This window comes from Glycine soja, chromosome 7 (genome assembly GCF_004193775.1).
Source record: "Glycine soja cultivar W05 chromosome 7, ASM419377v2, whole genome shotgun sequence".
NCBI lineage: Eukaryota > Viridiplantae > Streptophyta > Magnoliopsida > Fabales > Fabaceae > Glycine > Glycine soja.
The window spans coordinates 46,026,659-46,096,963 of NC_041008.1; the positions used below are offsets into that span (position 1 = coordinate 46,026,659).

Here is a 70,305-nt window from a genome sequence, read left to right on the forward strand (position 1 = left end):
AACCATTACCCCGCGCACATACACTAAAGCAATTGATGCAACCGAAATTTCAATTAACAAAAAACGAGAAAGAAATGCTAGGGAGTAGGAACTTGTTTGATTCGTCTACTAGTCATTCAACATTGAGAAAGAAGGGCATCATTGAAGCATAATACAACGAATTTAGACATCTTTATCACAACTACTTTAGTATTTGGCCATCCATTGCTTTTATAATTTTTCTCAATTTCAAAGAGAAACTGGGTCAAGGGGCATATGGCGTGTTAAATTACTAAGCAAAGTATGCTAGAGTTCTACAACTACTAGCCATGTTATCAACTGGCTCTTATTAAAGAGGCTTCATGAATCATGCCCCTTCCTTATTGGTTAGATTTTAAAAGCTAGGCCACCTAATATTATCCTAAAAGGGTTGAGATCATGATAAGTCTAGTTAAACATAATGAACTTTGGTTCAATTAACTATAGGCATGTCCCCCATCTGCCCTTCAAGCTAACACCTAATCTAGTTTTGAATATTCTTAAAACCAAACATAATGATTAATTCACTGCTGTGCCCCCACTTGTGAATTGTGCATAAGTGATTATTCTTGCGCAAATTCCCCCTTCAAAGCATACAGTGTCTGTGTCCAAGAATGAACAACTCAAAGCAACAGAAGCAGCAGCATCAGCTTCAACAAAGAGGATGCAAGGCTTTGTGTTGCAGTTGCAGGTTCAGTGTTTCTTCCTCTGAGGAAGCAGAAAGCTCATCAGCCTCTGACAGGTTCCCTTCTGTTTCAAGCCTTGCACATGCCATGGTGCAAGAGAGACTTGACCAAATGATTAGAGCTAGGCATGTAGAGAGAAGAAGGCAGCAGAGCAGAGAAGGGACCAAGTTTGTTGTAATGGTAGCAATGGAGAAGAGCTCTTATGATCCAAGAGAGGATTTTAGGGAGTCCATGATGGAGATGATTACTGCAAACCGCCTTCAAGACGCCAAAGATCTTCGTAGTCTATTGAACTATTATATCTCAATGAACTCTGATGAGTACCATAGTCTTATCCTTGAGGTTTTTCATGAGGTTTGTACTAGTTTGTTCTTATCATGTAAATGTCATAATTGGTAAAAAAAAAACATGTCACATTGCCAATTGATTCATGAACGAAGCAAGCTGAGCTGGGGAATAGTTTAGTTTTGCTTTTACGTTCTGATTCCATATGCATTATGTGGGGGCTTGCTATTTCACAAACAAAACAAGAGAATGTGGTCGTTAATTTAATGTACAAAAAACTTCGATTAAGTTGGATATTCAACTGCCTCAGCTCTTTACAAATCCATTTTTATAAACGGAAAAATTAAGAAAAACATTTTACCAACATGGAGAAAGACGCTTCAAGCGCAAGTCATTGAACTGTATTAATTAGTTATGATAAAATAATAAAGAGCATTTGGTAATTAGCGAAGAATGCAAAACCTAAACCAAAATAATAAAATAGGATACAATGTGAATGGCATTCTTTTTTGGATACAATATGAATGATTTATTGCTTGGTAAATGGTAAGGACGTGTATTGTAAATAAAGTAGTACGTCTTAACTCTTAATAAGTTAATACCACCTTTTTTTACTATCCAACATTTTGATATATTTCAAAATCAAGTAGAGCGGATGCTATTGGAAAACAATTGACCCATCTAGATTTGAGAATTCTTACCGAAATGAATAAGGGAAGAGGAGATCCTCATACAGCGGCTGGCGGACCTATGAGGGTGTGCATTTACACCTTCTCATTCTTTAAAATTTATCAAATTTATAAATAAAATTTTATATTTTATTTTATATTTATATAATTGAAGCCACTCATTTTATTTTTTTTATAATTTGCTCCCATTACGTTAAGATCTTGGATCCGTCACTCTCCTCAGATAATGAATATGAATGAAAAGATCAAAAAGTTGGAAGAACAGAATTTTTTGCTTTCACCCATAGAATTGCTTTGTCCGTAGCAATCTGAAAATTACTTTTGTTAACACATATGAAGCAAGAATGGGCCCAAGTTTTTCAGCATGCCTATATAAAAGAGAAACAAAATTTAAAATAACGTACATGACAGCGTTACTGTGATTCATTTTTATTTGGCAGAAGAGACGTGGCTTGTCGGGTTGTTACTCACTTGCCCAAAACAAGCAGAAAATTATCCAGAAATTGGTTGATCACATCAATCCGGGAAAAGTGATGCCATTACAACATTTAAGTGTCAAATGGGAGGGACCATTCTTAATCTTAACAAGGTCGATAGGGTATTAAATTAGTACACCCAACATTATCAATACGCAAGACAAACACAAGGGAGAGTAATTAGAGAGAGACATCTTGCACGTGTCATGAGCAGGAGGAAAGGGACTTAGGAAGGCCTAGTACGTTGGTACTTTTATGGATGGCATGTGTTGCTGCAAATTAAGTTATTAAGGAAGAAAGGTAGTGTCTTCCGTGCCCTTAATTAATGTGATAAGTAATATGATGGAAAAAAAAAAAGATTGATAGAAAGAAAAAGATGCAAATGAGATGGAAGAGAAAGTAAATTTATATTTATAAAGTACTCATTTTGTCATTCTTTGTAAGAAAAACTCTCTGCATAAACTCTATTCCCTGAATATTTGATAAATGAATTTAGAATACCAATCAATAAGTATAGTGTTTATGCCAAGCGGATAGTACTTGATCTTATGCAAGATCTTTCTCCCATATCCAGTTCTTTAAACACTTATTAAATGGAGCATAAGAGAGAGTGGAAGGACCAATTTAAGGGAACTATCTGTAATTTATAAGATTTTTGTTATGTGTTGGAGAAGGGACCTTGCACGTTGCACCTTTATTTTACGCAGCATCAACAGTTTGGAAACCCGCTTTAAAATTTGCGGTGGAGTACAGGAGAATGTTCTCTTCATTATTTATTAATTTTTTCAGCTAGAGTATTCGTTATTTCTTTCTTTTCTTTTTATCATTTGATAGATTCATCTCTGACAGTGCTCAACAGCCATGAAAAATATGCCTTTTTTTTCTCATCTTGGTTAACATGCTGATAGCCTGCTTGGGTATACATGAGAATTGTACTTTCCACAATTTCAATATACCTTGCTCTTATCCCCTTTTTTTTTAATATTGACATCTACTTGCTCTTATCCTATCCTTGTTACGGTGCTCTTGAGACTTGAGAGCAATATTTTGCTCTCTATTTTGACATTCTGTCTTGTTCTGTTCTTCACCGTAATGAACAGTTTGATCTTTACTGTTTCTGTTGCCGAAAAAGAAACTGGCCCATGATAGTTTTTCTCTACTGATAACTCAAGAAGACCCAAGTCGTTGTTACTTCCAAAAGATCCCCTTCCAATCTGAACATAGCCAAAGAAAATTGAAAATAGCTAAAACAGTATTGATTTCAAAGAAAATAAAGTCGAAAGATAAAGCAAATAATTTATCGGTTAAATTGTACTAGTATCTTACAAGAGACTTATGGGTTGTTTGATTGTATAGTAGTGTGTTTGGATAGTTATTAGAATCAATTTTGTCCCTAAAAACTCATATATTTTTTATGATTGATATATATCTGATTTTTGAGTTTGATTTTTCGTTAATTTTTTCTTCAAATGGAACCCCTACTATTTTAAATGTGTGTTTAACATTCTGTCGTTAATTGAGATTCATTGCTTACATGATTGTTGAACACGTTGACATGTCACAGGTAGGAAAATATTTTTTTTTAAATAAAAAAAATGATTTTTTTCGCTTTTATCTTTTTTTCTTTCTTTTTCCGAACTGCCCCTTTGTACAACCCCTTTCTCTGTTGAGTGTTATTTCTCTTCTTTCTTAGAAAACCTAACTCTTTCTCCCGACCTCCTTCCAGACAAATCAAATCACTGCAACGGCGCCAACATCCGCAAATCTAAAGATGCAATGATTGCAACCACCAATGTCTGGAACATTTGCAATCGCGAACACATCTGCAACCAACATGCTCCGCCACCGCTCCTACTCATCGCTACCACCACCGAGGTGTGCATCTCGCACGAATATTTGTGAGGAGCAGCAGCAAAAGAATAATAATGAAGAGGAGGAAGAAGAAGCGTCGAAGCTGTTGGAGATCGAGAACGGTCTTCGCCTAGTCCCGCGTGTGAAGCTCAACCTCACGGTGTACCCTTCCACGCCCCTCACACTTTCCCACCCAATCGACGAATGGAAGATGAAACACGCACTCATCGACTTCCTCCATTCCTCTCACTCCCTCACGCTCCCCGAGGACGAAGACCTCCAGAAACGCAAGCGCGGCAACCCCGAGGGAGCACTTGGCAGAGGAAGAGTTGAAGCGGCGTGGTGCCACTCTTCGAGAAAAGGGAAAGAGCTTTGTTCCATGGAGGGAGGGCGCAGAGAGTGATAAGAGAAAAAAGGACATGGGTGCACGCAATTGAAAACCAAGTTGCAAATTTTGGTGGGAATGGATGAAGGGCACGATACAAGGAATGTGGTTTTGGTTCCTACGGCGAGGGAATATAGGTGTGCGAGAAGCTACTATCCAGTTCTTGTGGTAATCGGGTTCGGGTATGTTTGGAGCTTTTAAATTTTGGGCTTAAATATGTCGCATAAGGAAACAACTCTTCCTCTGCCAAGTGCTCCCTTTTCCAATTAACAGAGAAGCTTAACGAGATCGAACTCAACCTCGAGGGCGTTAAGTTCAAACTCGCACGTTACTATTCATGTTTCGGATATTTTCAAGGATTGAAGAAGGATTGGGAGGAGCATTCCACATTTCGAAGTCGGCGCGAACCTGATACCGTTGTTCTGAGAGGCATGTCGTCGCGGTGATTCGCTGAGCCTAGGGTTTCGTCTAAGTCCTCCATGCTAGTTACTCACACCATCTTCTTCACTTTTGGCAAAATAAGGCCTGTTTCGGGAAAAAGAAATAAAAAAAGAGAAAGAGAACAAAAATACTTTTTTTTTTAAATGAAAAAGAAAAATATTTTCTTACGTTACAGGTGATATACCAATGCTAACGTAACAGACAATGGAATTCGATTAACGACAATGACTTAGACAAAATTTTTAAAATAAATCTAATTGAAAGAAAAATTTAGCCAAATCAACTTAAAAATCGAATATATATAAAAAAACAAAAATATATTTAAGAAAATAAAAAAAGTATATACCGTGTAAGTTTGCTGAGGTCTGACGAAGGAATACCATTCCCGCTAAGTCACGAACACCCAGTATCTTTTTTATTATTTCAAAACAATTAGTATCTTGTCCTTGTATTGGAGAACTTATTGCTATTTCTCGTCATTTTAATCATGTGAAATTTGGTGAGGCGGTTTATCTGACTCTATAGTAGTTTTTGGTATTGACATAGATAGGTTGGGTGGTAAAAGTGGAAATGAGTCAAATCAAAATTAAATTTTATTAGAAAAATGTTCAAAAAAAATTCATGTTAATAAGAAATTTTTTTATAAATATATTACAAGAATAAGAGATTAGAAAAAAAAGAAAAAGATAATTATGATTTACTTGTTTTTAAAAATATTTTATCCGCTAGACATAGTAGAGAATTGAGAATTCTAATTTGTTTAAATTCAAATAATATAAATAGTATGCATAGAAACACAATATTTTATAATCCAAATAAAGTCTAAAATGGTTTTCCACTTTTGATTAAAAAAAAAATATTTTGAGAAAGAAAAAAAAACTAATGAATTTCAAAAATTTTCTTTGGCCAAAATATCGATTAGAAGATTTAGCTTGTATGAATTGATATTGGTTTAATACCCATAATGGAAGCCGTTTCAGGATAGTAAGGATACATATGTATCCGCGAATGAAAATTCGTTAATCTTTGATCTAGGCTTGAGTTGAATAGGTAAGACTTAAGCTTGACTCATTACCTCAGTTTTCTTAAAGGCTCGTTTGACTTACATAAAAGTCTAACTTGGCCTATCAGCCTCTTTGAAAGTCTGCGACGTCTTTGACCAATTAATTATTTTAAAACCTAGTGAAATATTAACTAAAAAGAGAAACTTATAAAATTTATATGTACAAATCCAAAAATAATTGATAAACAAAATCATATTGAATTTAAGTTGTTAAAACACAAATTATATCAAAAGAAAATGAAAAAAAAGAACATAATATTAAAAAATATATGGATTAGAGATTATTTATACTAATATAGCCAAATAAAAATATTTAAATTGTCTGAAAATGTCTTTACAAAACATTTTTTTCTTTCGAAGTATTAATTTGGTTGCATTATCTTTTTAACTTGAGTCTTTTTCTTTTTGAAAATTTTTCATATACAAGTGAACTCTCTAAGTACTTTATGTCACTTTATCCTGTCATTCATAATGTCATAAAAATGGTATAGATAATAGTTATTATTATTATTATTATTATTATTATTATTATTATTATTATTACTTAAACAAGCCGACTTGTGAAGTTTAACAATTTTTTTTTTATAGTTTGACTTTGGTCTTTTTATCTAAAAAAGATTTTTAAAAAATTTAAGTTTGACCTTTATAGTAAACAAGTCAAGCTGAGTCGAATCTTAAATAAGTCGAGCCAAAAGCCCTTGACAAGCGGCTCGGTTCATTTTCATCCCTATTAACTGGAAAGTGGTGGCTACTTTGTAATACTTCCAACATTTTTGAGTGGTTGATGTTTTTCTTTTTGAAAGTTCGCCATTTTTTATTTTTATTTTTTCTATTCAAAGGGGCTTAAAGCCCAAAAGAGGAGATTATACTGTTATAAAGCGTGGGGTAAAAATTTCCTTTACATCAAAACTAATCAGGTGCAAAGGAGCTGGTGGTTCCTCATATGTCATATTATCAACCTCCATATCACACGCAAGACTAGCCATATATATGAAATTATGAATAACATAAACTGGTCTCAATTGTTTCATCAAATCTATTATTGCTCGAACCAAGGGTACTCGAGACATGCATCCAACTTTGCCTTCTTTAATGCTTTTAACAACAGGTTCTGAATCTACTTGCAGCAAGATATTTTGCATACCTTGATCTCTAGCAATACGCAAGTCCTGTAAAACTCCCCATAACTCAGCAACAAAGGCTGAAGTGCACCCCACTTTATTCGCAAATCATATTTTCCATCTGCCTTGATGACCTCACAGGATACCTCCACAAGTAGCCATACCTCGTGATGATTTCAAAGATCCATCTGTATTCAAGCAAAACCAACCTTCAGGAGGAGAGTTTCATTTCACATGAACTTCCTCTTTGACATGATTTCTAGATGGATTAAATTAAAAGTGGACAGATTTGTATTTCTTCCAATGATGAGAGATTTATTCGCCCTTTTAAATGTGATTGTGTACAAGAGTCCACTCAAAACATAAAATTTCAAGAAACAAAAGCTATGTTAGTTTTAAAATGACAAATGACTAGATGTATCGGAGTAATAGATTTATTTACGTAGAAATAAGCATAAAATTATCAATCTCGATTTTTGTTTTTTAATGCCAGATGATGTGGACTGAATGTGATATAAATATTGGTGCTAGCTATAGCTAGTTGTTGCTTGTTGATAAAGACCTGCGTTTTTCAAAGCATAATTTTAGTTTCTCTCTCACCACCAGGTGACGTTGCATTGCTCAAGATTGGATATGAATAAAAGAGTTCTACTAATTATTTTCCTGTGTGAGCTAATGTTTGATGATGGTTTTGGATATACTACTTATGTTGGAGTCAAGATGAAAATAATTATATAGTGAACACGTTAATTTGGAATTAATAAAACATAGTATAAAATGATTAGATGTTTTGCACTATTTCATTTTAATAATAATAAATAAATAAACTACATGCCTGCTTCACAAGTTTTGTACTACTGTGTTTTTGAAGGAGAAATTTTCAAGTACTACTGTATTTTTGAAGGAGAAATTTTCAAGTACTACTGTATTTTTGAAGGAGAAATTTTCAATTTCTTGACACATTGATGTTTTCTATTTAAAAAAATGACATTATTATCAGGAAAGTCAGATAACTATTATCATAAGCACCATGATTAGTGCCTCGTAGCAGATAGGATGTTTTGAATTTGGCCTTTTTCAGTTTATGATTACAAATGTTTATCTATTCATGCATGCATTTAATAAAATATAAACAGTTGATTAAACTGTTATTGAAAACAAGATAATTGCACACGGCAAAGAGCCACTTGGCAAATCCTTGGTTCGCGCGTCAGCTTCAATGGCCACTGGCTTTTGACTTTATTGCTAAGGCCAGCAGCCAGCTGATATGTGTATACTTTTTTTTTTAAGTATAATATGTGTATATTTTTTATCAATTGAAATTTATAATATATATATATATATATATATATATATATATATATATATATATATATATATATATATGATTGGATGTTTTACTAGTACTTACTAAATCCTTCTAATAATTTTTGAATAAAATTTAATTCGTAAAAGATACATGAAAAAATGTAATAAAAAGTGACAAATGCCTTTAAAAAAAATCTGAATTTTGCAAGTGTAATTTAAAAAAGGTAAATAACAATTTTGGTCTACAAAAGTGTAGTGTGCTCATATATTTTTGAAAGATAAAAATTAAAATTTTAGTCTCTAAAAGTAAAAAAAATACAAAAAATTTATTTATCCAATGTGACACAAGTAAATGAAAGTGTCATAAAAATAATTGTTAATATGACTTAGACCAAAATATCATTGAACTAATTTATCAAATTCAAATTTTTGTTTCATTTAAAAATACAATATAATTATGTAAACATAACATAATAATAAATATTTACAAAAATAAAAAAACAAACATAAATTAAAACAAAGATAATAATAAACATAAATAAATATGAAATATTATGTTTATTATTATATTTATTTTAATTTATGTTTATTTTCCTATCTTTTAAATATTTATGGAAAAGCAATACTTATAATAATAAAAAAAATAAAAATTAAATTATATTTTACTCTCGAATAAAATAAAATTTGGAGTATGACAACATAGTCTAACCAAAATTTATTAATATTTTGATTAATTTATTCTACAATTGATAATCATTTTTATAATATTTTTATCCATATAAATCATGTCAACAGCAACGAACTAAAGTTAGCATGTGAATAATCGTATCTACTTATTTTACTTTTAAAAACTAAAATTTAAATTTTAAAAATTTCTATATATCCTTTAAAAAAATATTACTAAAGGACCCGAAACAGTGAGGAAAAAATTGCTTATTATGTAACGCATTGGGCTTGGTGAGGCGAAGGAGAAAGTCTCCGTTTTGTTTGTATTGTTCCTTCCTTCTATTTTGTCCAGCTCCGCTTTGTTCGGTTTCTGTGTTTCTTTTCCCAAATAAACACACCTAGTTTTCAACAACGGAGCGTCCAACCCATCCGTTTTCCGTTGGCGTCATTGAAGCACATCACGGGATCTCTCTCTGGTGTAATCTTTGATCCCTTGAGTTGAGTGGATATGAGTCAACTGGGTCTGATATTGCAGGAATCGCTCCGCACCGAGAGAGAAACAAGAACCATTCTGGGTTTGCTAACGGAGCAAATGGACGGCGTCGATAGAGCCCAACGGAGGAGACGGACCCTCAAAGAACGCCTCAGATTCACCGGAATCGGCTGTTGTGGAGCCACGTGGGTTTTCCGTCCAATTGTCAGGGAGGAAGGAGGAGGGGCACAAGCACATCAACAGCAAACAAATGCGGCTCAAGATCCGAATCCTAATGGATCCGAATACGTGAGCCCGAGCCCGTCGGGTACGAGTATGAATCTTGCGGCGGCGCTGGCAGCGGAGCGGCAGCTCCGGGATGGGGAGGGGGAGGGGAGGAGGGTGGTGGCGCCGGGGACGCCGTTGAGGGTGTCGTTGATGCGGCTGTTGGAGGAAACAGAGGGCGGGGATGCGGAGAAAGGAGGGGGTGGTGTGGGGAATGATTGGGTGTGCTGCGTGTGCATGGGAAGGAAGAAAGGCGCGGCATTCATCCCGTGTGGGCACACCTTCTGTAGGGTGTGTTCGAGGGAGCTGTGGTTGAACAGAGGTACTTGTCCCCTTTGCAACCGTTCAATACTCGAGATTCTCGACATCTTCTGAAATCACCCTTTTTCCTTTCCTCGCCCCCACGGAACGCACATTCTTTCATCACGTGTAACAGCATAGTCTGAATTTCGTGAATTTTATTTCTGTATTTTAATACTCGTTTTGTTGGGGTACATTTTGTCATTATCTTGGGTTCACTCATTATACCCCACTTACAAAAACAGTGGAAAAGGCTGCGACAAACAACAAAGCCAAGTCTCGGATCTTTTAAATTTGTTTGAAATTCATATGTGCTCATTTTGGGATAATTTTGGCGCTTCAATCATCAAATTTCTAGAAAGGGGACCAATTTCATTGCCATTTTTTTTTTTTATGCTCAAGCTCAATTAATTACAATTGATTTGTGAAGTTTGTCACGCACATGAGGTGATGTTTTTCTTATGCATGCCACACATTTGTGGCACAGTAACATTGACACGTGCATTCTGCAGTCGGTTAGTAGCCAACCCTCTTTGTTGGCACAAATGTATCCAATATTCTACAATACATACACGACAATATTTACCTTGTGTTGCACTTACGGACAGATATATACACGAGTGGATCGAAAATTTTCAAAGAAAAATAAAGAAGAAATTCCAAGTACAGCATTCAAAAATTAAAAATCAATTGAATGTATCAGTGAAAAGTTCCACAATATCCTCTAGCCATTTAGACCGCACAAATATTCAATTTTATATTGCACCTAGATTCAGGTTTTAACTTGGTGCCCGGGGAAGAGGTGTGTGTGGTGGGCTGGGCCGGGGTGGGCTGGGTTCTTAAAAATGGGAGTTACTTTGACCCATTCCCATTGCTAATGGCCCCTACCAAGGGGATGATACCTTTTTTTTCTTTCAAAAATACTCCTTTTACGGAAACACAATTCTTATGTACAGGAAACATGATTCCATTGTATAACTATATTTGTATAATGAAATTGTGTTTCTGTTATATTAAAGGGATAAAAAAATTAACAACGGAAATACGATTTTGTTGTATTGTTTCAATGGAATTGTATTTTTATTATATTAAAGGGGTCAAATAAAATTAACAACAAAAATATGATTCCATTGAAACAGTACAGTTGAATCATATTTTTGTTGTTCATTAGAGGGGGTGTTAAAAAAAATAACAATGAAAATACGATTTCGTTGTACTATTTCAAAGGAATCGTATTTTTGTTGTTATTTCAACAACGATGGTGTGTGGTGCCGATATAGTTGCAAAGCTGGTTTTGTGGCGGCACAGTGGTAGCTGGACCGTGGTAGACGGGAGGGGAAGGGGGAGGAGGGTTGGGGGCACAAGGAAAAAGGAAAAAGAGGAAGGTTTGCACTGAAGGGTAAGGGGGTCTTTTCTCAGGGGAAGGAGGGGTCAACAACAAAGAAGGTATCAACCAATAGTAGTTCCCTTAAAAATGTCTTTTCAAGTGGCATTATTTTGTACAAAAGAGAGATAAAAAGAATGCCTAGAAGTTAAAAAGATAAGATGAGAATATGAAAAACCTAAAAAAGAAAGTGTCAAAATTAAAGTTCGAATATTTAAAATTATCTCAAGAAATTACTTGATAAAGTTCTTTTCCATTTTTCCTCTCAAACTAATAAAATCTAGCTACATTCTTTATAAAAGCATGTAAAAATTGGGTGTCCGCGTCAATTAAAGCTTAATATAAATACAATCCGATGATTCTTGTTGTATACATACATAGATGGATCGATATTTGAATTTATTCAATATTCAAGCTTAGTTTAAATCCAAAATATGTGAAAGGTCATGAATGGGGTCTTGAAGTTTTTCTTTTAATATCTGTTTTGAGAAATAATCTCACGAGTTTGTTCATAAAGAATTTTTGAGTTGTTCTAATCGAACTTTATGGAATAATCTTGCGCTTCAAAATTGAAAGCTATAACACTCTTATACTCTAATAGTATCGTGATATCAGGAGGGTTTTGGACCTTTTGGTTACTCGAACGTAGTACTCCTAACTTTTGAAACCCATCATTTGATCCATTCAAGCAATCCTGTGTTGATCCATTAACAAGCCACGCGCTTGTTAATTCCCAAGTCAACAACACCAGTATAGTTATGTTATGTTGTACTCCCACTGGGCCTGGAGCTTGCTCAATATCTACGTCGTCCCTGCAGCATAAACCAGCACCAGTATATTCACGTGGCAGATATTGTGAAAATGAGCACACAAAACCCGACCCAAAGCTTTTTAGCCAAGTCCACCCAGTAAACAAAATACGCTGCATTGTCATCTCCTTTTCAAATTGAATATTTCTAAATATGCATGAATTTCTCTGATTCCAGAAGCACCAAACTTTTGAACACCAAATTACACTCCAATTTTCAATCTTTCTCCCAGAAGTCATGCCATAAGAACGATTTTGGACTCTCACGTGTATAAGCTTTCTGAGTAGAGCAATCAATCACATAACTTGGCATCAAGTTTTTTTTATCCATAAGAATAAAAAATAATATCAGAAAATTTACATAAGTCGCGCACCTTATTGAGCTAGACTTCCTCTACCATCACTTGCATCAACTGATAACAAATAATTAGGATGACATTTTTTTTTTCCATTTTCTGCTTTTATTATTTTCTGCTTATATTATTGGGAGATTGGGAAAAGGAAAATTCATAACTTGGATTGCTGGTTTTATAATTTTCTATTGATTAGTTGCTCTCACTTGGAAGAACTGCAATTTGTGAATTTGAGAACGAAATAAATAAAATTTAATAGTAGATAAATGTTCATTCATTGTTTAGTGTCACTAGAACTTTATGAGAACTCATCAGTATTCCAACTAAAGATTCTTGATACAGAGTTTCTCCCGAGTCCTTATCCTTATTGTACGTATAGTCATGAGAAATAGAAAGTGTAAAAGGCATCACATATAACTAGATAAAGATGAGTTCTTCCAATTAATGATAATAGATTGAAAAAGTCTACAACCACAACGTTCCTGTTTTATAAAAGTGCATTACGTACATACGTTTGAGTTTAACTGTATATTAATCCCTTGGAAGTAGATGCTTTCCCGTTTAGTACAAGGAACGCATATGTTTTTGGACGTGAAAAGCTTTCATTGTTTTGATTACTAATTTGAGTTAATGGGTCGGGGTCAGTAGTCATCATGATGAGTAGTAGTCTTAGTCTCCATGTTGTAAGTTTAGCTTCAGGAAGATTGAAAGCCTTTTTAGCTTAATTCCTTCTATGTGGTCATCGAAACGTTAACGTGTCTCTGTCTCAATTTTTGCTAATGCTGACTGATCCAATATAGAAACCACGTATTTGGTGTAATTGTGCAATTTGAATCTTTTTTCATTTGATATGTTGTCACGTTGATGTGTGTCTAAGATGTTATTTATTCGGTTATTCCCCCCTCCCTCACATTAAGGTATTGTATAGAGCATTGAGCAATGGTTCTTAATAGTAGATAACAAGATTCTTTATCGATAGCTAGTGACTTGGAGAGATGGAACAATTTTAGTCCTGTCTTTCCTATCTTAACATATGCTCAAGCTTCTTCAATAAAAACTTTTCATTTTTTTATTTCTCTAATTGACATTGCTCCAATATTGTTCCTGAAGACTCTTGTCGGCACCAATGATTACGCAGATCTTACTTTGAAATTAGTCAAATTACATATATATTAAAATATAATAAAAATAAACAAATTTATAAGAAATAAAAGTGGAAAAAAAGAATAAAAAATATTTGATTTTTTGATACTACGTTTTTTTAATGTTTAAAAAAGTTTAATATGAGGATTATTTATAATAGGGGTTAATTTTATCAAAAAGTGAAAACAAATAAACGGTTGAGATTTCTTCTTTCTTAGTAACTTAACTCTAATTTAATATAATGATTATTTATAATAGGGGTTAATTTTAAAAATTAATTCAGATAAAATTTAAATTTAAGTTTATAATTATATGTGCAAGAAGAGATAAAGTTTCATAATTAATTGAAAAAAATAAAGTTTAACGTATTTATATACAAAAGAATAAAATTTAAGAACCGATTTAAGGATCAATTAAGATGTTTATTAATTACTTTATTTATAAAAGAGATAAAATATAAAGAAATTAAATAACCAGTACACTAATTTGTAATTCATAATCACGTATTACTTCCACTTTCGGTATGTATTTATTCCAAAGGAATAATTTTTGCCTTTTCGGTTTGCGATTGGAGATTATATTCTCCATGATGGGGCTACTTCTAATGAATATTAATTGTATGCGTTACTGTTTCATGGGTCTGAAGCGATTCTATGAAGTTGTAATAGAGCACTTCGAAACTACTTTCTAATAGAACACTTCCAAACTTGATAAACGGAGATTATATTCTTCAATTGATATGACAAGCGATTATCATTAATTATTTGAAGGTTCCTGATCACGAATGAGTTTGATTACTTATCACCCTCTTGAAAATGTGAATATATTCGTGTCAATTGATTTAGTACTTCTAAGAGAAACATTAAAAAGAGGGAATTAGATTAATTTTGTTTTCTATTCTTGAATTTTTTGTAAAGTTTATTTTTAGTCTTTAAATAAAATATTTAGTACTTTTGTTTAGTTTCTACCGTTAAGTAGCATAGTTAACTAAAAATGAACGCATTTCCTCTCAATCCTTTTCAAAATATCTTCAAGAAACTCTCAACTCATAACTTCAGTAAACCGAAACTTCTCGAACTGCACTTCTTGAAATCTTCTTTCAAAAAATACGTCTCTTGAACTCTAAAGATTACAAATCCATCTTACTGGTAGCTTTCATAAATCCATATCTTCACTCCATAGTGCAACTACTTTTTACTTCAGCAAAGACTTCTTCTCGAACATTTTGTCATAGAAATAACTCCTCAATAATCTTAAACCTAAAATGTTTTCACAAATTATACACTTGAAAAAAAATTCTGTGTACTCCAAAAGTGCCGATGGATATACTTATATTTATCTTATTTCAAGGAGAAAAATGAATGTTTGAACCTATAATTTATTAGATGTAAGACCTGACTTTTGTAATTCCATAATATACTCATGGATTGAAAAGTTCTTATTCATCTTATTTCATTCGATCAACCCTTTTAAATTTTAACTTTAAAATGATATGTTACTCGTTAATAAAATATTCTTTTGAGTATATTGAGAAGATATGAACATGAGATCTGATACTTCGTTTCTATCAAATCTTGGATGTAAAAAAATTCCATTATTGAACATATTCCCTAATTCATATATAAAAGTATTAATTCTTTTTTTGGACAGGAAAGTATAAATTATTTCTCGTCTATTTTTTCATATAATTCTTTTGTTAGATATTACTTTTTATTTTTTAGGGGTGTTTCCATAATAAAAATTCATGAGAATAATCTTGTGAAAAAAGTAATGTAGGACAATTTGTTTATTCACACGCATTACTTTATTCACATACGTTGAAATCCACTTTTGTCATATATGCTTAAGGGACCAAATGACTTTTTACGAGGAAGTGTCAACATGTCTCCTAAAAATAGAAATAAAATAAAATTGGTGATTTCTATAAGAGTGAAATAGAAAATCTGCAATATTTAAAAGAATTAAATGAATAAACTAAAAAAATTAATAAATGAAATAATCACCAAAATTATTAAAAAAAATTACAATCTTTGAAAATGAAGAATCAAATGAGACCAAGATATTTGAATAGATAAAAATATATTTTAAAAAAGAAGCAAATATTAACTAGTGTTATGAGTGTATTGAAATTTTTTTAATTTTTTTTATAAAATACGTAAAATTGTGTTATTAATGATATTTTTTGTCTTTCTGTAATTTTTTACCATGAATATTTTTTTACTTTAATTATAAAATATTTTTTAAAAGTTTATTAGTTTCTTTTTATAAGATTCTTTTTTAATTTCTACATAGATAAATTACGTTTTTTCTTATTAATTTATTTTAAATATTAATAAGAAATAATTAAGTGGATTGAAAGAGAAAAAAATAATTTTAAAATAATCATATAATTAATTTACTAATTTAATATAATTAATTAAATTAACTAATTTAGTCAACAGAATAAGAAAATAAATAGATTAAGAACACTGGTTAATAATATCCCTAAAAAAAGTGGTGTAGGCTGCAGAATCCTCACAAGTTACAAGGTCGACAATCAGGAAAGGAATTTCAGAACTCAATATCTGCATTAAATGAAAATTCCTTTTGGACATGAAAAGATATTTGCTCTTCCTGATTATTCCCTTTCATGACTACAGCTCTATAAGACATTGGAGGTCACAGATTGGTAAGCACAAATAAGAAAAGCAAGAACAAATTCATAGAGTTCAGAATATGAGACAGTACCATAGATCCTGCTTGCACGTGTGGTGTATGTTCTGTTCCTCCCCTGCAAATAAATTCATAAAACATACTTATGGGCATTAGAGCCACGCAGAATCCATGTATTTTTTTAGTTATACAACATTACTACTTATACATATGGACTCTATGTCATTCATGGAAGTTTTAAGTTATCTAATCTCTTTGGAATCCGTAGAAGGAATTATGTTTGCAAGTTCAGTTTGGATAAATTTAAAAATCATTCAAGCAATGCTGTAGACCCGTCGATATGAAATACACACGTGTGTGTGTATATAAATATATATATATATATATATATATATATATATATATATATATATATATATATATATATATATATATATATTGTGCTACCCTTTACGTATTCTCAGTTACTGTGGAATGTTCGTAATCTAATTGCTATTTACTAACTATAGCATATAAGCTGACCAACTTTTTACGTTGCATATACGGAATAATCATTTTTTTAAAGTTATCTTTGGATTCACAAGCTGTTCACGTTTGAAAAGGCATTCACCTGTTTGTTCAACAATTTGACTGAAGAACAGAATAAAATCCTCTTGATGATAATGTTATCACGAACTTTCTTAGATACCAATATACCATAATAGTCCATTAAATGATCTAAGCTTGGATTGGAAATGGATCTAGACCTTTTAATCGAAGTTACATATATGTTGACCCACATATATATTCTTTTTAAGTTTCAACAACTTAGTTCAGGTCATTAACTTTTTTAATGATTATAAGTTAACCAAATCAGTCAATAGTTCACTAATCAAAGGTTCGATTTGTTGAAATGACATCAGATAAAGAAAAAGAGACAGAGAATTCAGTGGCATGCAGCTTCGTGTTAGTTTCCTACATAACTGTTATGGTTTTAACATCCATCCGATCCAATGGCTTGCTCGTGATTAAGAAATGCTAATTATAATTAACTAACGAGAACATGAGACACAATCTGCCACTGCCATTATAGAAAGTAACATTGCATGTGAGTCAAGACCGAAAGTTGGTGAGTCCAATTCCCGTCAACACTGCAGCCCATGCTTTTGTACGAATTAAAATAAACAACTAAAGAAAGAAACAACACTGTATATTATAAAATTTCTGTTTGTTTTTGCTGGTAGAAAAGATACAGCCCACTGTTTAGTAGCATACAGAAAAGTGAGAAAACCAAAATTGATTAACCACCATGCCATTTCCGCCTCAAAAAAGAAAGAAAACACAGACAGAATGGTCTAGACATTCGTGCCATCTGCTCAGGTAAAAATTTATGGCTAACAATAACAATGGCAGTGAACTCTAGACTAGAGCCTTTCTTTATTAACGTTTGTTCTAGCTAACAATAAAAATTTGTGTTTTTTTAATAAAATAAAATTAACTTACGTACTTTAATTTTTATGCCAAAGTTAGACGACATATAAAAATTAATAACATTAGTTGATTTTAGTTTAGTAATTCGTTTTACTTTCTTATATTAGTATTTTCTTATAAATATTCATAAAAAAGTTTATCCGTGCCAAACCTAAATATTCGATTAGGAAAAGGAAGAGGAACAAAAGGGAAAAGGACAAACGGCTAGCTAATTCTGGGTTAGTTAATGCTGATCAAAATTATACTCCTGTAAAGAGGATTACTTTTGGAGTTTTGTCACTTTGTCATAAGGAATACAATGCTATCGTAGGGAAGCCAACAAAACTCGTACCTGATCAGTGATCAACTTATATTTATGACCGATCAATGGTACTTGTAAACTTTATTTGTGATTATTCTTTTTTTGGGGTTTATGTTGCATTGTTGTATTCTCTTTGTATATTAATTCCCTCTGTTTTTCAAACTATGGCACAACTTGTGCTTTTGTTTGATCTATTCTATTTAATAATACGTCGTTTGGCTTATAAAAAAAACTTTAGAGTTATGATTAATGTGATTTCAAGACTTTTTTTTTTCTTGAATTTCCTCTCAATTTATTATTATTATTGTAATCAAGTCATTTTATCAATTTTCATTTACTTCAATTTCTTAATCCCCCCCCCTAAAAAAAAAAATCTCCATAACTGTCTGAACTTGTTAATACAAATATTTTACACTTTTTTTATCAACCTAAATATCATACATTACTCAAAATTAAAAAAAAAACCTCAAAATTTCTCCTCTTCAAAGCTTTTTTCTTTTTATCAGTTTTTCAACTTTTGAATCTTCTAAATCATTTTCCATCTCAAACCTATATACATGATAAATTAAGAGAGTATTTGGTTTAAGATTTATTTATTTTTATTTTGTTTTAAGTTTGTGTACCAAATAGTAAAACTACAAAAATAAAATAATAAAAAGTTGTTTTTCTAACTGACTCCTGTACATTTTTCTTAAATGAGAAATATAATATATAAAAACAAAACGTCATTTTGTAATTAAATGTGAAAATAAAATTAAAATAAATATTTTTTCAAACCAAACAACTCAAATTTAAATAAAAAATCATTGAGAGATTGGAATCGTATACTAACTACAAGATAAACATTAACAATTAAACCTATATTTATACATGTGTTCTATCTAGTGCGAGTTTTGGTTTTTTTATGTATGTGTGTGTCTAGTGTTTTGGTTTTTTTATGTGTGTGTGTGTGTGTGATAGCTTAGACAAATAATGTTATATTTACATGTTGAGTTAGAAGATCATCATTTAGGATTTAATTATGCGGCAAACATTTTCCGAAATCTCTCAATGCATGTCTTCTCAATTGATTCCTTTATTAGTTCAATTGGCGGTGATCCAAAGGGTTACCTTTTTATGGCATGCCTGGCTTTTATCGTTTTCCCTGATGAAATGATAATGCTGTTGCCTTTGTCACAACTGATAATTAAATATTGTAAAAAGACTGCCAAAAATAATGAATAGATCCTTACATAGATTACATTTTACGTATAATCCGATTATTTGTAAATGATCGATCTATACTACTTGAGAAGAAAACACATTCTTTTTTTTTTTTTTCTAGTTAGTACGTTACAGGAATCATTTTTAGGAGATAAAGCTTATTCAAGCCAAATATATCCAGAACATCGTGAAGTTAACTTTTTAGGCAATTTTTGTTTTCAAACACAAGGCATAAATCTAAAATTTTATTTAAAACAGTCAAGTATATATTATTTGAACCAACCACTCACTAGCTATAAGAAAATATATATGAATGAGTTCAGATTCATTCTACTAATTTACGTGGTTGTTTCTATCATTGCCTAAGTGCATTTATTACCAAGTATCATTATAAATAAATAATGTTTTTAAGATTATAGAAAAAGTTAAATTTGGAATGTGGAGTATTAGATTTAGATTGTCACCCTTCCTTCCTTTTTTTTAAAAAAAATTTTATAACTCACCCTTCCTTACTTTTTCTTCTTTGGATGGAAAGTGCTAGCTATAATCAACAAATTCAATTAAAATTGTCAAAATTTAAGGAAAACTGTTGCATAAGTTAAATTAGTAGGGATAACTTCTACCAAAATATATATAAAAAAATACAATACTTTTTCGATCCATCCTCATCTAAAATGTTCAATTGTTCAATCAATACAACATTGTGCAGTATTAATAATAAAATATTATTAAATAATGGATCATATTATAATATTGAAATATATCTCCTAATAATTCAAATTAATACTAAAAATATTTTTTTTATAGAAGTATGAAATGCTTTTTAAGCATTAAATTATTCAGAGCCCAAGAGGCAACTATCTCGAGAGCCTTGCAGTTACCACGGCTTTGCTTGTAGTTTATCAATAATAATAATAATAATAATAATAATAATAATACCGAAAAAAATCCAGATGAAGACATATTATTTTTCTTTTGATTGAATGATTATATCAAACCGTTACTTACGGCATTATCCGATATTTGAGGAATTGTTACATGGTTCAGGATTAATTATGTAGTTCGACTAATTTCTACGTTATATGTTATTAATTCTTTTTGTAAATTAAGAATATATTTACAGTGTTATATGTAAAAATTAATCGGACTACATTATTCAGGGTCAAATAATTAATATTTTCTCTTTATCAGTCTTTTCATATACTGTTAATCTATATGAGAGCTTGAATCAATTGGTATAGGTTCTTTTGAAATGTACTTGCATTAAATACTTATAGTCTATACTAGCAAAAGTATAACGTGTATATACATTATTTTTGGCATATAATATTAATCTGATATGATATATCCATTTTTCTGTTAACAACAGAGAGCTTCATGCACGGACAATATTTTCAGATAGAACTTGAGGACAATGCCACTAATTGATAATTATCTTTTATATGTTACTTCAATTTCTGGGATGCTATTGTTACGTTATATGATTCATGAGTGTATGTATAATATATGAAACCAAGAGAGGATGAACAGCTACCAAAGAAGAAGTAGGGTCCCATCATTTCCTACCAAGAATGAGGATGCATATATGACTGAAATTAACTCCCTAGGGAGGGAGGATCATGATTCATGGCCACATTCTGTGTGAACATGCACATACTCCACGACTGTCTTTTAGAACTTTGAGATAGATTTTGTTTCCCATTATTTATCCGTTTTCTCTTTCCAATTTCTTTATTCTTTGTAAGTGGGGCACTACAGAATAAATACATGGTGAAAACATCAATGATCCCTTCATAATTTGCCGTAAATATTTCAGCTTCATACCTACCGTTAATAAACTCGATCTTGTAAACAATATTTAATTTATGAACTTAGTCTTTACCACTCGATTGAAATTTGACAAGATTGAAATTAGAGAATATCTGGGTTCACTGATTTTTTCCCCATAAAAATTGAAGATAAGTATAAGGGGTAACTCACATCCTACTAACTATGAAGTTCACCGATTTTCATATTATTATACATATTTATTCCTTGCACACTTCGTTAACAAAGGAAAACGTTACTATTTAATCGTACCTACATTATCACACAATTGAAAATATTCTCATAATAATTATTTCAAGAATCAAAAGATGTCACGGTATGTAATTAAATAGTTGTCTGCGCGCGTACATGCATGTTATATGAGATTTTATAAAGTATGTTCAATTATATATAAAAAAGTATTTTAACAAATTATACTTTTAAGTGTATTTTAAGAAAATCAAATTATGACATTAAAATATTTTATCTAAAAACCAAATGAATTTATATTATCAAATTATCACTCTATTATTTTTTAGAAGAAATATTTTCACAAACTATAAATATATTTAATAGAAAAAACTATTTATCAATTGTTTCATGTTTTAATTATAAATAACTACGAGAATACAACAATACCTAAAAGGAAGAGGAGAAAGAGTTGTCTCCTAAACAGAGAATAGAATTACAACACCTATAATGTTTTAAGGAAGATGAAAACAAATTTTATGTATTTAACTGATTTTCTTAAGAATTTTAATATCATGGTACCCATGAAGAGCACTAACCTTGGCATAACCTTTTCTGTTTTATAATTTTAAATTAAATAATTTGTTCCTTAGGCACTCTCACTGAAGTCGGGGGCCTATAAATTGCACCCCAGACAATGACTCCCCTCACAGCATATAGTCACATAGGCTATTAAGGGTGAGATATATAGAAAAACAAAGGAGAAAAGATAGAAATGGAGAAGTTTCCAGTTGTTGACATGGGGAACCTTAATAATGAAGAGAGATCAGCAACCATGGAGATAATCAAAGATGCCTGTGAGAACTGGGGTTTCTTTGAGGTACTCTTAAACAACATCTATTCTCCTTAATTGATGTTTTTGTTTCAAAATGAAAAGCTAACATATTCCTTGTTTTTCTTTTATTAAGTTGGTGAACCATGGGATATCCATAGAGTTGATGGACACCGTGGAGAGGATGACAAAAGAGCACTACAAAAAGTGTATGGAGCAAAGGTTCAAAGAAATGGTAGCAAGCAAAGGTTTGGAGTCTGCTCAATCTGAAATCAATGATTTGGATTGGGAAAGCACTTTCTTTTTGCGCCACCTTCCTGCCTCTAACATCTCAGAGATCCCTGATCTTGATGAAGATTACAGGTCTTGCTCCACACCACCAATAAATAAAACCTCTATTTCCACTTGTTTGAGTCATTCTTTTGTGTTTCATTTCAGAGACCAATTTATTTTTTGTGGGCATTTTTTTTCAGGAAGGTAATGAAGGATTTTGCTGTGGAACTGGAGGAACTGGCAGAGCTAGTTCTTGACTTGCTGTGTGAGAATCTTGGGCTAGAGAAAGGGTATCTGAAGAAGGTGTTCTATGGATCAAAGGGCCCAAATTTTGGTACCAAAGTTAGCAACTACCCTCCTTGTCCGAAGCCAGAGCTGATAAAGGGGCTCAGAGCTCACACAGATGCTGGTGGCATCATTCTACTCTTCCAAGATCACAAGGTCAGTGGATTACAGCTCCTCAAAGATGGCCACTGGATTGATGTCCTCCCAATGCGCCACTCCATTGTCATCAACCTTGGAGACCAACTTGAGGTATATTATTTTTATATATATACCCATCCCCTGTTTTCTTAATCTTACTCATCATTTTTCACCTTACCAAAATCTTACATCTTGGCTAAAATTTCATGCAATAAATAATATATACATTGATATTGTCTTTTTTTTTAATATTTTCATTCAATGACACGTAATTGCTAAAATTTATTGACTTTTATGCTCTTTATTTCTAATTATAAGATCGTTTTAAGTTATTTATAATCTTTAAGGAAAATAGTTAATTTTATTAATCATACTAAATCTATCGATTATTTATACTATCATTTCAAATTTATTATTTTTTTATCTTTCTATTCATTTAATTGTTTTTTATTAATATATAGAGATACAATAATTAAGATTATGTAGGAAAAATAATAATTTATGTATCTAGAAATTAAAAAATAATCTTATAAAAAGAGAAAAACGAATATTAGAAAAGAATTTTATAATTAGGTAAAAAGGAAGGGAGTAATAATTATACTAAAAATTATATTAAAAATATTTTCTGATTGATAATACACAAACTTTTAAAATACATATTCAAAGAAAAGGTGACAGTAAATAGCATAAGTTGGGGGGAAAGAATGTATGTAACATTAACTTTGTTGATTAACAGCTTGTTGTTTTTGGTCAAAACAGGTCATCACCAATGGCAAATACAAGAGTGTGATGCACCGTGTGATTACTCAAACGGATGGTAACAGAATGTCCATAGCCTCGTTTTACAATCCAGGCAATGATGCATTGATCGCTCCAGCACCAGCCTTGGTGAAGGAAGATGAGACTAGCCAAGTTTATCCCAAGTTTGTTTTTGATGATTACATGAAGCTCTATGCTGGCCTTAAATTTCAGGCCAAAGAACCAAGATTTCAAGCTATGAAGGCCACGGAGTCATCCAACATTAATTTAGGCCCCATAGCAACGGTCTAAGCCTCAGATTGAAGCATTATATTAATTATAATATATATGTTAACTGAGATTACCGGTATCTTTCTTTGCTATGGATGCGCCGTTATGCAGCATGTGTATTTCACAAGGAACTCTCTCTCTCCCTCTCCCTCTCCCTCATGATTCTTCTTTGGCTTATTATGGTAGTTTAAAAATAAAACATTAGCTTGATATGGTAGTTTATTTGTGTAATGTATGTATGTGATGGTTAAGTTGGTGTCATGTATTGATGCACTTCTTTTATCAGAAAGTAACCCGATCTTAGCCATTTTACAAGGAACTCTCTCTCTCTCTCTCTCTCATGATTCTTCTTTGGCTTATTATGCTTTGAAATATTCTTGTCATACAATAGAAAAATAATAAAAATAAATAAATTACCTACCTATCGACATATCCTACCAGCACCTTAATGTTATAAAGTGCATATAACTAGTACCTTTCATAACAACTAGTGGAGGTTTTGTTTTTCCTTTACTATTTTGGGTTGTGAAATTGAAGATATCGTATAATTATTGTAATTCCACATTTCTTCAAGAATTTAGTTTGATGACTCTCCTTAAGCATTTCTTACATGGATGTATTTTAGAAAATTGGGTTTGAATCCCTTGCACTAGAATTTCAACAAAAATTAATAACTAACATTTGACAAAAAAAAATTAACAAAATTGGGTCAAACTTCAATATCCATATGAATTGAATTAAAAAGAAAGGAAAGAAAAACTCAAATATGTACTTAGATCATCTCATCTCACAGACGGGATATGTTGGATATAAACATTTGGAGAATTTACCAAGTGGGCAACCTAAGAAAAAAGTAACTGTCACATAGTTAATTAGGTCATTAATTAGTTTTTCTTCGTAAAAGTCATTAATTAGTTATTTCTAAGGCAAAGGAATGGAGAGGAACAAAATACATTTCAAGTATATTTATTAAAATATTTTTTTTTTGTTTTAAAATCTAAAATTATAGAGATATAAAAGTAAATTAATTTTTTAAATTTCCTCACTTCCTTATTAATTAAATAGGAAAAAGAATATTTCTCCTCCCTTTCATTAAAATCATTTCCCCCGATTATAAAAAAAAAAATCATTTCCCGCATTTCTCTAAGCCAAACAGAATGGTTTAATCAAGATTTTTGTTCTCTCCTTTTCCCATCGTCTTTGAACCAAATAATCCCGACTAGTACCATTAAGAATTAGTAAATAAAAGGGTTTTGTATATGAAATTAGGTGAAGAGTATGAATAATATTTTTCATATAAAACTTTCTATTTTATTCCTTAATCAGTGTTGTAACAACACGTTTTCTTATTTTTATGGATTATTTTCGTCCAAATTTCATCACGTTTTCTCCATTCCCCCCTCATACGTCCATGGTTTTAATGTTGCATACAGGTCATGAGGTCAATCAGTGGTGGATGGGTAGAAATTTTTATTAGTTGGGATAAGAAATGATGTTAATTTGGTTAAAAAAAACATAAATATATTTTTAGTTCCTAATAAATTAACGAATCTCATTTAGGATCTCTAATAAAAAAAATTGTATTAAATTCCTAATAAAATTGAATTTTGTTTTTACTTCTGTTTATTTTATTTTAGTCCTTTAGTCTTTATGAAATTTTGTTTATTTTGTATTAGTTATTTTGAAAAAAATATATTTAATAAGGACTAATAACAAATGATCTATATATATTATAGGGATAAAAATGAAAAAAAACATATATGTAAAAAGGACTAAAACAAAATAACAATGACCTATTTTTTTTGTTTTATTTGAGATTCAGTGCAAAAATAATTTTATTAAAAAAAATTTTGTTAATTTATCGAGAATTAAACACATAATTTATTAGTGTCATCTAAAATCATGCAATCAAACTGAACCAAATAAATAAATTAGATGATTGAATTAAACTTAAAAAATAAATTAGATAACAACAATAGTAATTAAACCTGAAAATTAAAAAGATTAAATAGCAAATTTAGTATTAATTTTTTCTCTCTATTTTATTTTTTATATTTTATACATTCCTTTTTTAAAAAAATATCTTATAGAACAATATTTATTTTTTTGGGGGGAATTTTTTTTATTATACATATACAAATAAAAAAAAATTGTAGGAACAATTGCCCCACACCCACTCACGGGCATCCGCCGGTGAGTTCAATAGGTGTGTTATAGGCAGTACAGGTACATTAATCAGTCTCTACCTTCTCTTTCCTTGTCAAGTTCTATCGCCATTACTGTTTATTTTCTTAAAAAGAAAATTCCGTGCTTTATTGAGGTTTTTCTCCTTGAGAGAAACCAAACGGCACCCAATAAAATAGTACATTAAATTATTATCAATCCCTTGACATTGGAAAGCAACCAAACTAGAATGTTGATAATATTAAGAATCCAAAGTAGGTAGGAAAGCATAATCGTTGGATTTGTAAAACCAACCCCGAATGGCTTCCAACAGTATCACGATAAGAGTTGGAAAAAAGGTAGGTCAATTTAGTTGATTCGAGAACTAATAATAGACTATGGTTTCAATGTTTACTCTGATTTTATAAAAGCTGCATGGACAATTTTATCTAGTGATAAAATGATCAATTGGGACCATGCATGAGAATTGAATTAGTGTAGACGCAAGTAATTAAAATTTACGCTTTAGGTCTACTAAGAAAAAATATTTATTATTAATATTTATAAAATAAAAAAGACCTCATATATTAATAAAAAAAATATGTTAATAAAAAGGTCTAACATATTTAAAATATTTTTTTTTAAAAAAAATATACTTTAAATCTTGTTTATTGTTGGGTCGACCCTGGATTGAAGGACCATTAATCTGCCTACTTCCCGGCCAAAGCTGCTAAAATTACTCAGTATACAGTTGAATATGTTGACAAAAAATTAGAGCACGCAAGGCATGAACAAAACAAGGGAAGGGAATGAAACAACGTAGAAGACAGGGAGAGTAAGGTTGTCTATTGAATTTATGGGCACCGAGACCCATTTTCATTCTGTTTTTAATTGAATTAACTCGAACTAGAGAGAAGAATCTTGGGCAGGACCGCATTTGCATTCCCATTGCAAGAGTCACTCATAAGTTGCGGTTTTGCACCAGATGCATTCCCATTACGAGCAACAGAAAAAACGTGCCGACTTTTTTAGTACCAACATGGTAACGTAATCAAAGGGCTATAAGCTAAAACGTGGAAGGTATTCATACTTACCTATCTAAACCCATGTCACCACACAACACAATCATCAATCACACAACCAAGAAATTTGACCTAGGCATTTGTGACAACCAATATGTTTGTCATTCGTCAATGCTACTATTCTCCACTCAAGTCATACTTGGACTAACAGACATTGTAAGGATAAAGTTTGCAATGCTTGCAAAACCTTTTAAAAGTTCTTAAATACAATATGACATGGTAGGATTCACGAAAAGTGAGTTAAAAACCTGCACTTTAACTGCACCTTTAGAAATGCTCTTAGGTTCTCATTGACTAATTATTCTAAAATGAGAAATATTAACAATACATTCTTTAACATACTTTGTATAACTTATTTAAAATCACTAAATCATGCAGAACAGGCTTTTTATTTTAATAAACTTCACTCATAAAAGCATATAGTTAGCATTTTTCTTTCACATTTCTATTTTCAGGAATATTCCAATATCAGTGGGAAAAATCTTGCGATTTAAAGAACTACAAATAAATGCCAACTCGTTGTTGTACTCCAAGTGAGTTGGGTGCCCTCTCATCCTTACAGAATGCATTAAATATTCAGTTATAATAAACTCTCTGGCCAGATCACCACTGAGCATGGGAATAATATGCTAGAACCCCTCCAACTCAAACAATAACCTTTTGAGTGGTAAAATTCCAGACTCCTTTGACATACTGGCAAGTTAATTGGCCTGCAATGATCTTACATGTGGATGCACTTAATCATGTTGCTGCTGGACAATGACAAAGCAGGTCACATGGGATACTCTTTGCGCATGGTTGCCAAGGTGAAATCAATTCCACAATGGCGATATGCTAACCTCTAGTTTCTCATCAGAACTAATTATCAAATTAGTAAAGAACGTAGAATTAAATCTTACTACCTTTGCATTCATCTTTTCACTTTGCTATAATTGCTCAAGGTTTGGAGGATCACCTTTTGTTTCCTTTGCTATAATTGCTTTTCACTTTTGCTTATACTTTTCTGGGCACTAATATGAAGTTTCTAAAGCAACTCCGTAAAAGGATTAAAGGTATTGGTTTTACTAAGTTTAGGAAAATGACTTATGAACCTCCTATAAGTCATGTTAGCATATTATAAGGCAGCTACAAAGTGAAACTTATCAAAATAAACTTTTTCTTCAATGCCACTACCAATTACAACAATTCCACTCACTGTCTCAAATGCTTATGACATAAGCTCTGTCAATGATCCAAACAAATTCGAGACATAACCCTACAAAACTTCCAAGTTATAACTTATACACCCAGCAACGCATTCAACATATAAATAAGACCTAACAAAACAAATGTCAAGATTTGAGCAAGTAAGCAAACCTCAACTATGTTGCACCGGCAATACCAACAAAGCGGGGGACAAAAATGATTGTGTAAATAATGTTAAAAAATAATCTCCCTTCATTAGATCACTGAGAACTTCAGAGAAAAGAAAAAGAAGAGCAGAACCATCTAGTTAAGGCACCCTAAATTTTCAATTTCTATTTCAAAAAAATTAGATATCCCTTCTGAACTCTGAATGACAAGCATATCCTTTGTCCAGAGTCTTCTTTCAAGACTCAACTGAACAGATGTAAAAGAGATTTCAAAGTCACACCATTTATCTCATACTTGATGAGCCTTGTTGATCTCTGGTTTAACAGTCTTATTGTGCTGTGGGTTCTCAACCTTTTTATCATCTCCATCTTTTGCATCTCCATTTGAGCAATGATTCTTTAGAACCATCGAAACATCTGCCTCAGAAGCTCCTGCAAGCTTAAAGCGTTCAGTTGCAGCATCCAGGTTTTCCTTCCATCCAGTCATTCCTAATTTGCATTCAACTTGGGATCTTTCGAAAAGCATATTACCCCAGAAGAGGTGAATTTGTGATCTCATGACAGCTGCTTGCTCAGCAGCTTCTTCTGCAGATATTTCACCCTGACCTCCAACACTGGAGGACTCACCTTCAGTAGCACCTTGTTTCTTTCTTCTTCTCAATAATTCTTCTTTCTTGGTTGCATTTGAGTCCTTTAGCTCTTTTGCCCTCTGTTCCTCCAGTTTTTCCCACATATCTGTTGCAGCTTTCATCTTCTCCTCTGCACTGTCAAAAAGTTGAAGTGTCTCCTTAGAATCCCAGCCTGATAGATCTATCTTCTTAGCAAGAGCAAAAGACCAATGAAGTTTAGCCATTTCAAATTGTTGCTGCCCCAGAGCCAACAGTCCCTCATAAAAGTCTGGTTTGATCGACAATGCTTCCACATACTTCTCTCTTGCTAAAGAATACTTTTCCTTGACCCATTCATAAGCCACTTGAAGCTGCTCTGCCACTACCACTTGCCCAGCGGACTCATCCAGGGGAATCCGCTTCCTAGCTGCGCACATGTGAACATTACCCCAGTTGAAGAAAGCCAAAGCAGCCACCTCCTGAAACTTTGAAGCCGCCTTGTCAAATAGATCCTGAGCCTCCTCACTAGTAACTGTTTCCTCAAGTGCCTCAGAACAAAGCTCCATCCCAAGCTCATGCAAGTCAATATGAGCATCTGGATCAATACCAACATGAGAGCGGAAAAGCTGAGCAAACTCAAACAACCAATCATCCATCTCCACTTCTTTGCATTCAGTATCTCCTGTGGTTCCTGGCTTTTCCTTTGGAGTATCCTTCACAGTCTTATCAACCTTGACGGTATCAGCTACTTCAGAGACAGATTCGCCGAGAGAAGAATGAGATCCATTCTCTTCTCCCATGCCCCCTTCATTCTCAACTGGTTTTTCTTCCTCTTCTTCCAATAAAGGTGGCTCCTGCTCTGGACTGACTTCAACAATATGCAGTCTCAGCATTGCTACAGAATCACTTTTATCTTCCCCAGGTTCTTTCACAAGATGGCTATCAACACTAGACTCTGCCAGTCTGAGTTCATCAGTAGAGGTTATAGTAACCAAATCACCATCACAATCCTTATACTTGATCAGAACAGAACTTGACGAAGGAAACCTTTTGCTTACTACATCCCTTAGTCCTCTAAAATTGCAATTGACCGGCATCTGGGCAAGCCTAATGTCATGATCATAAACAAGCTTCAATGGTCTCCACCGAATTGCAACATCCGAACGCTGCCCATGAATGGTCGATGACAGTTCCTTGTGATCTTCCTTTTTAGGGTTAGGTGGCTTTGCAGAACCATTTGAAGACTTCAATACCAGTTTTGGCAACTGGGACTTGGTGTCAGAACCATTTTCAGTTGGTAAAACTGGCTGTGACTTGTCTGGTTTGTTATTATTGGGCGACACAACAGATCCAACTGCCGAATGCGCTCCCTTCTTTGCCACAGGCCGAGCCGGCAAACAAGGCCCTAATCCAGCAATAGGGGCACCACGGACAGCCGAAGCACCAAGGGCAGCTGGGGAGGGGCGACTATGGAGGTCCTGCTGGGCCTCCTGGCGCGACCCCAATGCAGTCCTCAATCTCTGGGCAATCTCCAATGCGTCGCGATTGCTAGGATCAGCTGCCAGCAAGAACTGTACATCTTGCACAGACATTTCATACTTTCCAAGGGCCTCGAACGCCCGTGCCCGGCGGAGAAGTGCCCGGACAAAGCGTGGCTGGACCTGGAGCGCCATGGTGCACTCGGCAATGACAGCCTCATAATCAATGGGCTTCATCTGCATCAAACACGCAGCCCTGTTGCTATGGAAAACGGCTCTGTCAGGGTGCGTTTTGGGGGTTAAACGAAGAGCACTCTCGTACTGCTCAAGAGCGCCCGCATAGTCCTTATTCTGAAACCTCCTATTCCCTTCTTCTTTCAGCTCATTCGCCTTCTTCACCTCCACCCCACCGTTAGCCGTTGGGGCTGCCGCACCTGAACCCGAATTATCAACGCCACCACCTTGGTTGGCGTTGGAACCACCCTTCTTTCTTCTACCCCCTGATTTCCCCATATTATTGTCCTCCCTACGCACAATTATTTTGCTCAAATTCAAATCCACGCAAACTAAAATTATCGTTGCAATGAATCTAAGTCCAGATTAACAGATAGATGGGAGAAAGAGAGTTTACACTTACCAGTGAGAAGCCGTACGACAGCAAGTGACAGTGGAAGAGTCTAGAAGAAGATAGCGTGCGTATGTGATTAAATATTAAAGAAAAGGTGTTATGGAATATGGATGGTAACGTAGTATTTGATTGAGAATGAGAACTCACACTCGGCGTGTCTGAAACCCTAGATAGTTAAGCTTCTTATCAGATGTAGGTCTACCGTATCTTCGTTATCCTCAACCCTCTGATCTGATGAATCATCTCATCTCTTGTTGTTTGTTGACCTTCTATTATTTAGGGTTTAGAGGTATTTTCGTAAATAAGCCAAGGAGGCGGGGCAATTTTGTCCAGTGGTTAGGGTTTATATCGAATTGACCCCTCTATAAATTGAGCCTAAGATTATCAATCCCTCAATAACAGGTCGACGGCGGAGAAGGAAAACAGGGTTAGGAGATTAATTATGATATGTGTTTCAATTGTTTGTTTTTAATTTTCGTGGAAAAGAAAAGAAAGGCCTCGATGGTTTCTATGAGAGTGACGAGACTGTTGAAAGTGTCTCTGCCATCGTTTGAACATTGAGGTATAACAAACCTATTGGGCGAGTCATCGTTTCGGTCGCCCTTTCTGTGATTGGCGAATCGATTGTTCCTCGTCTACATTTCGTTTTTGTTTTTCCTTATTTTTCTCCGCCCGATTTATTGTTTTGGTGTTTCGGTGAATTTTTTGGATTCAAAAGTCCTAAGTGTTTTGATATATATAAAAGGTGCAGAGGACGTGTAAGTGTTCAAAATTTCTTCACTTTGAATCCAATGGAGTTTCATATCCATGTGGACTCTGTTCAAACACTGATGCACTTGTGGCCTTAATTGCTTTGGTTCGTTTGGTTTGATTATGGTAGTCATAGTTGGTTGCTTTATAGGACAAAGAGTATCGTTTCAAGCGTTTCTTGCTGAGTTTGAGAATTGAGACCATTGTTACATTTATGGGTATTAGGTGTATTCAGCTGCACAGGAGTGATGGAGCAATGATCATATTACTGTGCATAAGATACTTGGTAACAAATTTTTTTAGAATTTCTGACAAGTTATGAAAAACAAGGAATAAAGATGTGCTCTTAGAATTAATCGATTAACAAAAATGGGAATTTTTCTAAGCCATTGAAGTGAACATGACAATTCAAAAGTAATTTTGCTATTGAGGCATAGGATACTTGAAGAAAATCACATATCAATGTGAGGATTCCTTATAGGTTATTGAAAACAAAAATAAAGATATAATCTTAAGAGTTAATCAATAATGAGAGTTTTTCTTAGTCACTAAAGTGAACATAACAATTATTTTGCATAGATGCATTTGCCTAAGTTATTAGTATTTTTTAATCAAAACGAAGTCATTTTGAATTTTTTTTATTAAAAAAAAACAATTTTATGGTTAGATAGTCATTAATAATTTAGTGCTTATTACTCATTATTAAATTAATCATATATTATCAAATTTAAAATTATTTATACTTAAAATTGCACATGAAATATATATAAAATGCTATTATTAAAATAATAGTGTTCATATTAAATAAATTAACCATAGATACGCATTTTAACTTCAGTATTTTTTTTTTCACAGCAATGTGTACTTGGTTTACTTCTTTGCGTTTCTAAGAAAATTATATTACACAATAAAGGTTTACATACATAAATTATTATCTCTCTCACTCTTCCCTCTTCTTGGATCATGAAATAAGAAAATTATGCTAAAGACTTTATACATTTTATCTCTTGGCTATTTCTCATAGTAACCAAATTTAAAAAATATTAATTTCTGGCTATTTTTCTCTTGGTATTTTCTTAAGAATTTCTGGGTTTCGATCAAGGCATAAATACTTGATCACTTTATATGAGTTGCTTCCAAAATTTTGGCTCGTTGAAGTAAAAGAACCAAACGTAAGCAATTTTTTTATTTTATTTTTCACGAATAAAGCCTCAGGCTCATTTCCAACCCTTCACCTTCACTACTATCCAATCCACGACACAGCATACGTAAGGAAGCAGAATATCTCATTAAAAATTCTACTATTCCTGCTCTAATTTTCGGTGAAGAAAAATAAACGACTAGTCATTATACTTCACTTCATCATGGAAATATTCCATGGGAGGAAGCAGCAACTTTCTAGAACACACCATTATTTCAGATTCTATTTTTTGGAGCATGAAAATGACAGTGGGTGGTGCTTCAAACAAGAGATATCAAACAATTCGATGAACCTCTGGTCTGACACTCTAGCTTTGGCACCTGCAAACCTTTGGTACTCATCAAAAACAGATGATAGACACCACCTCTGCAATCTTCTTATGCATCCCACAAGACAACCAGTGCGATGCTGTTCATGGTAAATCACTGAACAATTGGAGATCAATAATTCAAAATATTAATAAAAACAAAGATTCAAAGAACAGAGAAATAGTGTATACCTTCCCTCGTTTACAATGAATCAGCAGGGGGTGATTCCTAACATCTGGAGAAAGCAAAAACATGCACCAATTAGGTCAATATATCAGTGAACAAGATGTACTATTAGAATAGTGAAGTTTGAGATTTTGTAATACCGAGGGCTACTTTCAAAGCTTCACGAATTGTATCATTTGGGATGTTGACAAAGGGTTCCTGCCCACAGTATTTGAAATTTTGAATCAATTTGCCGAACTATGTTTTTTTTTTTCAAGATATCAATTAAAACATCATATTCTCGATCTTTTGCTTTTCCAGCCTTGCCTGATATCCAGGCAGAAGAAGGCAATTGATGGGGAAAGGGGATTGTTATCATTCAATTTTAAGGGAGATAAATGCATCCCTAGAGCATAAAGACAGATTTCAGAAGGAAAAAAAAATCCAGCATAGGAGGCACCATCAAACTCCTGCTAAAGGTTGATTCCAAAGGAAAATAAGAGTCTGCAATGGACAAGTAATTCGTGGACTACCTCGGAGTACCAATTAAGGAGGCCAGGCTACACACCTTGTGTGATAGCATGTAAAATGTATTGGAAATAGAATCAGTTTAAATTTCTCTGTTGTGTAAGCCATTCCTCAATCCCAAAAATTTTGCCACGTTAAACAAGCTCTAGACATAAAGATCAAATTCATATGAACAAAAGCATCTTAAAGCCATCTTTCTAGAAAGTCCTGGATTCTCTTTTAAAGTTCCCAAATCTGGTTTTAGTATGAGGTTTATACAGCTAATATAAATGTTTTGTTGGTACGCGGAGGTAAAAGGTTAATTTGTGCTAAACATCTTAAATGAAGCAAGACTTTGCTGAGGGCAATGAATAGTTCGTATGCTTATTCTGAAATAGCTTTATGACAGAGGATGAAGAAAAGAATTGATTCTAGATCTGTTTTGAAACACAGGACAAAGGGCTGGCTGCTGTTCTTGAATTCAATAAGATCATGAGATGTTAGCTAGGATAAAGGAAGAGAGTCTGCAACTTTCCCTAGATTAGCTTGAAGAAGAAAATAAAGGGAATAGATACAACTACAAATGATGTATGGCAAAAGACAGCAAAAAAAAAAAAAAAAACAGAAAAGAATAACATAATTACAAGCTAAAACCAACAAGAACTAATTTAATTACAGCAGTAACATGTACTATAGAAATGGTTTCTTTCCAGGACAATGTGGTAACATGGCAACCAATTGACAGTGCAACTGTGCAAGAGCAAACAAAAGTATCAACATTGGTTTTCTAGGAAGGACCTTGTAGGGAGGGGGATTAGGTATGTGTTTAAACAAGTTTTATCCACAAAATAGTTTATCAATCTTATAAGAAAAATTGAGCAGTATTTAGAACATGAAATTACCAAGTATAGTTTGCCTAAATTCTTACACTAGAAGTAAAATCAAGTAATTTTTCCAAAGGATTTTCAGTAAAATCTAAATGAACTTTCACTATAAATTCAGATTTCAGAGAAACAAAGAAAACTGTACTAGCCAGCGGTTCCCTACTTAGTTCAATTGAAAGTTACCATCAATTGCTCTAGTGTGAGGTTTTCATGGTCAAAGAGTTCACTTTCAAAATGGAATTAAGCCTGAAACTTAAGAGAAGCCAGCCCTACAAACATGTAATAGAAGTCCAATACTCTCTACTAGCATAGGACATTTAAATACAGCCATTTCAAATAACTATTAAGCCAAAAGAACAGAAATCAACTCTACTCCAGTCGTCACAACCAACTGTTGCAATAGAATAACCAGCGTGAGGCGTAAAAAGGACCACGCTGAGACCTACAAGTGAAGGTACACAGCCTCTCAGCCCATATTGCAGTTGCAAGCACATGCATGCTCCTGATTGGGTGATTTGCGATCGGTTAGTTATCCTAAATGCTTTTGATTTTATACAGCACCTTGAAGGAGCAGTTATAAATTATAATCATAAGAGGAAGTCTTCAAGATATTCATGCTATCTCAACAAAGTAATTTTGACAAACATCTTATTATATTCGAACTCGACTTTGAATTGTGCAGCGACTGATCAAAATAATAATAGAAACCAACATTAAAAAATTATACGAAATCTGACAAAATTGGATTGGAAAAAGTATCATACAAATATGCAAGAGGTTCGAATCAAGTAACTCCAGTTAATTGTGAGGCAACGGAAAGCAAAATAATCATAAAAAAGAAGCATCTCAATTCTCAGAAACGGTGATCACAAAAGGAATAATACAAACCTTACAGCCATCGATCCCGAACTGATAAAGCCTTATTCCGTTGGCCTTCAAAAATTCCGAAGTCGTTTCGGGATACGGTTCAGGGCACAAACACCTGCACAAAAATAAATACTATTACATATACGGATCCTTCAACAATAGTCAGAAATGAAGGAACGGAAAATGAAGCTCACATTACGGAACGGAGACGGAGTGATTTCAGGAATCCGAAGTTGGCGGAATCGGGAAAGCCAGCCCTAAAAATGCCGTTGTCGACCATGGCGAAGTTGAGCGGCGGCACGAATATCTCCTCCTCGGAGCCGTCTTCCTGCGGCGGAGAAACATCGGCGGCGAGAGGAGCCTGGCCGTTAGAGCAGTCAAGCTTCATGGTTTTGGCACGAAAATCGTGAACAGTGAAAGAGGCGATTGATGTTGTTAGTTACGTCGAGGAGCAATTGATTCACGGGATCTCTCGGTCTTAATAGATAAATATTAGGAGGCAGGCAGCATGGTGAGTTGAGTTTACTTTAGAAGAGAGAGAATAAAAAGAAAAAGGTAAGAGGATCTTTGATAAGATGCTTTCACGTCTGGTCTGTGATGACGTATTAGAAGTCGTGCACCAACAAAATTAAAACACACATGAGTAGCATATACTGGATTTGGTTAAGTTTAAATCTACTCATAAATGTTTACATTTCTAATTTCTAATTCCTTCCCGCATCAAATAGGGTAACATCTCATGCAGATGCACTTCTACACAGAAAAATTACATTGTTTCTCCACAATCAAGCCCACCAAATGATTGCCACAAGAAGATACACATCCTTATGAGACAGGATACGATTTACCCATGAAACTCTATTGGCACAGGTAAGGAGAGTCATAGAATTAATACCCATCCTTAACCATAATTCTCGCGAATGAGGACAATCCCTTAGAACATGGAAGATATTCTCAATAGGAGCTTAACACCTCGTGCAAGCACCGAAAGTCGAAAGATTACAACGAAGCCTCTTATCATTAGTGGGAAGGGCTTCATGAAGAAGCTGCCAAAGGAAAAATCCAAATCCTTTCCCAAATTGAATTAGGATAGGGATTACTAAGATGTAGTAACAATTTGTAGGCCGAGTTGGTTGTATATCTCTCAGAGCAGTGACCAACCCAACTAAAAGTATCCTCACCAGATCTGATAGTGGGAACACCCACACTCAGGATCTGGTTCCTCTCCTGACTAGGAAGATGTTAGGAAGAAGATGCTCTGCCATGGAAATTTGTCATAGGGGTAGTTATCCTTCTAGTAGCGGTTATTGTAGTGGGGGTGCGGTTATTGTAGTGGTTATTATAGCGGTTATTGTAGTGAGAAGATAGACATGCAATTGTACATAAAAGCTCTAAGAATCAATGAATAAGGAGAAAGAGAAGAATTTAGAAAATTAGTTTGTAAAGAGGTCTTGGTCCTCAAAACCAAGTAGTGTAGTTTTCTTCCCCTCCCCTCTGCTCCTAATAATTGGTCCGACCTGCCACTCTTCAATGGCGGACACCGAACTTTCCATCGCCTATGTGGATCGTCTCGAGACCGCCATGGCCAAACTCACTGCAATTCAAACTTCCATTGCTGCAGACCAAACTTCCATTACTTCCAAACTTGATGTCATTATTCGGATATTGAATACCATGGTACCTAAACAACCCTCTCCATCTTCTGCCTCTGCGAAGTCACCACCCATGCCGCCTCTGCTTCCTAAGATAATCAACCCATCTTCTTCCTCTGCTAAGCCACCACCAACAGCAGAAACCACACCGCCTCCACCAACAGCAGAAACCACACCGCCTCCACCAACAGCAGAAACCACGCCGCCTCCACCAACAGCAAAAACCACGTTGCCTCCCCTTCCCATGGCAACTTTCCACCTTCCCGTTAACAAGCACCACGCACTCTCCTTCGAATCCCTCCCGATCGCCAGTCATCGGTCCCACACAAAGTCTTCTAGTCGTGGCATCCTTCCCTCTAACATCCACTTCTCCCTTTTTGTTGTGTGTGCTGCCACGGTCAGGGACACAAATCTCAACCACCCCTTCCTCCTCCTCATCTTCGTCATTCTCGCCAAAGGGCTCTGTCTCCATAATCATCTTCAGGCACTAATTCTTACACTCATTTTCATTTGGGATCCAGGTTCTGTTTTCTACACCCAACACCTTGAGGACAATGTGTTTTTGATGGACTAGGGAATGTTAGGAAGAAGATGCTCTGCTATGGAAATCTGTCATAGGGGTAGTTATCATTCTAGTAACGGTTATTGTAGTGGGGGTGCGGTTATTGTAGTGGTTATTATAACTGTTATTGTAGTGGGAATATAGACATGCAATTGTGTATAAAAGCTCTAAAAATCAATGAATAAGGCAGAAAGAGAAGAATTTAGAAACTTAATTTGTAAGGAGGTCTTGGTCCTCGAAACCAAGTAGTGTAGTTTTCTTCCCCTCCCCTCTGCTCCTAACGATCTGAAAAGACCCCATTTAAATTCTATCCAGCATCCGACAAAACATCACAAATGTGGAGCTGAGTGTCAGTTATATGGACGTAGGGCACCATATTGGCAATGGACCCTATGTCGAGCTAGTCATCAAAGAAAAAAGAAATTCCCTCACCAATTTTAATTGTAAAACCTGCACGCAAATGCTCAAGAGCTCGAACTAGACTCCTCCACGTATAAGAGTCTCCTGAAGCCTTAGAGGCTGAGAGAATGGAGCCATGTCTCGTGTAATTGTGGCTCACACAGGCACCTAATGTTTATATTTAGCATGAATAAGACGTCAAATAATCTTTCCAAGAAGAAAAATGTTTGCCTGGATAGAATCCCTCAAACCCACACGTCCATGATCCTTGGCTTTAATCATCTCCTTCCAGGAAACCATACACCACCTCCTTGAAACTACATCCTTAGCCCAACGATTGATCAATTAAATAGCAGGTGGACTTGGGAAGCCAATAAGGTTGCATATAATAAACAGGAATTGACGAGATTATAGACTTTGGCTAAACAAACTCTGCCTGCACGATTTAATAGCTTCCCTTTCCACGCTGAAATCCGCATATGAAATTTATGGACAATATGATTAAAATCATTGGCAATAGCATGCCCAGCAATAAGCTGTTGACCAAAGATATTTGCCCAGAGAATTCGAACACCTAACCCCCATAACATTCTCAATCTTATCCCGAATGATAGCACTCACACCCTTTTGAACAAATCATTTTGGATATCTAAAGGTTGACTTTAAGACCGGATGCAACACCAAAAAGAGAGGTATTTGACCATCTTGGTTTTCAAACTATTTACTTATCATCAGTGGTTTTTGTTACTTCAGATTTGGGTAGAATAAGTCAAAGTAGCGTCTTTTTGTCATATAATAAGTGATGTCATCAAGTTTCATAGTTTCATGTCACCCTTCAGACTGTCGGAATAGGTGTTACAATCCTAAAGGTTAATTCCTTCATTTTGTATTTAATAATTATAATTAAATAATTTAAGTAATTTTAGGTTTTAATAATTTTAATTTAAGTGACTTCAATTAATTTTGAATGTTGTTTTTACTTTTATAAATTGTTAGTCCTAAAATCATAAGAGGAGTTGAAAAAAATGATGAAGCAGCAAAGGCTTTCTACTCGTATGCGCTCCTATAGTACAAGTTCTCTAGAACAAATAAGCCATGATGAGGGGAGAAGCAATACTAAACGTCACTCCCACCACATGAGTAAGGGTAGCTACACGGCAGAGTCAACAGTGAAAGAAGCAATTCCGATTACTCTGTCATTCAGAGAGTGAAGTCAGATTTCATTGGTACCTTCTCTTCATCAAATCGAAATATTAAAGGCAGAGGTGGAAGCCATTCCCTTAATGACCACGTGGTATAAGTTTCTCATTCTCTTAAATTTTTTGTTAATATGAATGGTTCCTTGCACAATATTCATGGTTATTGATATCTAAAACTAAAGGCTTTTACTAATCATGTTTATGGGTTGTGTTGTGTGGGACAGAACCATGAAGCAACAATAGTACCGGAATTTGGTGCTTGAGATGTCACAGACCCTAAATCAGGAGAAGGATATACTGCTATATTCAGCGAAGTAAGAAAAGAAAAGCAAATTGCGTCTGGCCACATGCCTAGTAAGACACCATCGCCAAACAACCGTTCTGATATCCGGAATCAATGTGGCAGACCTTCCTCCTTTTTACCTAAGGTAATGTTACTTCATCATATACAAAAATCGTTGGTTCAAAATATAGTAATATTGAAATTAAATATGTTGTGGCCATGCTTTGCAAAAGTTCCCGTTTCAGGATTCAATTTCAACTATAGTAACTACTTTACCTTTCATATTATTGTATGTCAAAGACTGAATAAATTCATAATACTTTACCTTTCATGGTTTTTATGCAGTGCTGCTGTTGTTTGTTTTCGAGTGAAAGCCAATGAACTCGGGTTGCCGTTTGCTCTGACACACGGGAGCTCTAAACCTTTAAGTGGAAATTTTCATTCTTTTTCGTGCATCAGACTTTATGATCTATGTTCAAGAACTAAAAAAACTCGTTTGTGCCGTCGATTTTCTGTATGCACAAAGTTTATGATGTTTGTGCGATATTTATCATTTTTATATATGTAACTCTTTACAACTGTGGATTAATGGAAATTGTTTTACACTGGTGTAAAACTTTTATTTATTATTGTGTTATTCACTAACTTTTTATAGAATTTTTTTTACCCATATATCAATTCAATTTTCTATACAAATTGGTGTCTCTTCTTTTAATTTTATTTAGATAAGTTTTCTTTTGCCATGCCATCACAATAAGTGAGAAAACATATGTTATAATTGTCATACAAAAATTTCAATGTCAAATTTGCTAGAAACAAACTTTTAAAAGTGACTTATATAACATGAATTATAACTTATTAGATAAGTGGAAAAAAAAAATAAGTAAATAGTTCACCAAACAAATCTATTAGCTGGTTGATGCAAGTGAAAAAAAATCTTAAAATATTGTTTGACATTTTTGTTTTTTATTTCTCAAATATTTATATATCATATCATATAAGATAAGATAATTAAGAGACTAATTTCTTAGAACATGTACTTAAAGTAGAATTTCTCTTTTAACATTTTTTTATAATAAAAATATTAGGACTAAATTCAAAATCACATACTTAAAAGATAGATAGGTTTCAATTCCTTTTATAATGACCAAGGCTAATCATTTGATGAATTAAGTAGCATGTAGAAGTGTGCACAAGACTACAAGCTATCCTCAAGTGAGTTTACCATTGTATTAAGTGAGGAAAAAAAATATTCAATAACATTTTTAGTAAAAGTATTTATGTGAGTTGTATGACTTTTTTTTTTTTGTTTCACAAGAAAATAGATGCCATATAGTTAGTTATATAGACTCATAAAATTAATTTAAACATGAACTTTAACTATGAAAAGGAAGAGTTGCGTAAATTCAGGTATTCTATGGATCTGTGTTGCGTAAAATTAAGGGGCCCATCCCCATGAGGAGCAAATTAATTAAAGTGGACCTGGACTGGATTTCGAAAAATTGAAAAGCAAGGAAAGGACCTCTCAACCCCTTGGTCGCTCAGGGATTATTCAAATCAAACTCTTCAGTTCCGAAGATGAAAACAGTTTCCGATTGGATCGATTCGTGTTCGAAAGAGCAATTGAAGACTTACCAGGACTGGTTCAACTTAGCCGACTCAGGTTTTGCTGCTTCGCTTCATTTCATTCTCCATTTCCTTTCGGTTACAACTCATTCTTTTGTCTTTGATCGTAGACGGAGATGGCCGCATCACTGGAAATGATGCAACCAAATTCTTTGCTCTCTCCAACTTATCTCGCTCTCAACTCAAGCAGGTATATATTCCTTTTATGCCATTCTCTTATTATGTGACGATAATGCTTTTTCCTGTTATAATCATTCTTCATTAGTTGAGTTAGGTTAATTGAATTTCCTTTTATGCCATTCTCTTATTATGAGACGATTTTTTGTGAAATTTCATCCTTGCTTCTCTATTTGCCCTCCGCAGGTTTGGGCTATTGCTGATGCCAAAAGACAAGGATATTTGGGTTTTCAAGAGTTTGTTATGGCAATGCAGGTTTGGGGTTTTGAAATATTGACTATGGCTGTTTAATATGGATCATCTGATATCAGAATCTGACTTTAAAATTGAATGTTTCTTGTAATAAACAGCTCGTTGCCCTGGCACAGGTGGGACACGATATCAACTCAGATATCCTTAAAACTGAAAGTAGGTTCACTTACCTAATGTCCTTCGTGCCTGTTATTTGTTTGTATTGATCTTTACCTTGTCAGATGCTTCCTCTATTCATTGTGAACCATGATCCGGGTTCAATGTGTGGTTGTAACTTGTAAGGATGCCTGAAGTGAGGTCTCATGACCTCTTTTATGTGTCAATTGTGAATCATTTGGCATTATACTTGCAATTCAGTGTGTGACTTCAAGGCTGAATTAACTGATATGTCAGATACGTGAAAGAAAGAAAGTTCCATCACTTCATTGAGGTTTTATTTCTCAAGTCCTATAAGTTTAAATATTAAGGAACATCGACCGAGCAAACAGAACTGAGAATCTGCTGGTCTCGATACTTATAGAAATGGATAACCTACCAAACTTCTTGAGCCACCTAAACAGGGAGGGTGTTGGTCTCAATTTGAGTAATAATGGTTTACAATATTGATGCCATATGAATATATATTATCTATTGGATTAAAAGAGACTATTTTCCCTTTTATCTATATGGCATACTTTGTAATATTCAGTATGCACTCTTTTCAATGCATTTGATTATTCCATTTCTTTTGGTTTCAGTTGACAAGGAAAATATTAAATCTCCCGTAATGGAAGGGCTAGATGCTCTAATAGCAGTAAGCATTTTTTTTATATTACTTTGTCTTTATCAATTAAATCATATTATTGCTGCTGATTCTTTTTCTTAATGTTTTTTCCTTCTTTTTTTTTCAGAAAACAAAGAGTTTGACAGTAAATGCCCAACCTGATGTATTTGGTTAGACATGTAATTATTTTTCCAACATTCATGACATTGTACTGTTTCATTAATATTGATTGTATTGTTTTACTGATAATGTAGGGACTGCTATACCTCAGCCTTTGCCACTCAATTCATGGGCTGCTCCAAAATCTGTAAAAAAGGTAAGTCCCCCAAATAGATGTGCATTTTGACAAGAATAAGTAGTTTGCTTTTTTTTTTTTTTTTCTTAAAAATGCAGAAACGAAAAGTCACTTTGGTTTTACAGGTGAACAACCAACATGTAAAAATGTTTTAAATTTTGTATATTCATTTGAAGACTGTAATGAACTAATGATAATTATTTTTCTTGTGCAAAAATTAAAAGACACCTTTTAATTAGTGAATGCTTTTTTAAAGAATAAATGCTCGAATTATTCTGAGAGGTAAATGCATTCATAATTGATAGCAATTCATCTTGCATACATTCATTGCCTTTACGAATCAGTTGATGAATACAAGGCAGTATTGGAGAATTTATGAACTCATTTTTTTGAAGCTATATTACATATGCCTTGCTTTATTTCAGTTGTTTGCCAGGTATATTCTGATCATAAAATTTTGGTCTATTTTAGTTACCTCTCAGTGCAGTTACATCGATAATTGATGGCTTGAAGAGATTGTATGTGGAGAGGCTTAAGCCATTGGAGGTCACCTATCGATTCAATGATTTTGTATCTCCATTATTGGTTAGTGACATATACACCCAATATATAAATAAAATATGGAATTTTTGTGAACTACACATGTTAATATCAATTAAAATGACATTTTATTCATGCAAATGTGATTATATTAAGTTTAAGAATGGTTTTGGTTTGTCTTTCAGACCAACAGTGATTTTGATGCTAAACCAATGGTCATGCTCCTTGGTCAATATTCCACAGGGAAAACAACCTTCATAAAACATTTACTAAGATGTGATTATCCAGGTTGGTTAATTTTTAGATAATGTACCAGATGCATTATTTGAAATCATTCATGCAAAAAGTATAGGATCGAGGGATACAAGTTACTTTAATGATCATTTGTCACCTTTTAATTCTTCACACAGGAGCACACATTGGACCAGAGCCTACAACTGACAGATTTGTTGTTGTCATGGTACCATAATCTTCTTTTTTCTAGTACTGGCTTTGAAAATTGTTAATTTGTTCCCTTGTTGTTTTCATTTGTGCTTTGCTTGCGCTCATGGAGGTTCAAAGCTGAATATAATTTTACTTGTAGTCTGGTCCTGATGAAAGGAGTATTCCTGGAAATACAATAGCTGTTGATGCTGATATGCCGTTTAGTGGCCTTACAACTTTTGGTGGTTCATTTTTGTCGAAGTTCCAGTGTTCTCAAATGCCACATCCAGTGAGTTTTCTATATATTTTCAATTTCATTTTTTATCCATTGACAACTGGTTTTTGTCATTTATTAATCCTTGAACTTGAAGTAATTTTTTCTTTCAGCTGCTAGATGAAATAACATTTGTGGACACTCCTGGTGTCCTATCTGGAGAAAAGCAAAGGACTCAACGAAGTTATGATTTCACTGGCGTTATTTCTTGGTTTGCTGCGAAATGTGATCTGATTCTTCTCCTATTTGATCCTCATAAACTTGACATTAGTGATGAATTTAAACGTGTAATTGGTTCTCTACGTGGTCATGATGACAAGATACGTGTGGTTTTGAATAAGGCAGACCAAATTGATACTCAACAAGTAATGCAGTATCGGCAACTTAATTTAACCTGATCTAAATAAATTTGTTATTTACTCATTGACTTACTTCTATGCCTCATTTTAAAATTGTAGCTCATGAGAGTTTATGGAGCATTGATGTGGTCTTTGGGGAAAGTTCTGAATACTCCAGAAGTTGTGCGTGTATATATTGGGTACGTTACTCAACTTTCAAATACAGCTAATGATTAATGCTTTATTTACAATGGATCAATTCAAGTATTTAACCATTGATTTAAGATTGCACTGTCTTGTTGCAGTTGAACATAAGATTCAATCAGTTTTGGTGACTAATTTGATTTTATTGTCTTCTCTTAACAATTTATGGTTGAAACTCACATCTAAATGCATAGCATTTGTCGATGTTTCACATTGCTTTCACATCACATCTATTGTTCCCTTCTCCAATTAATTTGACATTCTTTAGTAGTAAGTTTATCCTACTTTTCTCTGCAGCTCATTTAATGTTAAGCCTATAAACGAAGGCTTTGTTGGCCCATTAGGACAGGAACTTTTTGAGAAGGAACAGAATGATCTCTTGGCAGACTTGGTAGATATTCCAAGGAAGGCATGCGACAGTCGGGTATGGTCCTATTTTCATAATATTTATGAGTAATGCTATATCCTCCTAATTCTTGTTTATAATATATCTGGTTCTAAAATCTGATGTTTTTGGAATTGTGCAGATCAATGAATTTGTGAAACGTGCTAGATCTGCTAAAATTCATGCATATATAATTAGTCATCTTAGGAATGAGATGCCTGCAATGATGGGCAAAGCTAAGACTCAACAAAGGCTTATAGATAATCTTGAAGACGAATTTAGAAAGGTTTCCTCCTTCCCCTTCTTCTCCCATATTTCCCTTAATTTTTTAATGCTTATCATGTCTAATCTTGCTAAACAGGTTCAAAGGGAGTTTCATCTACCAGCTGGTGATTTTCCCAATGTAGAACACTTCAGAGAGGTTTTGAGTGGCTATAGCATTGACAAATTTGAGAAACTAAAGCCCAAAATGATTCAAGCCGTCGATGATATGCTTGGATATGAAATACCAGAGTTATTAAAGAAATTCAGAAATCCTTATGATTGAATTAAAAGAATGTTTAAACATGTTATTATGTGATGAATGTTTTTTGGCTGAGATTTTGATGTTTAGATTGTTTAAAAATGTTGGATTTACTGATGTTTGGATGTCTATAGTCTATACCCCATGGGTCACGGCCCATCCAATATATTGACCTTGTCTAATATGCTTCAAATTGAGGTGTATGGATACACCTTTTAATATGTAAAAACCCTCTCTTTATTTTCCTTTTGCTTCCCACACTCCATGCACTTCCTCCATGAGTCTAGTAGTCCACCTTAGGGTGTTGGTAGTGCGATTTGGTTGTTTTTAGTTATAATTTTTTTTCCATATTGCTTAAAATGTACAAAGGAACTGTTATTTGGAGAATAATCAATAGGAATTGTTTCTACTATTTCATAGTATCGCTTAATTGTTTTTAATGTCATTGACAACTAATTTTATACATCTAATTATTAATTTTAATATTGTACAAGACATAATGCAATTTTGAATATCTCTATTATTGAATTTAAAATTTTGTCTATAATCTTTATTACATCTTTTAAAAAAACTAATTTTAATATTCCTTTTTAATGCCGAGGGAGCTTTTGAAGATAAATTTTTCACTGCAGTCTGCAAGTGTTGTAACATGGTTTCAATAACTTTCTTTTTTCAATAGAAATTATGTTCAACGTGCTTTGAAATGCGTAATTTATGTAAAACAAATACATACTTAGTTTTTTTGGCGTGACGGGAGTTAGAAGACACTTCAAAAAATATACTATGGTTATAATTATTGATTAAAAACTGAATGATTAAGATTATGATAAATATGTTTATTATAATCATTTTTTAAAATTATTGATAAGTATGTTTGTCTTTTAAAATGTATTTCTTTTATTTCTGAATATGTTAAATTAAAAGAACTAACCAGAAAAAATATTGTTCTTATTTTATTTTATTACATTTGTTATATAAATTACGTATAAAGTACATTTTTCTTTTCTTTGCTCTGCTGTTTTTTTTTTACTCTTTCAATGTTTACACATTTATTAGCACATAAACTATGCATATTGCACTGAATAAACACTTAGACTGAATTAGAGAAATGTAACCCTTCACAATAACTTTTAATCATCCCATCCGTGTAGTTTTTTTTTTTTTTGAAGCAATCCGTTTAGTTTGTTTTATGAAAGGAAGGTAGGTGATTATCAGGCTTTCTCAATTCTCATGATAATATATGTCGAAACATTGGCATTAGGTATCTTTACTTTTTTTAAAAAAGAAATAGACGGGGTAATCATTAGTATTTCATTAGTTATCTCAATCTTGTAGCATGTTTAGGTTATTATATATTAATTAATGAATTAATATACTCAAAATGTTATTTTTTATCCATAATATTGGTATGGAGTATTTATCAATATAATTCTATTGATGAATAATTTCCGTCAAAAAATATGATTGATCACCTTTATTCAAAATGGAGTTAGATTGTTCAGATTAATCAATTATTAGTTGATATTACATATATTATATATTTATAAAAAAATCCTTTATTGTTTTGTCTCCCATCTTAGCCATGTGCACGATTATAAAGAGCATCTAGCTTTTCTCTTTCTCTCTCGGCTTCCAATGACCTTTTCCCTTTCAATTAAGTATCATCATCCAATGTTTCATGGAACAAGTTTCACGGATAAACAAACCAGAAAAAATCTCAATGTCCAGGACACCGAAAAGATATGATTAATCAAGATTTAATTAACGGGATTTTTGTTGGAGAATCATGTACAACTTCATATCTTTTGTATTGTCAAAAAAAAAAAAAACTCCATATCTTTTGTTGTTCTTCATCTATATTTTTGTATTCACATTTTGTAGGCATAAGCTACCTTTAAAAATTATTGAAAATATACTTTTTGAATAAAATTTATATGAAAATATATTTAAAAAGTATTATTGAATATAAATTAATCTTTTAATATCTACACATTGTTAGCATATTTTTTTTTTACACTATTAATAAAGTAGAAACTATCATAGATATGAATTTTAAGATAATTATTATAAAAAAAAACAACTTATAATACATGTGAATTTGATAGAAATTGTTTTTTTTACTAAAATTATATATGCAAATATAAGTATAAAACGATAAATTTATGTTCATAAAAAGAAACAGAATGACTAAATTGTATCTAGGGGAGGAAAAATACAAAATAATCAAACTTCATCAACGGCATGCTCGTCGCTATATATTGATTGGAAATCGGAATCAAACTATTTTGGGCCATGTGGAGGAATTGGAATGAAGCATTGGACGGTGAAACAGAGGGTTTGGTACGAGTATTATGTTCCCTTAATAATCTTTCATTCATCTTTATACGTTTTGTTTTCCACATTCGTAATTTATTTCTCAACACATTAATCTTAATCAGATTCGACGCCTTTCAAATTGTTTTTAAAAGGTCCGATTCCACGCTTAGAATCTCTTACTTTGCAAAATTTCAATCCAATGCTTGGTTTGGAATATAAGCTTAGATGATCCACAATTAAAATGCTTAAAGAACATAATGTTGCCTAGATCAAATTGTTATCTTTTTTATTTAGTGCTCTATTGATTATCGCAGATCGAATAAAGGGTCCTCAGAAAAAAATGTCTGCCAATACCATAAATATAGTTCATCCGAATCCGTCAATTAAGGTACTACACTTTCTGTACCTTTCAGTACCTCGTCAATTGGAAAGATAAATTAACAGTTTAATCACCATCACTTCACTTGCATTTGGATCAAATCCAACGGTGCTTGACTTGGCACTTGTGTGCGCTTTAATCTTTATCTTTTCGTTATGTTACGTGCCACATGTACATGTATTCTATGACCCTTTTTTTTTTTTTTTGGTGCCAAGGATGTGGTACTACTACAGTTAAAGGATGGGATATGGGACACATCCCAAACTATGAGAATAATGAAAAGTGCAAAATTGTTGGATGAGCAAAACGCAAAGCTCAAATCTACCATGCTTTGCACTTTGGCCACTTAACATCGATGATGTGATGATGCATGCAAGAAAAGAAACCCAAAAAAACAGAAGCAAGGTAGCTCAATTAAATTACATCGAGCAAAAAGTCTATCTCCCTCTTTCTCTTTCTCTCTCTCTCGCACTACTTTTGAACCAAGCACTCACGAGACACACTTGAGGCTTCACCCTTTGAATTCATCTTTATGGTGCTACACGACCTAATCCTCCTAACCCGTCCTATCTGGAGAAACAAACCGTGAAAACTGCTCCTTCTCTTCTCTTTCTCTCTTTACAATTTTCATCTTCATGAACGTTCCCTGCAAAAAATTTCACCCTCCACAGCTTTGAATTGATAAGCCAAGTGTGGCAATTGCTTGACATGAACACATCTTTCTTTTCTTCTCATACAAGCCAAAAGGGTCTTTTCTGAATTCGTAGATGAATCATCATATTGACACATATTCTTCTTCTTCTTCTTCGTTTTTTGTTGGAGCCTATGTTTCGGAATCGGTTTATGCACTTCCTGAAATCCGTTCACACGTTCAGAAGAAAATCTCCTTTTGACAGTTTGTTTTGACAAGCAAAGCAAGCATCGGTCACTGCATATCATTGTTTCAGTCTTTGAGAGGCATGCACTTTGCTAGAGGTTCAATGGGAGGCTCATGCTTCCATGCGCTTCGTTTGAGGAGGTTCAAGAGTAAGGCTCTGCCAGAACCCTGTTCATCTTCCAAAACCCGGTTGGATTCTGACTTGGAGAACATGGAGAGAAGAAGATTTGATAGCTTGGAATCATGGTCCATGATATTGGACTCTGAGAATGTGGAGACATGGGAAGCATCAAAGGAGGATCAAGAAGAATGGACTGCTGACCTTTCTCAACTTTTCATAGGTAACAAGTTTGCTTCTGGTGCTCACAGTAGAATTTACCGTGGAATTTACAAGCAGAGAGCCGTTGCTGTCAAAATGGTGAGAATTCCCACACAGAACGAGGAGAGGAGAGGCTTGCTCGAACAGCAATTCAAGTCTGAAGTGGCTTTACTTTCACGTCTCTTTCATCCTAACATAGTGCAGGTAATTAAGCTCTTACACCCTACAGAACTCAACTGTGAGTCTGTGAACATACACATACCTTCTTGTCCCCATGGTTTTTGTTTGTTTTGCTTTATAGCTTTTTGTCTGTGTCGGTTTTGGAATTGAAGCAAAGCAGTGTTTGAACTGTTTTGACTTCAAAATTCTACTACAAACATAACTTACCATGGACCCTGACAACATGTTTTAGGGACGTGTTAGATAATCATGTCCTTTAGTTAGGCGTATGATGTTGAGAGAAAGATGAATCCCTTAAATGAATCTCCGTGTCATAATAGATTAGTCTTTGACACTCAGCCGAGATATAAATAAATACCCACAGGCCACTGCCACTTAATTAACACTTTACTGGAAACAAAATGAAAAAAGAAAAGAGATGAGTGTTTTCATGAATGATAGGTAGGCAGGGAGGAACATCTGAAATGTTAATTAGTAAATTACCTTAATAACAAAACACCAACTTGCTCTAAAAAAATATTTCCTTACTTTTGACTTTTTGTCGTGTATTTTTACGGGATGCAACATGTATAGTATGATTTATATTTATATGTCGTGGTTATACTCGTCAATTGCATTTAGCATTTATTATGTTGAACTGCAACTGCAGGGGAGTGTGTAATTATCCATATAATAATATGAAAGGGTGACTAATTAAGGTGTGATGTTTAAATGACCGTTAATTTACAGTTTATTGCAGCATGTAAAAAACCGCCGGTGTACTGTATCATAACAGAATACATGTCACAAGGAACTCTGAGGATGTATCTGAACAAGAAAGAGCCATACTCTCTTTCAATAGAAACTATATTAAGGTTAGCTCTTGACATATCTAGAGGCATGGAGTACCTTCATTCGCAAGGTGTGATTCACAGAGATTTGAAGTCAAATAACTTGCTTCTCAATGATGAGATGAGGGTTAAGGTGGCAGACTTTGGAACATCGTGTCTTGAAACGCGGTGTCGGGAGACCAAGGGAAACATGGGAACATATCGTTGGATGGCACCGGAGATGATTAAGGAGAAACCTTACACTCGTAAAGTTGATGTCTACAGTTTTGGAATTGTGCTTTGGGAACTCACCACCGCTCTTCTTCCCTTCCAAGGAATGACCCCTGTACAGGCTGCTTTTGCTGTTGCTGAGAAGGTCAGATCTCAGATTCCTATACCTAAATTTTGACCAATATATACATATCATGTTTATTATGATAGTGCTTATTAATATATTTCTTTATGCTTTTGTCATATATAGCCTCTTGTCCCCCTTTTTTTTTTCTATTAACAAGGTTCCTGCTCCTTACACTGTTTAAAATCTTCATCTTGCCTCTTGATAAATCAAACTATTATTCTGGTATATTATTAACACTGGCCATAAAGAGGCAACACATTTTTTGTAATAATGTGAAAGGACATTGTTATGCTTTGAAAGCCACTCTTGAATCATATACTGAGCTAACAGCTAAGCTTTAGTATTTTACTTAACGTTAATAGTTAGGCGACTGACTCGCAATTCAATTGGCTCTGAGTCTGTGACTAAAGACTATAGTTTCAGAGCCATAAATGTCTTTTATCAGAGTTCGGGTGTTATGGACTTCAGATATTTTTCTTCTTTTAATCCCGTCCAAAATGTTGATTTGCTTATATAAAAAATTCGATAACATGTTATTGTAACTATAAAACAGAAACGTAAGGTGACAAACAAATTGTAACCACTAAATTAATCGTTTTATCAAAGTTTACTTGGTCATTGCGTTTTCGTGTAGAACAGAAAGTTTCTGTAGAATAAAGTAGGCCACTTACCACTGTATGGGAAAATACGCAATTAAGGAGCAGCTGACAAATGTGAATCCTATGGTGGAACAAAATCAACAAATAACCACACAAAGCTGTTATTCTTGTTTATCTTGGTCATTCATTTCAACTAAAAAACTCTTGGAGGGATTACTTTAATCATGTCACATTTAAACCCCCCCTCCTTTCCCCCGAATTATGGAAGGCATATAAAACGTTTTCATAGTTAATACACGTAGTATCCGGCCAAATCACTGTTGCCAGCAAGGTAGCATTCTTGGAATGGAAGCTTGGAATTATTTGACCACTGTAGGTTAACTCCACGTGAGGAATGGTACTATCTTCCGTTTGAAATTCTTTATCTTTTTTTGGTAAGACTTCCTTTTGAATTTTGATTAGTATTGTCGGAAGATGAAATCGTATGTAAAAAAATAATGATCCACAAATCACCTTTTGTTTTAACCACTCCACTAATCACATCATAAACTCTATCTTACTTACAATTTTTATTCTTTTTTTATGTTAGCTTTTTTTAAAATTAAACAGCAAGCATGGGTCTTGACTTTTTCTGGGAGGGGGTCCACAGACCAACATGAGTCTTGACTTAATGGATGGGCCTTGAATGTGTTCTGTCCGTAGTCCCATCAAACACTCCCTAGATGGCCCAATAATAATATGTAGGAAAATATATCAGTAAAAAGTTGTTCCATTATGGTGCATAAATGTGACAAATCAATAGCATTTGGATTTCCTCCCTTCTTTTCCTTATGGACCTCCCTACTTAATTAGTAAGCATAATGGATTATATGTTTATTTTTTATATGTTGCAAGTATAAAGAATTTTACATCGTTAACTTATAAAAAATTATTGTTAGTATAAATATTATAAAAATCAATAAATCTTGTCATGATAATGTTTTATAATTAGATCGACTTCTACTACACAGCAGATGCATATAGTGCAGTATTTTGTGTTGTTTTATTTAATAATAAGCACTGATTTTGAGCAGAATGAAAGGCCTCCACTGCCTGCTAGTTGCCAGCCAGCACTTGCCCATCTGATAAAGCGTTGTTGGTCAGCAAACCCTTCAAAGAGGCCAGATTTCAGTGACATTGTGTGTACTCTGGAGAAGTACGATGAATGTGTTAAGGAGGGTCTTCCTCTGACCCATCATTCAGGCCTAGTCAACAAAAATGTCATTATTGAGCGCTTAAAAGGTTGCGTCCCTATGAGCTCTTCCATACCTGTACAGGCTTGATTCCCTATAAGGTATATATTGTTGTTGTTTTCCTTCCAATCCATATTGAAGCTCATATCATATAACTTGAATATTTACACATGCTACCTTCATATGTTCTTTCAACTGTATTATGTAACTGTACCTTTTTCAGTTGTGTCAAAGGGATGAGTTATTTCATTAAAGACGAATGTGATCTGAGCAACTCTTAATTTGCAAACATACAACTAGTCTTAGTCTAGTACAAATTACAGAGTTATACAGTGGAATTAATTGCTTCGACTATGTGCTATCCTATGTTGTGCATGCAAAAAATGTGCAATTATATAATTTTCTGTAGCAGTGAACCGTGATCTGAAGCACACCAACCACCAACTACCAAATGCTAATTAACCAAACCCAGAAACAGCATCCATCCACCAAACAATATGAGAGCAAAGCAAAGTACTACTTCATTAATACATTGGCAACTGTTAAATTCCACCCACCAAAAACGCTGACATTAGTCTTACAACTACACAATTGTCGGAACCCTCCTCGATATTTTATCCTTCTTCTTGTCTTAGAAGTTAATTGCCACCTTAATTAAACATCCTGCAAGCTAACTATAAAAGAACTGCACAGAACTGGAACTGTCTGCTAACCAAATTAGTAAGTTTCTGTTGTGATAGACACCCATGAATAATTATTTGTTGCTTTGACTTTTAACATGATTTTGGAATTGATTGGAAAATTGAATCTAATACAAACATACTAATAATTATAATTTCATATTTAAGTAGTATCACTCACAGAAGTGTGGCATGTTACACTAGATGCACGCCTTGCTTTGCTTTTCTATTACCCTTCTGTTCGCTTTCTTTGAGGCTGTGCTTCATATACATAATAAAGGGGAAAAAATGCTGTTTGTTGGGTAGTGGGGCACATGAATCTTGAAAAATCTGTGGCGCAGCATATTAAAAGTATCCAGTATCATGAAAGATAGCCTTAGTTAGCAGTAGGCCAGTAGCAAATATGAAAATGAAAAAAAAAAATCAATTATTTATGGATCATTTAGTTGTTGAGATTTACATTAGCGGTTATACTTATCTGCACAAACATCCTCCTTGTTATCCACTATTCAAGGCAACTTTCGGCTATGTTCTCTCTTGTTTTTTTGGCCAGTGGCTATTTTCTCTTATGAAGTTATAATTCATACTATAACAAGGCCGAAACTAATATGACCCTGTTTTAAAAGGAGAATATTAATCGACTGCATATAATAGGATGCGACTAGCAGTAGCACTTTTAGACCGGCATCGGTGACATTGATAAATTTTGCTTTTGCTACAAGATTGTACTCCAGTAAGATTTAAAATAATAAATTAGATAGTAGTAAATGAGTATTATTAGATTTTAGCTATAAATACTTTTTTTTTCCTTTAGAATATAATATTTTTTCATTTTCACTCTTGAAAAAATAAAATTTATTTTAATCTTTTTGTAAAATATGTTTTTTTTCATTCTTAAAATACACTAAATAGTATTTTGAACAATAAAAGATATGTTTTAACTGTAAATAAACATTATCTAAAATATTTTAAAGACGATACATTTTATAAAGATTAAAACAAAAAATATATATATATAAGGAAGAAAATGAAAAAATACAAAAACGAAAAAAAATATTTAAGGCAAGATTTTATTAAAGAGAATTCGCCTGTTAAAAAAATGCGGATGAATATAAGACTTTATTACTAGTACTGTGCAGATGAGTATTAATATGAATCATTTTACTGTAAATATAAGCGCACATGTTGGTTTTAATATCATTTTAACTAAACCTTATTCGTTATCGCATCTAAAAATTATAAATGTACGCTGTGTTCTCTAATGGCCAATAGAATTATATTTTTATAATGCATACATCATATGATGAACAAATATTTAAAATTGATTTTACTTTTACTGTAGTTAAATTTATATTTAATTTTAATTGATTTTAAATATAACATGATTTTGATTTTTTAAAGATTAAAATTATTTATATGTTTATTTACCAAATCTAAAAAGAAACTTCCATCATTGTTGTATTATTTTGTAATAACATGGCTTTATCTGCGCATCAGAATCATAGTTGAGTCCACTACCATGTCTTTTTACGTTATCACCTTATCTTCATTAAAAAAATGAATTGAAAGCCTCGTTGTATCACTCCCATCCCACTGAACAAATATCAAATCTGAGGCCGAAGGCCGTAATAAGAAAGTTTCTTTGCTCACTCAGCAAGCTTGATTGTAACTAGGTTTATATTTAGCATTTTGAAAAAATATTGCATGACCATTTTTTTAATATGTAAGATAATTCGTTGGGATTTATAAAAAAAATATAATTCATTGGGTAAACATTTTTTATATGGAACTTTCATTTGACATTTAATTAATCTCTTCCTATCAAGTTGGCCATTTAAAAGTAAAACGATACCTCTAATCGTTACTACATTTCTAAATCAGGTATCAAATTCTAATTCTTTATTAAGAAACACAAATACTAAACTACTGGTAACAACTACTTTCGGCTTATTCCAATTTTTTATTAAGAGACAAAATTTTCTGCTTATAACTCTCTACAATAATTTTCAAAATCTTAGCCAACGGAGCATAATGTCGATAGAAATACAAGAAAATAATTGTGTTAATGATCAACCAATCAATAAATATAAATCTAAACAATAGAAATAAAAAATAAATACAAATATTTATAATAAAAAATTATTAGGAATAAAAAACTATATCGGAATTATAACAACTTACGTACCTGTTTAGCTAACTGAACTACCACCTTGATAAATATTTATAGAAATTTCTTTCCTTTATATAATCAACCAATCAATAAATGCATAATATAAAAAATGAGTGCCGGGAATAATAATATATCATAATGAGTCAATATTTTTGGTTTTTTCTCAAGAAGAGACAATAATGTTGCTGAACGTACGTGAATTATTAGGTATCCTTAATAACAATTTATTTGGTTTTAATTCACTTAAAATCAATATTTTCAATCAACATTTAATAACAATAATAATAAACATTTAGTGTGATAATACTTCATGAAATTGAAAATGAATGTAATTATTATGATTAATTTCAGCGTGATATTTTAAATTAGATTAATAATTAACTGAGATTCAAATTAATCATTTAATTGTATTTTAAATTTTGCTACTTTAAATTATATTTTAAATTTTAGATTTTTGTTACTGTTTTTATGCAATGGAAATTGCCTAATTGTCCATTAAATTGTTGGGAGGAAAAAAAATTAAGCAATAAAGGAAGGATTTTATATGTATCTAGCACCTATAAAATATCAGCACCGCCCCTGTGCATATAATTTCATAATTATTAAAGCATTCCGCTCGTTTAATGTTACACATTTATTTCTCTCTTTAATAAGTACATGATTCTGTAAGATGGAAATTTAATACTCCTTAATGACTAAGCAAAAGTCTAAAGAAAATGTTGACCAAGTCAAAAATGGATGGGCAATAATTCAGAGTCATGCATGCCGTGAAAGAATAGAGACTAGAGCTTTGAAAAAATTATTACAAACAAAATTGAGCATGATAAGTTGATAAGGAAGTCAAAGATTACTCAACCAAAATTTAGGATAGAAAACAGCAAGAGTTTTGTCTTCTTTGAGGGTAATCTTGACGACTATGCCAACACTGGAAAATCATGACATCTCACTCATTCCTGCCACATTGGGTGTTGCTTATACTCAAATTACTGCAATAATTACTAACAGACAATTAAGACATGCACCACGCTTTAATTATAGGTTACACGGTCAAAACATTTTAGTACTCCCTCCTCTTTTATAAGAAAAAAAAAACAATTTTTTTATTCTCAGATATAAGCAAAATTAGAATATGTTCAAAATATTATTCATTTAAACGAGAGTTTGTGTTTAATAATGAATGGTAGTTTAAGAAAAATATTTGTTTTATAATTAAATATAACACAGTTTGAAACAAATTGACTTTATTATTAAGTGTGAAATCTTTTTTTTTTCTTATGAAATCGAACGGAGGAAGTACAGTAGTATTGTAGTTCAAATTATGGGCAACGAATGTAACCCCTTAGATTTTTATCAACTTATCTAGCTTTACTGTGTGCTCATATTAAATTAAAGCTTTTCCTACTTATTTTTCTTCTCCTTTTATGTCGACAGTAGTAGCATATAATATTGGAAACGCTATTTGTGACACTAATACATCTTCTTTCTCATCTTTCGTAACGGAATCACCGAAGCAGAATCATCATCATGAGAAAACTTTGATAACATCAAAATTAGAGAAGAAATGTGGCTTATATAGCCAATCCTAGTGATACTAATATCTTATCTCTAATAAATGTCATATCCAATGTCACTTCACTAAGAGACTAAATTTGAACAAGGAAAAGGAAAAGACAGACAAAGATTAAATGAATTTATCATAAAGAATCGAGTTACTAATTTTTATTAAGATGTTATAATTTAATTAAATATTTAGGTTAAAATGTAGTAATAAATAAGACTAGTATTAAAAATAAATAATATTTTCTTTATTTTTTTATATTAGTATTTTTCTCTTTATTTATTAATTGTATTCATTATTTTATCTCACATTTTTCTTCTTTTTTTTATTTTATTATATAAATATTTTAAATATGCATTTTCATAAATAATATAAGATTCACTTATTAGTATAATTTTGGTTAAATTGTAATTTAGATTTTTCTATAATTTTTAATTTTGGTCATCTTGTTTTAAATAAAAACATTTAGTTCTTATTTTTTAAAATAAATAAGTTTGATTCTTCCGTCATTGATCTATCACTTACATAAACCGTTAACATAATGTTTATCTGATAAAAAGTTAAATAAAGTAAAAATAAAAATAATTTTAGTAGGAGTTAAACTTATGATCTTTTATTTAAAACAAATAAATCATACACTTGTTTTGTTTAAATAATTTTATAAATACTATTTTGTATGTGTGATTAGTCAAGAATTATTATTATTTTTAATTATTAAAATTTATAAATTAAAAAATATTTAATAAATAACCATTTTATTTTTATTTTCATTTTACCAACTTATGATTAATTTTCATAAATTAATATATAAGTTATTTACATAAATTATTTTAATATATAAATTATTTTTACTCTAGTTATATAAATCAACGTAGTTTCATCATTTAATATGAAAATTATAAAAATTACTTAAATTTACTTTATTATGTAAATTATTTGTATTCTAATTATATAAATTGATAAAATTTTAATATTTAATTTCTTTTTATAAAACTTACATGTTAACATTTTTATTTTAACTACAAAAAATTATTTAATAAATAATTTTTTAATACCAATTATATAAATCAGGAAAGTTACATAAATTAATATGTAAATTATTTATATAAATTATTTTATGTAAATTATAAAAATTTATTTTATATATAAATAATAAAAAAATTATTTTAATTATAAAAAGTAATAAATTTTTAATTATAAAATATTATTTAAAATTGACGTAATTTGTATAAATTACATAAAATAATTTTTTAAAAATAATCTATATATTAGTTGAGGTAATTTTTTTTAAAAGTATAATAAAATAAGAAAAAAATTATATATAACATTTAATTAATTTATATTAAAATAATTTTTTATAATCAAAATAAATACACATAAAATTACATATTAAATATATTTAAATGTGGATTTTTTATTTTAATTTATAAATTTTATAATTCAAAAAAATTAATAACTCTTCACTAATTATTCATGTAAAATTTTATTTATAAAATTAACCAAAAAAAGTAAGTGTCTCAATAATTTATTATTTTATCTTTAAATAAAAGTTTATAAGTTAAACTCTTATCAAATTATTTTTTTATTTTTCATTTTATTTAATATTTTGTCATATAAATATTATGTCAACAATCAACATAAATATATAATCAACATCGATACATCCCATCAAAGTCAATGTTTGATTTTAAATAAACAACCGATTGAATGATGCATGACATTAGAGGATCAAATATAAGAATAATCAAAATAATTTATTTTAAAAAATAAAAAAAAAATAAATATTTTGATGTAGAAATAAGAGAATTAAAATCTTTTTACTTTTATTTAATTTTTTGCCACATAAAAATCATGTCAACGTTAGTATTAAAGTTAATATTTAACTTTAAACAATCCATTAACAATTAACTAACGAAAAAATCAAAATTATTTATTTTAAAAATAAAATAAAAATTAAATTTCTTAATTTAAAAATAAAAAACCACAATTATAATTTAACAAGTATTTTTTCAATCTAAGACCTCAGTTGTCATGTTGTGAGTCTGTCGAGGGGCAAATCAGCCACTTGTTGACTTAAATGAAAAGGTGGTAATAAAACCATAAAGGATTTAATTAATGGTTTGATGGGAAAAGAGAATGCTTTTTGGGTATGGAATTAAAGACATGCATGCAGTTTTAGCGAAACGTGTACAGTGGCAAAGTGGGTTGATGGAAAAACATTGATTATAGAGAGGCGTGGGCGAAGGAGAAGGGACTTTAGAGACTTCAATTAATTATTTATTGGATGAACACAAAACATGGAGATGCGCATTCCCCTCAGATATCCCTAACCAAGTGTCTCAACTAATTATTCCTTTCGTCTTATTACAACTGTTGTAAGAAAATCGTTTGTGTCTCTTTTAAATATAATCGAGTGTAACTTATTTTCAAATATATAACTGTTATTGAAAATTAAAATAAAATACTCTAATCATTTATAATAATTAAAAATAAAAAAACGTTCATAAAAAAGTTGCAAAATGCGTGAAGAAGGCCTTTCCAATTGTTTGTTGACGAGGATAAAGTCAAGAAAAACCTCTCAATTTTTTTTCATTTTGAACCTCTAAACAGTAACATATGGTACTTCTGAATTGAATTTTTTTAAAAAGAAAATCTTTTGTATCATGCCCTCATCAAAATGTGACATACAATCTTTGCTGTGACATGAGTTGTATAATAATCTTTTCAACAACTAATCCATTTACTAAAATCACAACAAGCAGACAACCCTTAGTGTACATAAATACAGAATTAAAAATCTTGCTTAAAGCTCTTAACTAAACGATGAAAGAACATTATTATAAAATTAAAACATTAACGTATCAAATATTAGAAAAATTAAAGCAGACATATCATTCAAAATTACAGATCACATTCACATATAAAAAACTCATTAACTTCTATAATTATTATAATAATCTTAAAATTTATTATAATTATTTTTAATGATATGATTTACAAATTACCAAAATAATACTTTTAATTAAACTTTTCAAAAATCCCTTTACATAAAAAAATAATATTTTTATGTTTGAATAACAAATAATATATAATTATTTAGTTATGCGTAAATCATAAAAATAATTTCTTATTAAATAATATAGATCTTTTATGATGACAAGTGAAAAGAGATATTTTGTATTTCTTTACCTATTTTAATTTAAAATAAAAATAAAGTAAAATTTAGAAGTTAAAAAGTAGTGGATAGTCATTAGGATAGAAAAAAAATATTTTTTTTTTAAATTAACAAAGACCAAATTGATATAGTAAAATGTATACATCAAAGACATTTCCTTTATTATAGATAGTATGTAAACTTTTATGATGATAATATAGGTCTTGTAAACTCTATTTTTAGTTTTAAAGGAAATGTTGTAATTTTTATTCTAAATTTACTTCAACCAAACTGCATCAAATTTAATAACCTTTAGTGTTGAAATATCAATTTTCAATCATATCATTAATCACTAATAATTATTAGTAATGCACAGTATTTATTAAAAAAAAAACCTTAAATAATAGTACTACAGTACTATTTTAGAATGAAAAAAGTATTAATATTTCTCAAATTTTTAAACAAATAGGACGTTTGCATAAGATGGCTTTAATCAAAGAATAAATTTGGACTGTAGTGGAGTGCCATAGAAAAGAGTATTTTGCTTTAACCGAAGCCCTTTGCTTTCGCCGACCTCGTTCTTCGCGACACCTACCCGTCCCCATCTCTTTCATTTTCACACCTGTTTCGCTATTAGGACCTTAATTATTCATTTTTGTTTTAACCTTAAATCGTTTTCCCGACATTACCCTCGTATGTCGACGAACAGATTCAACAGCCACGGGGCAGTTTTGGTAATCGAATGAGCGGCTTTCGTGAACACCGGCACTGCAACGTTGCCATAATCGCCCCACCACACAACACAAGCGCCGCTGGTTTCAAATCTCATCTCAGGCCGTTCCCGTTTCCGCAAGAATTCCACCTCGTGTCATCTTTCACTCTCACTTGCCTACTCTACCATGATAAATATGTTCAATTTCTACCACTCTGTAGATTTTTTTTTTTTTAAAAAAAGAACAGAAAAAGCTTTTTATTTGAGGACTTCAGAAATAGACCTCTTAATTCGATGGACTAAACATTATTAAGCCTTTATATAATTTGAGTTTTTTTTACCTCTTCCACTACAAGGAGTAAATCATTTCATTGGCATCACTTACCAAATGGCAACAACCTTTCCCATTGGCATGTAATATTTTTTGTAATAAAAACTTTCAAGTTATGTCCCTTCCTAAATGTTCTATAACTTCCATTAACAAAATCTTCGTGACACGGGAAATCTAATGATCATTTTCATAAGAAATCGTAAATCATATATACAATAAGGCCCACCATTAGGAAACTAGAAAATAAAAAGACATTAATAATAGCTTAAATTTCCCAGACATCTTTTGTGTGTTGCTTTAGTTATGTTTCTGCATACCAAGTCAAAAGAAAAATCAAGACCTATGCAAACCTACAAACCTCCTCCTTTGAAAAAATTAAATGAAGCCATTCAACAAACAACATCAAGTATATGGGTAAAAAGTTCTGGAACTTGCAAAAACCTAAGCGGTTAACCCTGCATACTAATATCACCATACCTCGGACGAAGTCCATTAGGCAATTAAAAGAAACAGTTTGATTTCTTTTTTCTGTTCTTCAGCTCAAACAATGTAATAATAAGAGAACATTTAGCTATAAGTTGATGAGTGAAATTAAAAACTTAAAAAAAGCCGGTTTGTCAATGCCTATGATATAATTGAAACTATACCAAACCATAAGAAAACCTAATAGAACGCAAAAAACAACACAAAAAAACGAAGCTGCCACTTTCCTTTTATACATTGCAGAGAAGTGATTAATGTACAAAAAGCAAAAAAAAAAAAGTTTATAAATAATAAAAGAAAAGAAGAAACAAAAGAGAGAAAGAAAGGGTGAAGATTAAACCCACCTTTCCCCTTGAAAATTCATTCACTGACCCCAAGCGCCCCAAATCCTTTCTCCAATGAAACTCACAAACCTTCTCACCGATCCTTTCTCCTCATCGTCACCGCCTTGACCAGCCTCAACCTCGCCGGCACCAGCGCCGCTACTGCTACTCTCCGGCAACGATTCCGGCGGCGAAGAGGGAAACTCGGAGCGAGTCATCTCGGGAGGCTTGGGTTTTGAACCCCTCTTGTTTCTCTTGTCCTTTCTAGAAGGCTTTGCGGTGTGGGTGAGAGAGTCTTCGAAGGCGTCGATGATTTCGTGTATGAGTTGGTGGTTGGGAGAGGAGTTCCAGCGGACCCAGTAGCTCATGTAGCACCGGAAGCAACTGCAGTTGAAGAGAGGAGGGTGATCGCCGTCCGCGACAACCTTAAGTTTCCGGCGAGGGTTGCCGGAAAAGTTGTTGTTGGATGAGCATGAGATGAGGTATGCAAGGACTTCTCTGTCCTCCGAAGAGAGGGAAAGAGTGAGGGTGAGGATGGCGGCGGGGAGGAAGGAGAGGTGGTCGGAGATGGTTGGCGGAGACGGCGAGGGAGAGGGGTGGACGGTTCCTTTACGGTAGAGCTTCTTCATGGTTAAGGAGAAAACGAAGAGAAGAGAACAAAAGTTTGGCCTTAGAAGGCTTGATGTGCTTTTATTATTATTATTCTGATTCTCTATTAAGAGAGAGAAATGAAAATGCTGTGTGTTCGTACATTTTTTATGGGAGTGTTCGGGTGCGACGCGGGTACATGCTGCTCTCGCTGCTACCCTGCCGTATGCGAGATTCGACGCTTCTGATTTGTGCAGCGTTGGGTCCCTCGCCTCTCATTTGTCCCTGTCTAGTGTCTATGCTTCCACATTTGTTCAAACGCCTTTAACATTTTTACACATTTTCTCTTTCTCTTTCTCTGTGTTGTTATCGGCTGCAGCTACCCCAACCCCAAGTACATACTTTCATTAGGGTTTTTCGCCCCATTATAATAATGAAAGATATATAGACTCTTGCATTGTAATTTTTATATATATTTTTTATTTAAGTGATAGATTAAACTGTTTGTTTTATTATTATTTATGTCAATTTTTATAAAAAAACAATATAAATAAATAATTTTTATACATATTTAAACTATATTATATGTATTGAAAATTTGAATATTTTTTATATTATTATCTAACAATAAATTATCATGTCCTCTGGTCTTAAGTCAATTGAGGTTATGATCTTCATTTTTAAGTTTTTTTGCATTGATGAGCTTGCAACTAAGTACCTAAACCGACTTAGGTTGTGATCCTTAATTTTAAGTCTCTTTACATTACCGCACTTGAGATTAAGGACTTGTGTACCTCATTATCCATTCACCAATTAATTAATTATAATAACATAAGTCTCTTTGTGTTACACACACAATGTCAAGGGGTTATACACTCCATCAATCTTACATTGATCAAGCTTTGAGTACCCCATGTATTCCTTCGATAAGATACCCGCAGTGAATAAATGTTCGAGGATACATTAGATAATTTCTATGTGACCGCCCATGATACACTCGGAATAGTCGCTACATCAGTTACAATAAATCACCTCCTAATTGTCGCTATCCAATTGAATGCGATTAAATGAATATAATCAAATACTTGACTCAAACTTAAATGCTTTAGAGTAGGCATTTTTCTATGTAGGAAAAAACCTATTTGAGAGTTATTCTAAACAATGAATCAAAATTGGTTGATTTGATTGATGTAATTGAGAAATAGTATAGGGATTGATTTATTGAATTTAAAAACAAAATCAAAGTATTTTAGAACAACTTAAACTGATCCAAAATTACAAAATTGGTAAAAAAAAAAGAAGGTTTGTATTGATATTTTAAGAAGTATTCTTAAATTTTAAATTAATATATATATATATATATATATATATATATATATATAATTTTTTAAGATAAATAAATATATATTTAATAATTTCGTATAAATATAAATGAATTTTCTAATTATTATTATTTTTTATCCTATAAAACATATATTTTAGTTATATATATTAATTGATAAATTTCTATCTTAATTTACCATAATTTATATTTATTTACTACTTAAAATTTAAAATATTATATCATATTAAAAATAAAATTTAATTATTACTAGATCCAATACGATTTAATCACGTTAAACTAATAAGCCATGGACCTGTATTTTCACTAGTTTAATTATCGGTGCAATTTTTAAAATACTGTTATTATTATCTTTATTATATGATATTTTAACATTTTAAAAATATTTTCTCTTTATAAATTAATTCTTTATATATATAGAGATTTTGAATTTAAATTAAAAATAAAAAAAATTATAATTAAAACTTAATTTGAAAAAAGGTTACATTTTCATAGAAAATAAAAATATCTCTAAAAGAATATTCTCATTTAAAAATGAAAACCCAGATTACTAAGTAAAGAACAAAATTTTATCTTAAAGGAGTGTGTATTTGATTTTGGTTGTTGATATATCAACTATGAATAATTTATAAGTATTTTTATAAATATTTGAACTTTAAAGTCCTTAAGCAACTTAACTTTCGGTATTTAATTCACCTGAAAGTTTTGTTATAAAAAAATGAAGATGTAGATTTATAATGAGAAATAAATAATGTATCACAAAAACAATGTTTATGTAAAAAAAATACGATATTGTTAAAAACAAGATAAGTAAATGGCCACATATAATACCACTTTAGACATCATCGTATCTTCAGAAATTGCGATGGGTTGGGAAGAAAAGTTCCGTCGTTGGAATTTCTCATTGATTTCAATAGCAACAAAATATCAAATTCTATTTGTCGAATTTGATGTTTGTACATTCACGCGCAAACTTTTCCGTTGAAAAGTTGATTTTCAATACAGAGAATAAGAAAAATATTAATGAATGTTCTTAATTAAGTAATTAAAATAATAAAAAAATAAAAATATTGCTAAAATATTTTTTTCTTAAATTTTAATTAAAATATTTATTTAATTTTTTTTATTAATATTCTAAAAACACTAGTTGCCGAGACTCAGAAGTCTCAGAATAACTACACCGTTAAATAAACGCAAGTGTTAATTTAGAAGAGAATATATTGCAGTTGACTATGACTATGCAGCATGCATGAAAATTCAAAATTCAAAATCAGAATGATATACATGCGTTTCAATTAAAAAAAGAAAATATATTTGGAACATAAAATTTCCTTTTATGAATAAAAGAAAATGAAAAAATAAATTAATTTTCTTTAAACTCTCTGTCTTTTCTGTTTTTTTTTTTCCTCTTACACTCTCTCAAGTCTCAATTCGAACAAGTAAGCGTAAAATAGGCAGGAATATGTTCAGTTGAATTGAAATAAAATTAACCTTTCCAATACGCAGCGACAGATTCGTTGACTCCTGGGTGATTGTGCATTACTGTATATTTATATATTTGATCTTTTTAGTCAGCCGTGTGTTTTAATTTATCTTTTTTAAAAATATTAATAATTAAAAAAATTTATATAAAAAATTAAAGTATTATTCTAGATTTATATATTTAAATATTTTTTTTATAAATTTTAATTATGAATAATTTACATATTCCAAAATATGTTTTATATTATCTTGTTTATTCTAATCATTATACTATTTGTTATTTTTATTATCTTGCTTCAAGATATTAATAATGATAGATGATAGGTTTATTTTATTTTTATTGAATGTTTTATATTATACTATTTATGTTAACCTTTACACTATTTACATTGTTAATTTATTTTATTATTTTTAATACTACACTTCAAAATATTTTAACCATTACACTAATTAACTTATTAAAAATATATATGATGTGTACTCAACTTTTAACTAATCATTTTTAATTACCAACTAACTTTTCAAATTTCAAATAACTTTTAATTACTTTTAAGTTTCATCAAACACACCCTAACTTTATTTCAATTATGTTGATTTTTATTCTGTAAAATAAAATAAAATAAAAAATATTACTCCTATTGCTTTAAATTTCAAAATCTGTTAATGCTTGGCCTGGGTTAAAAAGTTATAGTTCAAGCAGAAAAAGGAGGGTTTTTGAAGAGTATTTTAAACACCCAACCTATTATCATTATACATGAAATCATTCAAGTAATATGACCAAATTAGTGGACGAAATTTACATTATGCGACTTCGAACATAATATGACCGGCGTACGTGTTATCTATGAGAAATTAATTTAACTATATAGCTGAAAAAATAGTTGAAAAAATTAGTGCGTTTGTTTTTTTAGTCTACCAAACAATTCTGTCTACGAGTCTTTTTGAACTCAACCTGTCAATTAAGAACTTTGTTGTTATTAGTTGACACAAGAAACTTAAGATTGCTTCCTCTTATAAGTCCTTTACTAAGAATTTTCCACGAATTTAAAAGGTGTTAACATTATCGATTATCTTGTAAAGCTCCAAAAGGGTTCCATATATAGTGATGATTCATCTGGCACTTTTAAAATATAAAATAAAAAGTGGGGACGGGGCCGAACAAGTCCACAACTATCAAGCAAAAGCAAGTATTAACCATGGAGTTATATGAGTGAGACAGAGACTACTGTAAATTATGAAATGAAACCTATGTGGAAGGTGCTAAACGGTGGCTCCAGTCCAGTCCAGTGTGCTTAAAAGGCATTGGATGCTTGCAACATTATTGCCAAAAGATGCACTTCTGAGTACTGACGTTAAATTTGGATGTTTGTATGTATCAATGTCAGGTATTTCATCTGTCTTCATTATCATTTATCCCAGAGAGTAGTGAGACCCCCTCTGCTGCCCAATTGGCTACGTACTCTCCTAAAACTAAACTGGCGTTGGCCCAACCAAACAGAAGAAAAGACGCAAATGAAGGAAGCTAACAAAAACCCACTACCACTCACGAGAGCTAAGAAAATCAAAATTAGGTTCTCAACTGCATGCTCAAGTTACCAATTGTAGATAGTATACCGTAAAATTTGGCACTTGGAGTTTGGTTATTGGGTTAGCTAGTACTATATCCTATCTTCAATTATGCTATAAATCTTGGCTTAAAGAAGACTAAGTTCCAAGGTTGTTTTTTTATTTATAAAAAAAATAAATTAAAACAATAGTATGCTCAAGAGAGATAAGCATCTTATGTAATAAGTCAACTTAATAAAAGATAGTTTGGTCCAACCAATGACGATATAATTGGCATGCGAATTGGTCCCACCAGAGAGAATACGCATAAAATGCTGCAATGCATTAGTTACATAGTTGCTACGTGAGGAAAAAATCATTTGGCCACCGGATGCAGTGAGTAAACACTAGGTGCTTTATCTTATGTACATGTGGGGCTGTTTGCAAAGCTCAAAAAGGAAATAGGCATATATCAGGGAACCGCATCACTGACATCTTGACTATTTTTACTACTCCTACATGGTTTGGTGAATTTGAGTGAATTATTCACCGCCACACCCGTCTAAAGTCAGAAAAGTTCCATATATTCCAACATTTGCGTTAAACTCAGATAATCTGTCCCCATTCATGGCCATGATCATTATTACCCATGTTTTCATAAATAATAATTGTGTAAAAAGCAAAGATCTCTCTAACTTAAAGTAAATTAATCCAAAAACTAAAGACGATAAAAAAAGAAAAAAAAGGTGAGAAGATAATAAAAGCTAACAGTATATCCCACCAATGAAAAGAAGATAGTAATAAGCATTTGGATTTTGGGTAAGAGATTCTAAAATTAATTTGAGTTAAAAACTGATTTTGAAATAGAACGATTTATGTTCAAAGATTTTTTTTTTTAAAAAAGGTAGTGGTAAAACTTAATAGTTAATACTATAAAATATTCATTTAATGCAAAATTTACTAATTATGTGTTTGGTTTTTCATTTTTTTTCCTGGACTCAGGTCATATTCAAAGTTACTAAGAGTAAATTTCATGGTTTTTTTTTCTTTCTAATTTGACGTGAAAAACAGGCTACATGCACGTTGACGACGTTGAGCCAAACATACCGTAAAGGTTTTTTTAATTTGAAATCAATTTTGAACTTATAATGAATTTCTTATTAATTTATATTTCTAACATAATTTTAGATGACCTAATATGAATCTAAAGGAAACTAATAGCATGTTTGCTAGCGGTTTATATTAATATTACACCCATTTCATGATTTTTTTTTCACTTCCATTTCAGTATACGCATAAGCTACAGTAGACTGGGTGCATATTTTGATGAACATTAATAAAATTGATTTTGCAAAATTATTTTGGTTAAAATTGATTCATAAGTGACATTTATTATAGAATCAAGTTAAGAGTTAAACTCAACACAAATTTTTTTATTCAACACAAAAAATACTCAAAATTGTTTCAACTTAAAATTAATTTTGAAATCTTTTATAACATAAAACTAAATATATAAAAACATTTAAAATCGATTATAGACCCATAATCAAGTCTCTAACGACAAACCAAACACAAACTGATCTAGGGTTGACGTAAATTTATTCTGAACTAATGCGAAACCAAACAGGGTCTGAAGCATGTGGTTGTGCACTCGTGCATTTGGTATGGGAGAGCATATTTAACATGAATTACAGAAACTGAAGAGAGAAACTTCTCCAACCTCCGTTGGCGTAGATTTATTGTGTTTTATGTGTGTTTAAAACACAACCAAATACATATAGATAGGGGGGTTTTGGTTTGGCGTCAGCCAACAGGAGACACACATTAAGATGGAAGCTATGTACTTGTATGTTATCGCATTGCATCACAGTAAAATTGCACCTGATGACTGCGTCAAGCAGGAAGCTATACGTAATAGTCTAAAGTTTCACTGTGCATTCTTGCTAGTAGAACGTGAATCCAAATAGGCACATGTATTGTAGCTTCAGCGTGAACTTGCAAATTGACGTGAAAATTTTCAGACATAAGTATGCAACGTTATACGAAATACACATTAAGGTAATTTCCATTCCCGTTAAACATATGAATAAAACGAAAATAAACAAATTGATCTGGGGTCTCCACAGGTGCAAGCTTATGTTTAGATTATACTATTCCAGGCTGAAATAATTATTGGAAAGAAATCTGTAGGAGTGACTTGATCCATGACTCAAGATACCGCAGCTCCTCATTGTTTATCGAGTGGCCTAGACCAGAATAAGCCTGCCATCACAACAAATGTCAGTGTGGATGATGGCCAGAAGGGGGGTTATTGGACAAATAATCAAATTGTTGAAAACTTAGAATTCACCTTAAACTCACATCCCACACCAATTTATTCAAGGAACGGGGGGCCTGCTTGTCCGGCCTCAAACATTACCGTTCTATCAACCAGCCCATGGGACCATAGTATGGGTGTCTGTGGATATTTATTTACATATAATACAATAGGTCAATAAAAATAGAACAGATGACAACTCCATACCGCAAAATTCAGTTGAGTAAAAAATTATAAGGACAGGCTATACAAATGTATTTACATATTAAAAATACCCCATTTTGATACTAAGTTATTCTAGTGTCAGGCTCAGGGCATCATGAAAGTGATTCTAAATTCTAATGAAAAGAACAGTTAAAGACTGAAGTGTCATTCTTCCAAGGAAAATTAAATATCAACAACCACATGCCCCAATCAGGAAAACCAACATAGCTGGCATCCATGCTTGATAGTGAATGAAGATAGAAATTTAAGGGTGGGTTTGGTTTGCATTTTCATTTTCTGTTTTCATTTTCTAAAAACTGTTTTCATTTTCAAAAGATTAAAATTCTGAAAATATATTTGATTTGACTTCTTGTTTTTTTTTAGGAATTAAAAATACTGAAAATTTATGATATATTGACTTCTTTTCTTTTTTGTATTTTTATATTTGCTTAAAATTACATTCCTTATCATCACATTTATATTTTACTCAAAATGAGGTTACTGTTTTCAATTGAAAATACTGAAAACGAAATTTTATTATTTTCAT

General features: G+C 32.3%; 8 protein-coding genes, 1 non-coding gene and 1 pseudogene across 9 annotated transcripts; 6 read left to right on the top strand and 4 right to left on the bottom strand.

Moving 5' to 3' along the window:
* Positions 1–472: 472 nt before the first annotated feature.
* Positions 473–1,266, top strand: LOC114417714 (probable transcription repressor OFP9). The gene has a single exon (XM_028382798.1). It carries the CDS (start codon positions 633–635, stop codon positions 1,101–1,103), a length of 471 nt encoding a protein of 156 aa, XP_028238599.1. The 5' UTR covers positions 473–632; the 3' UTR covers positions 1,104–1,266.
* A 7,963-nt stretch (positions 1,267–9,229) lies between these two features.
* LOC114420205 lies at positions 9,230–10,427 on the top strand. Its single transcript, XM_028386093.1, has one exon. It carries the CDS (start codon positions 9,498–9,500, stop codon positions 10,119–10,121), a length of 624 nt encoding a protein of 207 aa, XP_028241894.1. The 5' UTR covers positions 9,230–9,497; the 3' UTR covers positions 10,122–10,427.
* Positions 10,428–22,045: 11,618 nt separating this feature from the next.
* Positions 22,046–24,231, top strand: LOC114420206 (1-aminocyclopropane-1-carboxylate oxidase-like). Its single transcript, XM_028386094.1, has 4 exons — positions 22,046–22,235; positions 22,324–22,550; positions 22,661–22,994; positions 23,643–24,231. Exons 1-4 carry the CDS (start codon positions 22,131–22,133, stop codon positions 23,931–23,933), a joined length of 957 nt encoding a protein of 318 aa, XP_028241895.1. The 5' UTR covers positions 22,046–22,130; the 3' UTR covers positions 23,934–24,231.
* A 4,065-nt stretch (positions 24,232–28,296) lies between these two features.
* LOC114420207 (protein CLMP1-like) lies at positions 28,297–31,452 on the bottom strand. Its single transcript, XM_028386095.1, has 2 exons — positions 31,233–31,452; positions 28,297–31,121 (listed from the first exon to the last, which is right to left on the bottom strand). Exon 2 carries the CDS (start codon positions 31,106–31,108, stop codon positions 28,799–28,801), a length of 2,310 nt encoding a protein of 769 aa, XP_028241896.1. The 5' UTR covers positions 31,109–31,121; positions 31,233–31,452; the 3' UTR covers positions 28,297–28,798.
* A 281-nt stretch (positions 31,453–31,733) lies between these two features.
* Positions 31,734–31,864, top strand: LOC114420768. The gene has a single exon (XR_003668401.1). It is a non-coding gene; the product is annotated as a small nucleolar RNA snoR111 (small nucleolar RNA).
* A 1,267-nt stretch (positions 31,865–33,131) lies between these two features.
* LOC114420208 (probable tyrosine-protein phosphatase DSP4) lies at positions 33,132–37,151 on the bottom strand. Its single transcript, XM_028386096.1, has 5 exons — positions 36,100–37,151; positions 35,927–36,020; positions 33,809–33,866; positions 33,674–33,717; positions 33,132–33,582 (listed from the first exon to the last, which is right to left on the bottom strand). The coding sequence occupies exons 1-5, from the start codon at positions 36,291–36,293 to the stop codon at positions 33,397–33,399; spliced, it is 576 nt and encodes a 191-aa protein (XP_028241897.1). The 5' UTR covers positions 36,294–37,151; the 3' UTR covers positions 33,132–33,396.
* A 4,356-nt stretch (positions 37,152–41,507) lies between these two features.
* On the top strand, positions 41,508–46,052 carry LOC114420209 (EH domain-containing protein 1-like). Its single transcript, XM_028386097.1, has 16 exons — positions 41,508–41,663; positions 41,737–41,816; positions 41,990–42,058; positions 42,154–42,211; positions 42,793–42,848; positions 42,946–42,988; positions 43,073–43,134; positions 43,585–43,698; positions 43,839–43,941; positions 44,064–44,113; positions 44,237–44,365; positions 44,464–44,715; positions 44,809–44,888; positions 45,190–45,316; positions 45,420–45,563; positions 45,639–46,052. Exons 1-16 carry the CDS (start codon positions 41,579–41,581, stop codon positions 45,822–45,824), a joined length of 1,638 nt encoding a protein of 545 aa, XP_028241898.1. The 5' UTR covers positions 41,508–41,578; the 3' UTR covers positions 45,825–46,052.
* Positions 46,053–48,753: 2,701 nt separating this feature from the next.
* On the top strand, positions 48,754–53,186 carry LOC114420210 (serine/threonine/tyrosine-protein kinase HT1-like). The gene is made up of 3 exons (XM_028386098.1): positions 48,754–49,895; positions 50,601–51,056; positions 52,711–53,186. The coding sequence occupies exons 1-3, from the start codon at positions 49,455–49,457 to the stop codon at positions 52,957–52,959; spliced, it is 1,146 nt and encodes a 381-aa protein (XP_028241899.1). The 5' UTR covers positions 48,754–49,454; the 3' UTR covers positions 52,960–53,186.
* An 8,966-nt stretch (positions 53,187–62,152) lies between these two features.
* On the bottom strand, positions 62,153–62,976 carry LOC114420212. Its single transcript, XM_028386099.1, has one exon. The coding sequence runs from the start codon at positions 62,907–62,909 to the stop codon at positions 62,322–62,324; it is 588 nt and encodes a 195-aa protein (XP_028241900.1). The 5' UTR covers positions 62,910–62,976; the 3' UTR covers positions 62,153–62,321.
* Positions 62,977–69,213: 6,237 nt separating this feature from the next.
* LOC114417765 overlaps positions 69,214–70,305 on the bottom strand; it is a 3,495-nt pseudogene continuing 2,403 nt past the window's right edge.

Excerpts from the sequence above, each read along its gene's own strand:
- LOC114417714 (XM_028382798.1), top strand. The coding sequence starts at position 633 with ATGAACAACTCAAAGCAACAGAAGCAGCAGCATCAGCTTCAACAAAGA.
- LOC114420205 (XM_028386093.1), top strand. The coding sequence starts at position 9,498 with ATGAGTCAACTGGGTCTGATATTGCAGGAATCGCTCCGCACCGAGAGA.
- LOC114420210 (XM_028386098.1), top strand. The coding sequence starts at position 49,455 with ATGCACTTTGCTAGAGGTTCAATGGGAGGCTCATGCTTCCATGCGCTT. Across the intron at positions 49,896-50,600 it reads TTCATCCTAACATAGTGCAG|TTTATTGCAGCATGTAAAAA; the intron begins GTAATTAAGCTC and ends GTTAATTTACAG. Across the intron at positions 51,057-52,710 it reads CTTTTGCTGTTGCTGAGAAG|AATGAAAGGCCTCCACTGCC; the intron begins GTCAGATCTCAG and ends GATTTTGAGCAG.
- LOC114420212 (XM_028386099.1), bottom strand. The coding sequence starts at position 62,909 with ATGAAGAAGCTCTACCGTAAAGGAACCGTCCACCCCTCTCCCTCGCCG.
- LOC114420208 (XM_028386096.1), bottom strand. The coding sequence starts at position 36,293 with ATGAAGCTTGACTGCTCTAACGGCCAGGCTCCTCTCGCCGCCGATGTT. Across the intron at positions 33,867-35,926 it reads TCGGGATCGATGGCTGTAAG|GAACCCTTTGTCAACATCCC; the intron begins GTTTGTATTATT and ends TACTGTGGGCAG. Across the intron at positions 33,718-33,808 it reads AGCTTTGAAAGTAGCCCTCG|ATGTTAGGAATCACCCCCTG; the intron begins GTATTACAAAAT and ends TGCTTTCTCCAG.
- LOC114420206 (XM_028386094.1), top strand. The coding sequence starts at position 22,131 with ATGGAGAAGTTTCCAGTTGTTGACATGGGGAACCTTAATAATGAAGAG. Across the intron at positions 22,551-22,660 it reads GATCTTGATGAAGATTACAG|GAAGGTAATGAAGGATTTTG; the intron begins GTCTTGCTCCAC and ends ATTTTTTTTCAG. Across the intron at positions 22,995-23,642 it reads ACCTTGGAGACCAACTTGAG|GTCATCACCAATGGCAAATA; the intron begins GTATATTATTTT and ends TGGTCAAAACAG.
- LOC114420209 (XM_028386097.1), top strand. The coding sequence starts at position 41,579 with ATGAAAACAGTTTCCGATTGGATCGATTCGTGTTCGAAAGAGCAATTG. Across the intron at positions 42,989-43,072 it reads TGCCCAACCTGATGTATTTG|GGACTGCTATACCTCAGCCT; the intron begins GTTAGACATGTA and ends CTGATAATGTAG. Across the intron at positions 43,942-44,063 it reads ACTAAGATGTGATTATCCAG|GAGCACACATTGGACCAGAG; the intron begins GTTGGTTAATTT and ends TTCTTCACACAG.
- LOC114420207 (XM_028386095.1), bottom strand. The coding sequence starts at position 31,108 with ATGGGGAAATCAGGGGGTAGAAGAAAGAAGGGTGGTTCCAACGCCAAC.